This window comes from Pinus tabuliformis, chromosome 3_1 (assembly GCF_031772625.1).
Source record: "Pinus tabuliformis cultivar Carrire ecotype Pingquan chromosome 3_1, CPIR1, whole genome shotgun sequence".
NCBI classification, from domain to species: domain Eukaryota; kingdom Viridiplantae; phylum Streptophyta; class Pinopsida; order Pinales; family Pinaceae; genus Pinus; species Pinus tabuliformis.
In genome coordinates, this window is record NC_142301.1 from 659235099 (window position 1) to 659307187 (window position 72089).

The window sequence follows — 72089 nt, forward strand, 5'->3', positions numbered from 1 at the left end:
CCCATTCTTTCCCATGTTTGTTTAGGTAAAATGTTCGCGTCAGATCCTAGATCCAGAATGACCTGGTCCATCTCATAATCTCCTATCTGCGCAGTGAGCCTCATCTTGTGCCCTATTCTTGCCTTACGTTTGCCAATTTTCCTAACCACACAGTGTCCATCTAGTCCATTATCCTTGCTAGCACACTTGTTGATCAAATCCTGCAGGCCTTTCACAGCCTTGCTATTGTGCAGAAGCTTTATGTAGGTTTCCAAGAATGTGGTAAGTATAGAGGGATTAACCTCTATAGGTGAGCTAGTCTTTGATACTTTGTTCTGACTTCTTGATGTAGATGCCTCAGTGAAGCTTTTCTTGGCTTCCATAAATGTTTCCTTTGCGCACTCCAAATCAAAACCCACCTCCTTTTCTGGGGCCTTACACACCCATTTATCCTTTTCAAGCTATTTTACCTTGTCATCTCCAGTCTTTATACCACTTCTTAGCACGATATTCACATTTGGATCTTCTTCACCAGGTTAATCCCTCATCATCTATAAGTTTTGCGTAGTTGCTAAGGTTGTGCCTTCTTTTCCTACATCTTGGCTATCAACACAGGGCATTCCTCTATGGAGTGGTCAAAGTAACAGTAGTATTGGCATGATGGGTGCGTCAGATTCTGACATTCCCATGCATAGTATCTTGGCGTCCCATAGTTATAACAAATAACCTAACCGTGGCCTCTACTAGGACCTCCCCTCCTCGGCCTTGTCCTTCTCCCTGATATCCTCTGCATGCTCCCCCTGCTCCCTGGTCTTGAGGGAGAGTTTTTGTTTACATCTGGTACATAGGCGTTATCTCCATCATCAGCTCGTAGTTGCGATAGTTGTGCTCATCGTGGCCTACTGATTTGCAGAAATTGCAGAACAATTGTTTTGGTGTCTAAACGAACTTTTGTAGTAGATGACAATTATTTGTAACATGTTTTCTAGCCACCTGACAAATGGTGCACCATAGTGCCATCCCCACACTCAATCTTGCTAGAGATTCCTACCTCAGGGGAATCAATCCTTCTCCTGTGATATAACTAGCGAAGACAAAGAATTGGTCTTTATCATACCCCTAACTCTTACATTTGAGGCACCAAACTTCTTCATGCACCTCTGGTCTAGCCTTCTTCTCTTTTTTCAAACATTGCAATTCCAAGCAGGGGTTCTACAATTGTGAGTGAATTTGTTGAATTCCCAAAGTCGCATCCTGAATAGGTGTCTCATTTAATCATTGCGATTTCCATGGCTTTCGCTTGGGTTCTTATCTTTTGTTGTGACAAAGCAATCCCCAAGTGAGGCAAGAGAGAGGCTATAAACCATTCACGGTGTTGACCATCTGTGAGCTACATATTAGCTTCATGGATTACACATTTCAGCCTTTGATCTAACTCCCATGGCATCTTACGAACCCTCATTGTGATTTCCTTGAATCCAATTACTGACTTCAAGTTAGACTTAGGCTTACTGAATTCTTTGTTCAAAGTGACGTTAGTGTCTGCTAACAATGCCAAAGGGTTATCGGTGCAGTACTTAATGTACCACGTCAGCGCGTGACCCTGCATAGTGGTAACCAACTGCGCCTTCTTTATACTATCATCTTTAATGTGTTGCGTTGTCCACACAACATTTGCAACAAACCAAAATTGATCTGCATCCTCACTCCCTATTCCTTTGAAAACCGACAACTTAATTGTATTCGACATATTGAATGATGGTGGTGGTGGCAGAGATGTGGGTGAAGATGTATGCGGTAGAGGCAGAGGTGGAGGTGGAGTGGATGGCTGAGGTATCTACGGAAAACCCTGGCTTATCAGCTGGACAGTACTTCATGGTGAAGCCTGTACCACTACTTCATTGTCACTTGAAGGAGGTCCTATCAATAGGCTATATTCAGGACCTGTTTTCTCTCTATCTCTGAAGAGATCTCCACTTCGTGTAGTTCCAAACATCAAGGCAATGACATAACTCTTTTTTCACTCAAGAGCATCTTAATCCAGGTATTCATAGATCTTAGGTACTTACCTCGTGGTCCCTTGAAAAGGTGTTGCTCTGCTTTGTTGTAGCTAACTGAGGTATCAATGGCGGATTTTGTCACAAATCCTCCTATGACGTGATCAATCCAGTGACCCACAACACACACAATCTTATCTTCAGAAGCTTCCAATCTTCACACTAGCTCTAGAGTCCACACTATTGGACCATCAAGCTTCCACCTTCCTTGGCCCTCTTCCAACTTAGCTATCCACGCATAAAGCTTGATCAGGAAGGTACAGAAGAAAATTTCTTGTATTTCAGTGTACAAATATCTTTCCAACCGCAGTTCTTTATACAGACACAGATTCCTATTTTCCTTTGTCACAAATTCGTGAATCTTCCTATCCAACCACTTCTCGATTTCTTTTTAGTTGGATTCCAGTGATGTGACATCACACATTTCCTTAGGAAGATGTCAGTCCCAACAATGAAATCATTTGTTGGCTTAGGGGGTCCTGAGCCAGGTTCAACATTAATTGTGCCAAACAAAACCCTAGACTACTAGCCCTTTCAGCATCAGCCCACATAGTGCAGATTGAAGTCTCACCCGAAGCATTATGGGGGGATGATGGAACCAGGTTTCCACATCCAAATATCAGTGTGATGTCCCTTTATGCCCTAGATTTGCCTTCACCCAGATCTACAAGCCCTTAGGGCTCAGTGCTGTAAATTCCTCCACTCGGTCTCTAGACCTCTGCGTAGGTCTACGACTGGATTTTGTGGACCCTCATTAGATGAATTATCTATTTGTGCGCACCATACATTAGCCTCAAATCAGAATCCACACAAGTCTACCAAGCGCTTAATAACATTAACATAATATATTATGATCTTCACGTAAATACTTAATATGTATTACATTCATTTAATAAGGCTTATCCAATAGATTCACGCATCAATACATCATTATTTCATAAAGACATCATTTTATCACAACATATATCGCAAACATAAATAATAGAAGTAAACAGGTAAAACTCAGGGATTTCTTCAACGACCTTGTTTATTGATCTTCAATATAAGGTTACAGACTCAAAACTTCCCTACGCACTCAGCTCCAGACACTATTCTAAGTCGTTGTGCACTCAGCTGCAAAGCCTTTTCTGCCTCTAAGACTTTCTTCTCCACACTATTTCTCTAAGACTTCATCTTTTCGATTCCATAGATGTATTTCCTTAGACTTTCTAAGACACACCTATTTATACATTTTTACATACAATCCCATGCTCTGCGGACCATGGGTGGATCTCCAAATTGACTTAACTTTACATAAACAAGGGTTAAAAACCCCTTTTTGACTCTTAACCACCTACAAACTCCGCATCCACAAATCGCGAAGACTTTACATCTTTTTACAAGATTTACATCAAAACTTGGGTTTTTAACCCCAAAACTGACCCAGGGGACCCCATCCCAACAGAAGATGACAGACATAGAGAGAGAAAGTTGAAGAGACAGAGGGATTGACAAGGGAGTGATGGAAAGAGATTGAGGAGGAGAGGAGAGTAGGAGGGTGGCAGAGAAGGAGAGAGGGAGGAAGATAGTGATAAGGTTGGAGGGTGGAGAGAGAAAGTGAGAGAATGATGATGGGTGAGAGACAGAGGGAGGTGGGAAAAAAAGGGAGAGAGAGGATTTGAGAGAGAGAATGAGAGAGGGAGGGATATAGATAGAGATAGAAGGGGGAGAGAGAATGAAGAATAAATACATGCATAGAGACAAATATGGATATTATATAGTATTATATATTATTGAACTTTACTAACCATTGAGGAAGAGGAAGTAAGAATTTTATAAAAGGTAAAAGAAGTTGTATCTAGAAAGCCATGAATTTTTTGGTTACTAGAATATATGCATTGATTTTAGTGTAGTTGTTGATTCCTAATCCTATTTGATTGGTTGCACTAGATGCATTGATTTCAATATAGTTGTCGATTTCTAATCTTATTTGATGGTTAGCATTAGATGCATTGATTTCAGCGTAGATGCTTATTTTTAATCATATTTGATTGCTTGCACTAGATGCATTGATTTCATTGTACTTGTTGACTTCTAATCCTATTAGATTTCTTGCACTAAATACATTGATTTGAATGAACATGTCGATTTCCAATTTCATGCAACTAGATGTATGATGTACATTAATTTCAAAGTAATTAGATTAATAATGTGCATTGATTTCAGTGTAAGCACAAAATAATTCTTGATGACGTGCATTGATTTTTGTATTATAGTAATTCAACAATAAATAAAACCCTTAAATTTTCATCTTAAATAAAATGTTAACTTACCTGAAATATTTGCTTTTTGAAAATATAAATTATTTGTGATTGATTGCATTCTTATTATTCCCATTTTCCATCATTCAACATTGTTAATCATTTTGCATGAAAACAAGGTAATATAAAACAAATATTATTGAAAATTATTGGAGTTTAGCACTCCATAAGTCACAATGATTGACTTTGGAGAAAGCAAATATTAATATTTGAGAGCAGGATTGGAATCTCAAATTCTCTCTACCCGTCAAATGAAAATTTCATGACGTTTTTACATTTTACATGCCCTTAACTTTACGTTTTATGCTAATAAACCACCTTTCATACTAATAAACTAAACTAGTAGCATTGTATCTTCCCGCATTTAACTCTTCTATGTAATAATCAAGAAATAATTATATGTTTGTTCATAAAGATTCAAAGTAGAATCATATAGTTTTTACATAGATGCTAGTGAGTAGTGTACAACATCCACAATGTGAGCATGGTCATCCAAGCCTCCAATGTGAGTATAATACTAATCATCTTACACTGTATGATGTTGAAAATATAGTGAAATTATGGTAATTTACTAAAAGTAACAGCTACTAGCATTTATTCATGCTTAATACAACATTCTTTAAACCAAATTACCAAATTTGTGCTTATAATTGCAAACTTTTAGACTTCACATAGATATATCCATCTCTAATAAAACCAAATGGCTAAAATATCAAAAGGTGATCCCCAATCTGGAAAATCTTCAAGCGACAAAAAACTTGAAAACAAATGCGGACACTGTGGACTTTTAGTTAACCATTCAACTATAAATTTTCACCATTAAAGCAAGAGAATTGAACAATTACAAATCGTTCTCGTAAATTTATCTTTGGGTTGAAAATTGGATTATCTGGAATGATGCTAGAACATTAATTTAGGGGTTTTTTTTAGACAGATCAAGGCTAGAGTTCAATTCATAAATGGTTCAATTCATAAACTCTTCTCATGCGTGTACAAACCAGATTGAAGTGATTTTCCTCATAAACTCAGAAACAAGGAAGGGAAAATATAATCACTAACCTTTTTCATTCTTTTAAAAAGGCTCGAAAATTCTAATCATAGGCCTTTTTCATTCTTCTGAAAAGGCTCAGAAAATTCAAATCACGCACATTTTTTCATTCTTCTATAATATTTTACGTAATCATGCACATTCTTCATTCTTCTATAATATTTTATGTAGTTTTACCATTAACAACACATCTGCAACAATGTACAGAGGACAAAATGTTCAAACTTTTGTCAACCCAGAAACATTATTTTTAACATATTCTGGTCTATAAGTATATGCATTTTTCAACTCAGAAACATTATTTTTCACATATTCTAGTCTATACCTATATTATATATGAAAATTTTCAATCTCCCCTCACTAACAGACTTGAATTTAGTTTTATTACAATTTCCAGATCCAAAAAATAAGATGTCTCACTAAAAATAGAAAACAAATATTTGGTTTTCATTTTTTTAACTTAATTAAATAAAAATGGAAATACAACACAACAATTAGTTTTCAATCAATCATGCAGATTTTAGTAGAAGTCATTTATTGTTGTGCACCTCACTACCATACTCAAACAAATCTAGCATTATAGAAGTCAACAAACAAAATAAAGAAATTTAATGATACCATGAATTTGGATATATTACTAAGTCTTGGGCAGGCTCCTTAGTTATGAAGATCCTTATTTAACAAGGTTGCCAACCTTAAAATCTTCTTAAAACAATTGCGAGAACATCATGCAAAAAATTGGAGAGAAATCAAAGAAAATGTTTTTGAAATTTTGATTCATAAATAAATCTAATACCTTAAAAACCTTTTATCTATTCCAATTTTGAAAATTCAAAATCTTCAACTTCCCATTCCAGAAAACTACCAAATAACATTAAACCTCTTATGATTTATCCACTGCAATTTTGAAAACTCAAAATCCTCAACTTCCAAAAATTATCGAATAACATAAAACCATAAAACACATAATAGATTAGAATACAAAAAATAAAATACACACTTTTTTTTCTTGAATTTGAGGGTTTATCAGGCTACCAACCTGAGTTTGAGCTGCTCCCCAAGCTGGTTGGATGAAATCACACCTTAATTTACTTCAAAATTTCTTTAGGGGCTCCCTAAGCTGGTTGGAAGAAATCACACCTTAATTTACTTCAAAATTTCGTGAAGGGATGTATACCATATCAAAATTTACATATAACTTGTAAGTAATTTTCAATTTTTACAATAACTAACTACATAAGTAAATAAAGCAACCACGCCTTAATTTACTTCAAAATTTCCTCAGGGACTATATACCATATCAAATTTGACATAACTTGTAAGTATTTTTCAGGTTCTACAATAAATAGAGAGTACATACCTCATACGCTGATACCACCAATCTAGCAGTTTTGAACGAGAAAGCATGTCATATTCAGAGGCTAACAAATTCAAAAGCAACGACACCTTAATTTACTTAGGGTAAAAATGAATTCAAAAGCAACCATGCCTTAATTTACTTCAAAATTTCCTGAGGGGTTGTATACCATATTAAATTTTGCACGACTTGTAAGTATTTTTCAAGTTTTACAATAAACTAATGGCATAAGTAAATAAAGAGTACATACCTCATAGGCTGGTACCACCAGTCTAGCAGTTTTTAACGAGAAAGCATGCCATATTCAAAGGCTAACAAATTCAACACTACAGTAGGATAAAAACAAAATCAAAAGCAATCACGCCTTAATTTACTTCAAAATTTCCCCAGAGTTGTATACCATATCAAATTTTACATAACTTGTAAGTATTTTTCAGGTTTTACAATAAACTAACGACATAAGTAAATAAAGAGTACATACCTCGTACGTTGATACCACTAGGTTGAGACCACCAATCTAGCACTTTTTAAGCATGCCATATTCAGAGGCTAACAAATTCAACACTTAACACTGCAGTACGGTAAAAACAAATTCAACAGTGCAGTAGCGTAAATTAAAAGATTACAAGGATGTTATTGCTTTAACCAATTAGCAAGAAAGAGCAATCACAGAGGAAAATGTAAGACCACTAAACACATAATTCATCAAACCACATATGGTTAGATGGCAAAAGTGGTAACTGGTAAATTCTAAAGTTGTTTCGCAAGAGAGTGAAATCCAATGCTAGTAAATAGGTCATTAAATTATGTCATTAACAACCATATCTTGAAAGAATATGGCACTCTGCCTAGCTGTGCGGCCATAGCCCTGTAGTCCCCATTGACCAATGCCCATAATGTTCCATTAATTCTCAACAACCAAATCTTGAAAGAATATAGCACACTAGCCATAGCCCTATCATTGCCCTATAGTCTGGACTCCGTAGGTACAGAGAAATCCAATTGGATCACCCATGATTAGATTCATGATCAATTTTTTGTAAACTCAACCTCACTTATAATAAATAATTTTGGGGATTAGTAAATTCCGATACAATAAATTTTTACGGTTTTGATTTTTAGTTAAATGTCAGAATGATGGGACCCCAATATATTTTAGACGTCAGATTTGATGTGCAAAATTTTTCACCAACCGTAAAATACGTGCTGAAACTTAAAATACATCTTGTAGGACGTCAATTTCCAGGCCTGTTTGAGAGCAAGATAAACAAGTTATGTCATTTACTACAATAACATGAGTTAAATATTTGAATGGTCTCAAATTCAACTACCCTTTTCATATAATGAATATGAAAAGATTGTAAGACTAGTAGGTGTGACAGTAAAAATTGTGGAAGAAAATAGTTTGAGATTGATCACAACGAAGATTATTTGTAACTGACTAGATTCTTATTATTCACATTTTTTATCATTCAACATTGTTACATTATTCACATTTTTTTATCATTCAACACTATTACATTGTTACTTTACATTCATAATTTTTATTTCATCATTCAAGTTATTAATAATCTCTATCTTCTCATCAAACCCGGGTAACTAAGAAAATTTAAAATTAAAATGACCAAATTAATATTATACATATTTAGCATATTTAGAATGAATGAAATAATTAGATGTTCAACAAATTTAATGTAACTGCACAAGACTAAACATAGCCTAGATCCATCTTAACCATTGATCTATCAAGCATCAAGAGGGATCAAATCTCTCGAGGTGCAAACCTTTCCTCAAGTTTTGCACTCAAAAAAGTGGTTTGCACCTTGAGATATTTGATCGCTCTCATTTCTTGATAGATCCAGGGCTAATATGGATCTAGGCTAGTATTAATGTTGATATGACTATGGAGTTTGAAAAATTTTATCAACATTCATGGAAGGAAAATTCTCTAAATTATTAGAATAATAAAATTACATAGTATATTTTGCGTTTTTTTTTCACAAACAACATTTAACTTTGGTGTGAAATTTTAAAAATATTTAATATAATTCCTAGTTATTTAGTCATAAAGGTTAGCTCAAAATTTCATGAGCTATATGTAACATCTCTCCCATGAAATGGGAGAGATCATGGGTTCAATTGTCTTGAAGGGATCAAAATTTGTAATCAATACAAATGATTTACTTCCTCTACTTGAAGGATTTTCTATTGCTAACAATTTGGCAAGAAATTATAGGAAAATGAAATTAAATAGGAAAAATTAAATGTATCTAGAGATCACAAGGCCACTTCATTGTCAAGCCCCACTTCCGTGTCAACCCTATTTGATTCCATATTTAAGGCTTACAGTGTAGTTGCGGTGTAGAATATAAAATTATAAAATATTCTCGTAAACCAAAATTAAGTTGAGTTGTATTTATTGAATAGTGATCTATACCTCCATATATATATATATACTGTTGTTAATAAATTAGTAGATGGAAAAAATCAATGTATTACAACCATATAATGTTTTTATATATAAAATAAACATTATAATGGTTGCCATACATTGATGTTTTCCATTGCCCTTGTAATACAAAAGCTAAGTGATTAACAAGAGTGGAAAATTGTTAATAAGGTACTTATAGATGGTCGATAAGACTTTTGGAGTGGTAAATAGTAAAACAAATTAGATTTAACAAAAAATAGCATCAATACTACACCACATTAAACACAAATATGTTCTCATGATTGTTATTGTTACCTCATGCTACATAAGCATAAATGGAGGGAGAAATCGAGTTCTTAATGATATTTCTAAATATTCATTAAGCATGCAACATTATTAGGTAGTTACATACACTCTTTGTTGAACTAAGTATGCCTTATTTTTTCACTTTAATGACTATTCTCTTTCCCCACTAAAATATTTCTTGCAAAGGAGAACACCTTATTACAAAGACTTTTAGAGAACCTTCATGAAAAAATTATCATTTCTCCATTTGTAGTGGAGGTTACTAACAGAGGTAGATGATTGAAGGTTTTTGTGGAGGCTTTTCCTTCATTCCACCTCACTCGTTGTGATAACTTGGTGCACCTCAATATATAACACATTGGTATTAATATAGTAAAAACCATCGATAACCGTATTATTATATAATAATAAATATAATTTTTTATATTTAAGATAAAAAATGCATATCAACACTCTACATGAATATAAAAGCATCACCGCACATGTTAAGGACACATCAGATCAAGTTAGAAAATTGATATTCAACAAAAACATTTAATTAATGAAACTAAAACACTTTAGCAGTGCATATGAGAATACACTAAGCATCGATGCAAAAGGATGTGATTTGATGAGAAAATTTTCCATCACATGGGTGATTTACTCTTCAAATATGGTGAAATTTTGTAGCAAATTGTTAACCTCTTTTCTTAGATGTTTGAAAAATGGGTAGTGGAGAAGATTAACTAGTCAAATTTGATGGGTAGTGTGATTTAGAAATTCCTACCATGTTGGTGCATATCTATAATGCATTGCCACCCAGGTCTTATAAAATATTGTTTCGTGGTTAAAAAAGTAAACATAGAGAACCATTGTGCTCTCATGACTCAAGCACCTTAGTGTAACACCTCTTCTAATATTTACCCTCTTTTACAAGCTCTCTAGGGTAAACATGAGTTGAATGCTACTATGACATGATCCGACCTCCAATTTCTAGTTATGTAAGTGGGTCCTACTATCGAGAAACATACTACCATCCCTCGGGACCCGAGATCACCCAGGTGTCTGACAATCACCCCTGTTGATCAATCCTTGAGTTGGAACTTTCTTTTCTTAAGCATAAGATCCCAATCACACCATTGACACGATGTGCATGTGGTTGGAAGGCTCCAATCGCACCCTTGACATGTTGTCCATACAATTGTAACGCTCCAACCACACCCACAAGCCTTCATGCATGCAATTATGATCGAAATATTCCAGTTTTGTGCATGCAGTAATGATATATATGCCACTATTTTAGGGTTGGCCTACAAGGCACTTCCCATAATTTCTCAGAACTTTCCAGAATTAGGTATGAGATGATAACACGACTAAAAGATCAATAATAGAGCTAGATCCTATCCAAGACATTCCTGATACATGATAAAAATTTCTTCATATAGATAGTAAACAAATAAGCTACATGTCATGAATGCATATATGATCATAAACTTCTGAACTTCATGAGAGAATTATCAAGAAGGTTCAATTCCCTCTCAAGGTAGCTGCAACAACAATTTTTAGCCAATAAATTCATGAGCAATTCAATAACTTATCAATCATAAAAAATTTACAATAGCAAGAGCACATCATATAATCATGCATATAACCAACATATAACCAAAAGAAAATCCATGACAGACCAACCATAAGATCAACATAATAACCTATATAAGTGCTCATCAATCAAAATAATAAAATAACTTATATTAACATATCCAAAATACAACCAAGTTAGGTACTTCTTCATACCACCCGACCATAGATTGGACCGAACCAAATCTCTCTTTCAACCAATCACCCCCATGCCATATTCCAAGCATGAATGTGGGATCATATGGGTTAAACCAAAATAGAACCAACCAGGGCTCTAGAGGCCAAGCCACCTCAACCCTAAACCATAGTGATTTCACTTAAATGGTCCATAAATCACTAATACCAAACCAAATTGGTCTATTTCCAAGCTTTCCAGGCCCCAGGGATTACTATATCAACCCACAACCTCTAGGGAACCCATGTTGTTAGAGGGCTCTAGAGAAATACCATCTCAAAACACATCCTCTAGGGAGCCCAAGTTGTTCCAAGGCTCCACAGATTCCATCCCAACCAACAACCACTAAGGAACCTGAGAAGTAATAAAAAATACAGATAGATAATCCACTACATCATGGCTATCTAGGAAATGGAATGGAAAGGTTGAAACCACTGTCAAATTAGCAAAATCCCATGCCAATGAAAACAAACATAAACAAACAACCAATGCATGCACCATGCATTTGAATCCTAACGTGCTAAATCTCACATGCACATTGTTACCTGCAATCCATAGCTAACTTATGTCATTACTTTCTGTTGTCCAAACTTCCTCTTGTGCACCCTTGATTTCCTTGCCTGCTTTCTCCCTTGCTTGTCCTCTCTCCTTTGTTGAAACTAATCAAAAGTTGAGCCAAAAGCTATGAATTTATTCTCTTATTCCTTTTATCACACATGTCTCATTTTTCTTTCATTTTCCTCATTTTCTCTCTAATTTCCCTTGCATGCATATTTATGTCTCTTCACCTTCCTTTTGTCTGATTTTTCTTTATTTCTTATATTAAATTCCCATTTATTTCCTCTTTTTATTTGCAATTGCCTTTGTGAATTTCTATAGTCATTAATAAACCACAAGTGATTCCCACTATAACATTTTCCCACCATTCAACTTGGAATACATGTCCCATGACCTTGGTCTTATTTTATTTATATGGAAAATCAACCAGGGGCTATTACACTTAGTGCGTTTCTTTGTCGAGAACACCACAAATGGTAAAATAAAAATAAAATTATCAACTTGAATTTCATTATCACATTCCTTTTTGTGCTTCCAACCTCTCACACAAACATTGGTTCTATATCTCGTTGTATGATTACTTCATTTTCAATACTCGATAATGTTGCTTTATTAGTTCAATAGCTTTACCAATTGATTCAATTCATTTCAAATTTTGGAAAATAGTGCACATTTTATTTTTTATCTTTGAGGAAAACCAAACATCCTTGAGTGGGAACGGTCCATGTAAATTGTTTTTGACATCTTTATTTTTAATTTCACCATATTAAAATTTGTGATTGGCCTTAAACTTTGTCATTTTTTAATTTTTTTCTTAAATTTTACATTGTACAATTCATGGGCGTGACTCACAACAAACCCTCTCTATTGATTTGAATTAATGGGATGCATTAATAGTGGTGAATCTTGACAAACACCATGTTAACAATATGTTATAAAAAAATGCACTATAATGATGTAGAAAGAAAATATTCCACATTTAGTTTTTGTTAAATTGGTAACTAGGACCAAACTCCATGTGGGTTTGCTTATTTATGGCAGCTGATATTTTTATTGGATCCCTCTCATTGAGAGGTGTAGGATTGATCCCAATATCATCCAATTCCAATAAGTATTTATGGAGATACGAATTTATTTTGTTTATGTAATTATTATCAAGCCGACCATCTCTTATGTAGGCTCTAGAAGCCCAAACATCATGTCTATTCAAACTATACGTTTTTGGTATAAATAGATGAGGAATTGATGTCATTTGAGAACACAACTCTTGAGTGATCTCCTCCTCTCCACGTCTTGGGTTTTTGGAGAAGGAGTGAGACACCAAGAGAAACACACACTGGCGCAAAGACGATGCCCTACCAACGTATGATGATGGAGAACGCAGTCATAAATACACAGGCATATAAGGATGACCTACACTGTCCAAAAGTCTGATACGCTTGCTCTAAATCTAATCACAACTATGGAGGAGAAGCCTATACGCAACAAGAAAAGGCTCTTCATTCGGTCTACCATGGATGCAATATAAAACTCCAAACACAATCACTCAATGCTATAAAATCTCAAGCTCTATTGCATATATCAGGTTTTGCTGCTTTATACAGAAACGACGTCCACCCACAAACACATCGGGATATAGGCAAGTTTGTATTTTCCTCATGCAAACTGATACATGTCGCATTGCCATTTGAAATAGAAGCTCGACACAAGTCAAGAGCAAGATCAATGGGATCCGGTAAAGCAGGAAAGACTTTACAAAAGATACGGAGCGGATCTGTACCAACACCATCATCAATAGAATTCGATGGAGTCACCATGCCTCCTACAGATCGAATACACCCTAATACTCAATCAATGTTCTGAAACTTATCAAGACTGCACAATCTCAACACGGTTTGCACCACAGTGATTATACTCGCTACAGGTATATACTGGAAGGACTGAGGAACAGAACTTGGGAGCAGGTATATGAAGTTGCATGGATAAACCTAGCTATAGTCATATGCAGACAGTGATACACAGTGAAGAAAACCTACGTGGACAACCTGTCGATATACGGGTCATATTTATTATGGATGCAATTATATTTATAATGAATGGAATGCAGAGATACGGGTCATATTCATTATGGACGCAATTGTATTTATGATGAATGGAACACAGAGATATACGGGTCATAGTCATTATGAACGTAGTCATATTTATGATGAATGTAAACGCTGGTCATTGGGTTGTAACATAAACACTGGATGTTGGGCAGTAATATATACACTGGTCCAGAATGGATATAAATTGTCATACGCAACAAATGTATGTGGTTGAAAGAATGGATATATATACTCACAGGTGGAAACATATAAACTGTCATATGCAGCAACTCCATGACAAAGGGTCTATACGCTGTCATGGTAACAACATGATACATTGGTGCATGGAGAAACCCTATACGTTGTTATAGGAGGAGACCTGTTAACGTAAAAAGAACCGATTTAAGGAGTCTACTGAATAAGATCTATACCCTAATTGCTTTGCTAGGCTGCAAGCCATAGCAAGTAGCTAAGGCTAATATTCAGAAGGACAGTAAAGGCAGCATGATGATATGAGCATTGGACAGTAGAATGATGTAAGAGATCATGGGCTGCATAGGATAACAGCATGATGATGATGCATATTAGTATGGGCAGCATTATAAGATCATGAACATGAAGAGCAACATGATAAGATCATGGACATGGGTAGCATGATGATAATCATGATTGGTGCAACATGGTGTCATATGAAGTGGTGCAGCAAGTGGACCTAGATGCAGCACTACGATAGGTGAAGTTGTCACCTTGGAGAATTAGTTGAAGCAGAATGTCTTCAACTGATCTCATCGTTATACGAAATGATCTATGCTAGATCTAGATAAGTCAAAGTGTTGACTTCTGTTGTAAATGTACTATCTCGCTCTCTCTCTTTCTTTGCTAGACTTTGAAGAAGATAAAAGAAGAATTGATCAAGGTTTTCCCCACACATTGTGGGGTTTGTCCCTGGCTCGCGCCACATCTTGTGTCCTCTTGTCTTGGCTTGTCTTCAGTGATTTACATTTATGTTCTATCTGCAGTTCACTTTATGCTGATGTGATTGCTATTATGGAAAAGAAATTAATAAGTTTCTCTAGCATAGAACGTACAAAAAATTAACATGGTATCAGAGCTGAGGTGAAGAAAATGCCCAAGCAAGAGTGAAAGAGCAATCACTGAAGACAGTTGGAACAAGATAAAAGGATCAATGGGTTCCTCATAATTCACCTAGAGTGAAGTTGAAGCAGATAATGTTATCAGAATGACGCAACGGAAGTTTATGATGGCATACCTAAAGATCACTTCATTGGGAAGTTCAGATGTAAGGGTGGATGGAAAGGTAGATGTCTTGGTTATGAGTTTGGCCCTTATACGAAGGAGTGTCTGAATGACAAAGATGCAGGTCATCAAAGACACAACCGACTCTTCAAGGAAGCAAGGAACCCTAGGTAAGAAGAATCAAATATTGTTTCTAATAAAGAAGTGTTATCTTGTATTGGCCCTCTCCTTCAGATTCTTTGGGAATCTGGCATATTGATTGTAGTGCTTCAAGGCACTTCATCAGATAAAAGGGTGCACTCTCTAATTTGGTAGAGATGGAAACAATCATGGGATTACACTTGGAGCCAATGTCACCTATCCCGACAAAGGAATGGAAGTCAAAGGTTCTATGGTGGCATTCGTCAATGGAAAGGTATGTGTTTGAAAATAGAATTTTCTAAATATGCTTTTGAGTTCAGGGTTGTATTAAGTTACAGGAAGTCCACGAGTAGGACCATGTCCATTGACACATAGCACCAAAGGTCTATGAGTCAGATGGTGACAGGGAAGCCTGAATTCAAAAAGAGCATGAAACTACATGTTTGAGATGTACCAAAGGAAAATCTTACAAGGGGACCATTCCCCTCAAGTAGCAGGTCCACAAGTTTGAAACAACCCGTGGAGTTTTGAGATTCATGAACGGGAATCTCATGTAGATAGGTGGAAGAAAGCCCTCTATGGCTTGAAGAAAATCACCCCGGGCATAGTATGAGAGGATCAACAACTGTTTGATGAAGCTGAGATTCACTAGGAGTGAAATCGATCCAAACCATTACTCAAAGGTTATGGATGATAGACCTCTCATACCCGCACCTATGTTTGACAAGTGCAGACCCTCTCATACTAGCACCTATGTTTGACAAGTGCAGACCCTCTCATTTGTAGGATATAGAGGGACTTGGATTCCGTATGTGGAATGATAAACTACAAGCCTATGACTACCTCAAGGATATTAACTTTCAGAAGCTATATGGTAGTGATGTCGGACCAGATTTGGGAAATGCCTCTGAGTTTCATAAACTCAATCACGTTGATGTTCTTGGTGAACTTCTGTCCAGACATATGTTTTGTAGTTAGCATGGTGAGCTCATATTTGGTTGAGCCTCACTAGTTTGGTGCCAAGAATCCTCTGAGATATCTTCGGGGCACAATCTCTCATGGATTGAGATACACTACCGGAAATATGAAAACTGCATGATTATTCGAATGCTGACTGGGCAAGCATTGTGGAGAATCACGAGAGCACTTCTCAGTGCTAGCTCTCTTTGGATTCTGCTTCAATATCATGGATGAGCAAGAAGCAGAAATCAGTTTTTATAAGTACCGTCGAGACCAGATACATAACTATGAGTATGACCTCTTATGAAGTTGCCTAGCTGTGGAAACTCTTCAGTGAGTACACATGATGAAAACCATTGTGATTCTCAGTGACAACCAGAGGTGGGATTCGATTATTGAGGAATCCCGTATTCAATGATTGCTCCAGCAGATAGACGTCAAATACTGCCTTATCTGGGATATGGTAAGTCCATGAGTAAGGAGGCTCCATCGCACTAAGATGATGTACAGGTCAGAGCCCCAGGGAAAGATCAAATCTATGATTTTCCTGAATGAGTTTGAGTCATCGAGAGACCTCTGTAAAAGGGTCTTGCATGTTGCATAAATTGAGCTTTGGGAGCTCTGGGGGGCTTGCGGTTCTCACTGGAGCAACATACAACAACAAGGTGACTCACCCTCCCCTGGTGGTGTGCACTGGAACAAGATGATTCGCTCTCTTGTGGGACAATATGATTCACTCTCTTGTGGAATAGGATGATTTGCTCTCCTGTGTAGTAGGATGATTAGTTCTCCTGTGAGGCTTGGATTGATGTGTTCTCCATGGAAATTGTAGCAGGATTGATGTGTTCTCCCGTGAGGCCTGGATTCATGTGTTCTCTGTGGTGATTGTAGTAGGATTGATGTGTTCTCCTGTGAGGCCTAGATTGATGTGTTCTCCATGGTGTTTTTAGCAGGATTGGTGTGTTCTCCTGTGAGGATAGGATTGATTAGTTCTCCTGTCGAGGCATCCTACCCATGCAGTCTGGGACTCATGGGAAGTACCTCTCATCTGATCAATGAGCAGGGAAATGATGTTAGGGACCATAGTAGTACCGATGGATGCATCATTGTATCTACCATACTACCTACACTAGGATGGCCTCCATTGATCTGGGATCAATGATACTGGTCTGGGACCAGTGGTAGGAGTTGTACCATACTTTGACACTAACTTCGGGTTGTTTGAGACTGGTCTGGGACCAGTGGTACATTCTCGAAGACTGACTTCATGTCAATGTAGCACTGGTCGAGGACCAGTGAGAGTTGTACCATACTATGATGCTAACTTCAGGTTGGTTGAGACTGGTCTGGGACCAGTGGTACATACTCTGAGACTGACTTCATGTCAGTGTAGGACTAGTCTAGGACCAATGAGAGTTGTAACATACTATGACGCTGACTTCGGGTCAGTTGAGACTGGTTTGGGACCAGTGGTACATACTATGAGACTGACTTCGTGTCAGTGTAGGACTGGTCTGGGACTAGTGAGAGTGGTACACACTATGATGCTGACTTTGGGTCTATTGAGACTGGTCTGGGACTAGTGGTACACACACTAAGACTGACTTCGGGTTAGTGGAGAATGGGATGAGACATTCTCAATCAATTCTTCTTCTTCATAGTCTAGCAGAGCTGAGTAGTGTATAGTAGAGCCAGTAGAGCTGAGCAGAGTAGAGCAGAGCTAGCAGAGCAGAGCAGAGCCAACAGAGTTGAGCAGAGCAGAGCAGAGCTAACAGAGCCAGCAAAGCTGAGCAGAGTTGAGTAGAGCATAGTAGAGCCAGCAGAGCTGAGAAAAATAGAGCAGAGCCAGCAGAACAGAGGAGAGCCAGTAGAGCTGGGTAGAGTAGTGCAGGGGACTGATGGCAGAGATTGTACAATTGGACTTATGGGTCAACGGATGGAGTTCTCCCTAGTTGAGAGGGAGTGTTAAATTCGCAACTAGGGCCAAACTCAATGTGGGTCGGCTTATTTATGGTAGCTGATATTTTTATTGGATCCCTCTCATCGAGAGGTGTAGGATTGATCCAAAGATCATCCAATTCCGATAAGTATTTATGGAGATATGAATTTATTTTGTTTATGTAATTGTTATCAAGCTGACCAACTCTTATGTAGGCTCTAGAAGCCCAAAATTCATGTCTATTCCAACTATACGTTTTTGGTATAAATAGATGAGGAATTGATGTCATTTGAGAACACAATTCCTGAGTGATCTCCTCCTCTCCATGTCTTGGGTTTTTGGAGAAGGAGTGAGACACCAAGAGCAACACATGCTGGCGCAAAGAGGATGCCCTACCAATGTATGATGATGGGGAATGCAGTCATAAATACACAGGCATATAAGGATGATCTATGCTGTCCAAAAGTCTGATATGCTTGTTCTAAATCTCATCACAACTATGGAGGAGAAGCCTATACGCAGCAAGGAAAGGCTCTTCATTCGGTCTACCATGGATGTAATAGAAAACTCCAAACGCAATCACTCAGTGCTATAAAATCTCAAGCTCTATTACATATATCAGGTTTTTCTACTTTATACAGAAACAGAATCCACCCACAAACACATTGGGATACAGGAAAGTTTGTATTTTCCTCACGCAAATTGATACATGCTGCATCGCCATTTGAAATAGAAGCTCGACACAAGTCAATAGCAAGATCAATGGGATCGGATAAAGCAGTAAGACTTTACAAAAGATATGGAGCGGATCTGTACCAACACCATCATCATTAGAATTCGATGGAGTCACCATGCCTCCTATAGATCGAATACACCCTAATACTCAATCAATGTTCTGCAACTTATCAAGACTGCACAATCTCAACACAGTTTGCGCCATAGTGATTATACTCGCTACAGGTATATACTGGAAGGACTGAGGAACAAAACTTAGGAGCAGGTATATGAAGCTGCATGGATAAACCTAGCTACAGTCATATGTAGACAGTGATACGCAGCAAAGAAAACCTACGTGGATAGCCTGTCGATGTATGGGTCATATTTATTATGGATGCAATTATATTTATAATGAATGGAACGCAGAGATACGGGTCATATTCATTATGGATGAAATTATATTTATGATGAATGGAACGCAGAGATATATGGGTCATAGTCATTATGAACGTAGTCATATTTATGATGAATGTAAACACTGGTCATTGGGCTGTGACATAAATGCTAGATGCTGGGCAATAATATATACGATGGTCCAGAATGCATATAAATTGTCATACACAACAATTGTATGTGGTTGAAAGAATGGATATATATACTCACAGGTGGAAACATATAAATTTTCATATGCAACAACTCCATGACAAAGGGTCTATACGCTGTCATGGTAACAACATGATACATTGGTTCATGGGGAAACCCTATACGCTGTTATAGGAGGAGACCTGTTAACGCAAAAAGAACCAGTTTAAGAAGTCTGTCGAATAAGATCTATACCCTAGTTGCTTTGCTAGGCTGTAAGCCATAGCAAGCAGCTAAGGCTGATATTCAGAAGGATAGTAAAGGCAGCATGATGATATGAGCTTTGGACAACATAATGATGTAAGAGATCATGGGTTGCATAGGACAACAGCATGACGATGATGCATATTAGTATGGGCATCATTATAAGATCATGAACATGAAGAGCAACATGATAAGATCATGGACATGGGCAACATGATGATAATCATGATTGGTGTAGCATGGTGTCATATGCAGTGGTGCAGCAAGTGGACCTTGATGCAGCACTACAATAGGTGAAGCCATCACCTTGGAGAATCAGTTGAAGTAGAATGTCTTCAACTGATCTCATCGTTATACGAAATGATCTATGCTAGATCTAGATAAGTCAAAGTGTTGACTTCTGTTGTAAATGTACTATCTATCTCTCTCTCTTTCTCTGTTGGACTTTGAAGAACATAAAAGAAGAATTGATCAAGGGTTTCCCCACACATTGTGGGGTTTGTCCCTGGCTCGCGCCACATCTTGTGTCCTCTTGTCTTGGCTTGTCTTCTGCAATTTACATTTATGTTCTATCTGCAGCTTACTTTATGCTGATGTGATTACTAATATGGAAAAGAAATTAATAAATTTCTCTAGCATAGAACATACCAAAAATTAACAGTTTTAAAAGACAAATCGATATCGGTATGTGTTGGTGTGATCAATTATTATTTAAGTACCACTCCCTAAGGAGATACATTGTAACCAATGCACATAATTAGTATGTAAGTACTAATTCCTAAGCAGAAACCGTGAAACCAGTGCATTATAAAATGCATATGATGATTTTACATTCATAGTGTGTCTTGTTTTAAATGAGGCACCAATGTGAATATCAATGCATTTCCTGATACCCATATCACCAAGGCGATTTAAATTAAAGCATACCATATTTGTAGTGCATATATATATATATATATATATATATATATATATATATATATATATATATATATATATGATTGGACCTTATTTGTTGTCTTTGCAAATTTTTCAATATACAGATGAGTAGTTTTCCTATTAGTCGGTGAGAGTGAGATTATGAATTTTTTCACATTAATATGGATGCAAATCCTATTATGTATCATAAGATGATAAGTTTTGAGTTGCTAAAATACTTTTAGTTCCTTGCATTTCACCTAAATTAGGGATTATGAACCAAGATTGTGCGGTTGTGGAGGCCACTCGAGGACAAACGTTTCTTACAAGGGAAGTTAGTGTCCTTGAGCACTTTCATTGATATTTATTTCTTAATAGGGATCCCAATTCAAGGGGAGCCATCCTCTCAACCCTCATTTGAGATTAGAAACAAGAATATCAATAGATCAATTAGTTAGCTAGTACTATATAGGTTCAAAGGGTTGAGAGGATGGCTCTATATATGTTCCAACCATTTGCGACCTGCTAACCTAAGCAATGGATACCATCATAGCATGGATTTATGGATTAATGATAGGTCATTAGATCACAAGGGATCATATGCATATTGCTGAGTGGGTTCTTTGTGTTTGGTTATTTTCTTGGGTATCTTTGATGAGAGAGGTCACAGAATACAATTGACTCCAAGCATTGTTTGAGATGGAGAGGACTTTGCATTTGGATATTTTTAGTTTTTTATCTTTTATGAGAAAGTTTCCTCCTTACAACATTTCCTAGATGTCTATTTTTGGGGGTTGATGAGAACTGAGGATGCATAAATGGGTTGAGGTAATTGAGCTAGTTAGCATGTCTACCACTTTTATTCATGACTTATTTGGAGCACTGGAAGAGAATTATAGTAGTTATTCTCCATTTTCCATATGTCAGGATGGATTTCCATGGAGATCCTAATATGGTCCTCCCTCCTAGAAAGAAATTGAGTACACTTGGTGATTCATCTAAATTCTATTTAACTTGAGTTGAATTGTGTACTATATAATAGTGTGTGACTAAAGTGCATATTACGGTGACATGCATATATTAGGCCCACGGGTTAGGAGTTGGTTGGGAGTGTGTTTGTGATATTGTTGAGGCCTTTGATAATGTCACAATCAATGACAGCTAAGATGGATTTGTTGGAGAAGTTCACACTTTCTCATGATGGCATGAACCATGCACCTAAAAAATGATAAGAAATCAATAATTATAGTCCACTTCAAGTGGGAAACCTCCTTTTAAATAAAAAAAATGTGTAAGAAAAAATTTGATGCCCTAAATCTATATCTCCTTGGTATATATGTGTAGGAGATAAGGGTTACAATTCTAGTGAAAGGTACAATGAAAGTTTATGTATGGAATAACAATTTAATAATAAAAGCATAATAATTCAGTATATGAGACTTACTAAGGGTTTTTGGGTTAGCATGGGCCCTTGTCTAGGGGCTAACTTCCCCCTCCATTTTAAAAGTGTTGTCCTAAACACTTGACTAACAATGCGTGTTTACGCATGAATAAATTATCTTCCCATGTTTCCTCTTCCACTAATAGTTTCTTCCATTTTATGAGGTACTCAACAATTGCTTGATTTCTAAGTCGCTTAATCCTTGTTTCTAGGATTGCTTCTAGTTCTAGTTCCTTCTTCATTAATCTCTAGTAGAATAGTTTGGACAAACATATTATGACCTATAACCTTATTTAAGAAAGAAACACAGACTTATAATTGATGTACATGTGAAGATAGAGGAAAATCCAATTTATAAGCCATATTTCCTATCCCCTCCAACACCTTGCAGTGGACATAATTCCTTAGAAGTAATTTATTGTCCTTATTTTATTGTTTGAGGGGAATCTATTTGTATGGTTACAGTCTCATGAATACCCAATACTCCACTTCAAATTCCATTTCACTACTATGTTGATTTTATTTTTGTTTCATCCTATTTTGTGCATAACCAAGTTGTCCTTTAATAGTTTGAGAACCTCTTGTTGGTTCTCTATGTGATCCTCCATTTCTTGACCATTTATAGTCGTTTTCAAGGATAATGTGATATATGGAGGGTGCTATATATAAATTTCCATAACTAGGGACATTTTGATGAAGTTTGGAAGTATGTGTTGTACCACCATTTTGACAAGGGAAACCAACATGAACCATTGCGTTTGTTTATCACATGTGAAGAAACAAAAATATCCTCCTAAAAATTTATTCACAATATTAGTTTTCCCATTGGATTTAGGATGGTAAGATGAGATGTGAGCCAATAGATTACCCAAAAAAAAAAAATTCATTCCAAAAATTTCCAATAAAAATTGGATCTCTCTCACTTATAATAATATTCAAGATTCCATAGAGATTTTGGACTGACTCCATGAATTATTTTTCCTCCGTAATTGCTTCGAAAGGATGAGAAAGAGAGAAAAAATGGGCATACTTTCTTAGTTAATCTACCACTACCATAACAAATTTCGTTCCTTCTGATTTGGGTAAAATTGTAATAAAATACATTGAAACTTCTTCTTAATGTTTTCTTGGTATGGATTATGGTTGTAGAATCCTTGGAGTCCTAATTGTCTATCCCTTATTTTGTTGGCATACCATACATTCAACCATAATTTTTTTCATATATGTTTTTAAACCTTCCCCCCAAAAATATTTCTCGATCCTATGGTATGTTTTCAAGAACTTTGAATGTTCTCCTACTAGAGAAGTATGTAATTATAAAAGGAACTTTTTGTTGAGAATTTTAATATAAGTATAAGTGATTTGATACCACAACAAATAATTATTCCACATGAATTTTTCTATTGCGTTGAGGTTTTCTTGTAGATTTTGAATTATTGTGCATACCTTATCATCTTTCTTCCATTTTATCCTTGCTTATTCCACCCATTCATATTTTGGAAATAGCACATAGTAAGCCTTCCATGTCTTCCTCTTTCCTTTAGAGTGAATTTTCCACAATATTTTGTTTTCCCTTATTGTAGATAATTTCAAAGTCATAACCTGTCATCTTAGTAATCTATTTTTGTTGTTCTTATAAATATAATATTTTTTCTAAGTACTTCAAACTATCATGATCTGTTTTTACTTTGAAGTGTCTTCTTATTAGGTATGGAAACCATTTCTCAATTACATGTAGTATTGTCAATATTTATTTTTCATAGATGAGCCTTAGTAGGATATTTACATTAACTTGGCTACTTTCAAATGTAAGAGATATTCTACTTGCATCGACACTACACGAATTCCATGGCCCGAGACATCACATTCCACAATGAAGGGTTTTGTGAAGTCAATTGTGGTCGAGACAATATTTGCACAAATAATTTCTTTAAGATTCTTAAAATATATGGTTTCTTCTTTAGCCCAATAAAATTATTCCTTATTCAATAATATTATTAGAGATGTTATTTGACCATAATTCTTGAAAAGATTGTGGTAATATCCTGTCAATCCTAAAAATTCTATGACTTCCTTTACATTTTTTGGGCTTGACCATTCCATCATAGCTTTAATTTTGTTAGAGTCCATTTTTATACCCTTATGAGATACAATATGTCCCAAGTATTCCACTTCTTGAACCCAAAAGGAAAACTTGAAAAGCCTTGCATTACCAATACAAATTTTCTAATGAAGGGTTTGAAGATATAATTCACCAAGCATTGAAATGTAGAAGGTGCATTAGTGAGTCCAAATGTCATAGCCAAAAGCTCATATTGAAATTCATGTGTTCTAAAGGGTGTCTTGTGAATGTATTTTTTCCTCATTTTTATTGAATGAAATCCATAATGAAGATCCACCTTAGTAAAGCAAATTGCTCCATTAAATTTTTCTAATAATTCATTAATGGTAGGAAGAGGAAACTTAACTTTGATTGCTATTTTATTGAGTTGTAATTAATCCGGAAACATATTCCATGAACCATCCTTTCTTATAACCATCACCACTCGTGAAGAGAAGGCACTATATATAGGTTGAATAATGTCAACGTCTAACATTTCTTAAACCATACACTCAATCTACCTCGTTTGTGATTATTGATACTTATAAGGCCTATTATTAGGTGGTACACTTCTAGGTTACAAATGAATAACATGGCCATGATAGCGAGCAAGTGAATACCCCCAAGTATCTCTCTAAATACCTTGAAATAATTGTTGATAATGTTTTGGAGATCCACATGAGTAGAGGATATAGATGTTTGAACATATAATGAACATCATTGTGAAATTACACCATGGTGTCCCTTTTCTAGTAATTTTTTCATGCTATTAGATCTTATCCCTTGAGAGGGTTTCCCTTGGATACCTCTAAAATCAATTTTCTTGCATTCTAAGGAAAATTTCTTGAAATATCTTGAAAATTAAGGGTTTTTTCCCAATGATTGTAACAATTAAATCCCTAATACAATATAAACACTACTCATTTGGATTGAAATCATGGGACAATCAAATAAATACTCCCCCATATAAAGATTAATAATATGGCACTTCCCTAAACATTTTATGGTACCTGCATCTACAATCATTACTTTTTCTCTTCTTTTTTGTGGTTCAGTATACCAGAGATCAATATTAGCAACATCCATGGAAAACCCACCCATGTCTAGGTGAGTTGGTTATATTTCATGTAGAAATGGATCCCAAGGAGTGAGCATGTCAATATTGGTCAGACTGTAACCTGGGTGGGGAGGATAATAGAGACTCCTCCCTACCACTTGAGCTACACCCACTTGACATGTCTACAATCATTACTTAAGATTTTGGCGTTGGATATAGAAAGAAACTGAAATTTTTTTCCAATTTTTAATTGATAAAGGTATGAGTACTACCTAAATCAATTAACATTTAACTTTTTTTTATATATCCTTATATTCGAGGATTTTTGGAGTATTGATGTTGCCCAATGCATGACAAGGTACTGTTGGAGTAGTCTCTTCTAGCTCTAGATCATGTGACAATTCCAATTCTTGATCTCCTTCTTCTTCACATTTTGTGTCGAATAATTTGTCCTTGCCACATTTATGCCCCATACTATACTTTCTATCACAATTGAAACATATTACTTTTTCTCTTCTTTCATCCATTTGTTGATATGCCAACCTTATTGGTTTAGAAGAGAGAGCGTGGTATTCTTTGTAGCTTTAGTGACCAATTTTCTAGTAGCCATATTTTTAATTTCATCTTTCCTTACTAGACTGAAAGCATGCGCTTGGAATTTAGGTTCAAAAAGATGCACCTCATATGGGATACTTTCCTTTAAATTTTCCATAAATAGGTATAAAAAATTATCAACTTTTGGAAATTTTGAATGTTCTTTGTAATTATATTTTTTGCCAAATATTTACCATTTGACTAAAGAATGTATTTCTCTTACTATCCCCATAATGTGCTATCAATTTCACCATAAAAATATAATAAGATACAATATTATATTTTTTCTTTTCACAAATCCATTGATACCTTACAAATTGATATTGTTCTAATTATATGGATGCCATATTTACCTTTTGTAAGGTTGTCATTGTTTGGTCAATTTAATGTTCTTAAATTGCAAGGATAAATTATTGACCGGAGTTGGTAAACTTATGAAGTGCAAGTGCACTATATATGCTAGAAGCCTTTTTTCTTTAATTTGTAAGATGATGGTTATATTTGTTTTGGGGATTTTCATTGTTATCTGGGTTCCTGTTTGTAAGCATTAAATTAGAGTTAGATTTCTAAAAATTAATGAGTGGAAGTGAAGCTATTGTTAGACTAATCTACCAGGTCATATCTATATTAAGTATCATTCCTATGACTATTTTTCAGTAAATTATCTTGGAACAAAAGAGATCTATGAATTAGTCTTTTCTAAAACATCTTATGTTAACCATTCTAAAATTATGAACCTAACCTAAACACCTTGCTGCAATAAAATAGAGTATTGAGATTCAAATGATTATAAGAGCAAGAAAACAATCCATTAAAAGATGTCTGCAAAAGTATATACAAGTTCTGATTATAAAAGCCTGAAAACAACCTTTATTTAGCTGACTGTAATTAAGTGAAAAAACGTTAAAGAAACTAAACCATTAAACGACTGCAAAGAAATTCAAATGCAAACGAAATAATGAGATTTAACTGAGTTATAACAAAATGATAAAATAGTGAATTAATGTAACTGAGCTAGAACACAATGACAATGCGATAACATAAAGTGATAAAATGAAATAAAATTGACCTCGATTATCTGCAGGGGCCCTCCGCATATAGTTGGTGTAAATCACACTCAAATAAACATTGAATAACATAAATTCAACTTTAATTAAATATGAGAACAAAAGTTTTGTTTCACAGAATTTCTTAAGAGATTAACTATTACTTCCTGTCATCCTTTATAGAGGATACATATTTATATATAAAACGTGTGCTCAATAGTTTGAGACTTCTACAACTACAGGTCTTTTAATCAATCCTTATTCATTCAAAACTTTAACAGTAAAAGCGTTATCTCGACGATTTTCTATTTGGAAAGAAAATTGAAGAAATGTGATGCATTTAGACTTATGTTGATACATGTTTGACCCGTGCCTTTGACCGTGTCGCTATGTGATTCCTTCAGTGAATTGGCTTGAGAAAATAAGAGGATATCCATGAGGTGATCAATCCTTAACTGCCCATGTGCTTCCTTTATTCGTTGGAGCACCTGAACCCCACAAACCATGGATAGCTGCAGATTTTTAAAACAACTATAGAATCATATAATTATGTAGATAATGAAATCTTTAACATAATAATAAGGCACATTAACGAATATGAAAAATAAGACATATGAGAGTTTTTACGATATCAAAATCTATGGTTTTACTTCTTTTATTGATTTGATAGTGATGACGAAAAGAGGAAAATGGAGGGAAAAGGGTGTCAAAACAAAACAATTATGGAACTCTACATTCCCCCACACTAAAGATTTTGTATGTCCTCATAGAAAACACAAAATTGATATCTTTGTTTCACTACTGCATTTTCTTGGACACTTCTGCCAGTACATCTAACTTCATCCTTTTCACTTTCTTACGAGTCATTACTGTCCTTGGTTTTCTCAGGAGGAATTTAACAATGTAAACTTTGAAACGGGAACTATAAACTCAAACCGGGAACTCTTGCCAAAAAACCTCGAAAAAACATCAAAAGCAGTGCTAAAAACGAAAAGTGTTGATACTGGAATAACACCTATTTTTTTCTTGGGTAAATTTTCAACATGTTTTAAAAATGGCAGTGAAAACCAATTTTTTGCGCAAAAATTGTCTAGAAAACACCCTCAAAACGAAAAGTGTTAACGCTGGGAAAACACTTTTTTTTCAAAAGTAAAATTTCAACATTTCAAAATAATAGCATAAAATATTTTATCGTGACTCTGAAAAACATTAAAATTTAAAAAAAATAATGAAAACATAAAATAAAAAAAAATTAAAACAATTGAAAAACACAAAACAAAAAAAAGTTTAAAAAATAACAAAACATAAATTAAAATATATACTAAATCAAAACATTTAAAAAAAAACGATAAAAAAAAATCAAATAAAAAAAGAAAAAGAAAATCAATCATAAAAATGTCAAAAAAAACAAAATTAATGATAAGAATTTAAAAACTAAAAAAAAATAAACATTGTAAACAAATAAATAGTAAAAAAAAATATTTAAAGAAAAATTATCTTGTAGACCATAAAAAAAAATGGCAAAAGAAAAAAATATATATATATATATATGGAAAAGAAAAAAAAAACATTTAAAAAAAATAGAAATTAAGTAGGTAAAAATAGAAAAATTAAGAAAAATTAAAAACAAATTAGATTTAAAAAAAATAGAAAATTAACAAAAAAATTAAAAACTACTAAAATTAAGATTAAAATGTTGATTACTTAAAAATCAATTATAAAATATATATAAAAAGACAAAAAAAAAAAAAAAAAAATGTTAAAAAAAATTATCTCATAAACCATAAAAGAATTTAGAAAAAAAAAAAAAAAACAACAACAACAACAACAACAAAATTAAAAAAAAATATGTATATAAAATTAAATAAGTAAAAATAGAGAAAAAAAAAAAAAAAAAAAAACATTAGAAAAAACTAGGAGAGAAAAATAAAATTATAAACAAGCTAGTTTAAAAAAGAAAAAGAAAATTAATGAAAAAAATAATTAAAAAACTAATAAAATTAATATTAAAAAGAACAAAAATAAACTGAAATTAAAAAAAAAAAAAAGTGAAAATTATTTTTAAAAAACCAAAAAAATATTAAAATATTAAAAGAACCAAACAAATTTTAAAATTTAAATTTGTTTTTTAAACAATTTTTTTTTATTAAACAAAAATTATTATTACTATATTTTTTAAAACAATTTTTTTTATTTTTTTATTTAAAAAAACGCTCATTAAAAAAAAATATTTTTTTCAAAAAGAATTTCATATTTTAATGTGAAACTTTAAAATTTAAAAAAATCATTTAAAAAAAAATTTAAAAATGTTTTTTATTTGTAATTTAAAATTTAAAAATTTTAAAAAATTATTTTAAATTTTTTTTTTTAAATTTTAAATGTTTTTTATTGGTTTTTTTTATTAAAAAAATAAATGAATTGTTGTTTCTCCCCCGCCGCCCGTGGTTGCGCGTCCGTGGGCAGAGGGCCTGCACTTAGGCCCCTCTGCCCGCGTCAGCGCCACCATGGGCGGCTGGGGGGCGGTGGGCCGATTCTTGGAGGGCCTGCACGCAGGCCCCTCTGCCCACGGCTGCGCCACCATGGGTGGCGGGGGAGCGGTGGCTATTCAATTTTTATTTTTATTTTTTTTAATGAAAAACAACCAATAAAAAAATTTAAAATTAAAAAAATTAAATTAAAATCATTTTTAAAAATTTAATTTTTTTTTTTTTTTCTGAGTAAAGACTAATTCTATTTAAGTAAAATATAGTACAATCAAGAGATACAAGAGACCGGCAGACCGGAAATGATGAAACCATCAACCTCGGTTCCGGAGAGAAGAATCAATCTCGGAGCTACATCAAATGACTTGAGAACAATGACTAACAAACTGACTTTTACCCCTCAGGGGCAGAAACTACAACACAATGTTTTTTCCCTTTTTTTTGTTGACTTTTGTCCAGCCATCATGGGGAGTATGAGCTAAAATAACTTGAAGACTGGAATTCGCTCTCCTTTTCTGATTCAGAGGAGGATGTCTCATGGGCACGTTTCTGGGAGATCACTGTAACATGGGTATGCTCTTTAGTATCTGTGGGCTGATCCATCGGCTGAGGCGCCTGGTCCGGTTCTGAATCACTTTCCTCATCCTCCGAACCTGTTGAGCCAGAGCTCCTATCTGGCGGCGGAGGACAAGGGGTCCAACGCTTAGGTTTGGTTTTTGCGAAGTTTCCCTTTTTCGTTCTTGCGGACAGCGATGGGCATGAGTTCTGCAGGTGCCCTGTTAGGTGACAATGGCGGCATCTGAAAGCTGTGTTTTCGTAATCTAGTACCTGGGTCCAAACAGTGTCATTGATCTTGAGATTGATTTGCTCTGGCAGTCCCTTGCTTAAATCCAGCTCCACACATATTCTGGCATATGTATAGAGACATTGTTGTTCCCTCTCGTAATCTCCCATTAAAAAGCTGCCCAAGGCGTTGCCTATTTGCTTGTATACTAATGTGTGCCACAGGTGAATTGGAAGATTTGGAAGTCTGATCCAGACAGGGGCTTTAGTGAAGACTGCAGAGGCTGGGTCAAAGTCTGGGAACCATGGAGTTAAGAAGAGGCCAGCTGAACCCATGAACCAAGGGCCTTCTTCTAAAGCCGTTTCATAGTGCTCGGGATTATCGAACAACACTATAAAATATCCCTTTGCACAGAAATAAACCTTGCAACGGTGAGTCCAGTTGTGATTGATCCATTCATAAAGATCCTTTGAACGAGGCCAGAGCCCATTGAATCTGCAGATGATGGCCCTTTCAGCGAATTTTTGGGTGTCGTCTGCAAGGTTAGGGAAGGAGATCTCAACAGAGGGAACCTCCTCCAATTTGTCAACCAAAAAAGGCTTGGGTTTGGGAGGTTCAGGGGGTGAGGGAATCTCAGAGCGGACTGCAGCTTTGTAGGAGAATGGAGGAGCCAAAGATGATTGACCTGCAGCTCCACCTCTCAAGCGAAAAGAAAACACTACGGAGCTATTGTTTTTTATGTTGTAGAAAGAGAGAGGAAGAGGATCATCGAGTTGTTTACCTTGGAAAATAAGTCTCTGAAGGGCTGAGGGGATCCCAAGCCGGTTCTCCAGATTTGCTTTGAGGTTCTGCACCAGATCTGTGGGTTTTACCCAATGCAGTATGGTCTTGCCAGAGATCTGTGCTATTTGGACTTGAAAGGGGGCAGAGGAAATTGCAGAAGAATTCTGGAGCAGCACGGGGCCAGAATCTTTTGAATCGCCCATCTCATGACGCGAAGGAGGCAGCAGTGGAGAAAAACTCTTCAGCATACTGTATCGTTCGCTCCAACTCGGATTCGCTGCAAAGGGAATGGCGGCAGATCTGTGGAGAGGCCACTGTTCAGTGGCGGGGCCAGAGCTACCAATGCTGCGCGCGCTTGTGCAAAACTCATGGAGGATCGCCTCTTCCTTCGCCACCTCCGCCTGGAGCATCCTCTCTGAGACGCACCTCCGAAAAACCCTGAAACGAGTTTCCTTTTCGGCATCATGTATTCGCAGAGGCCAAGCGGCGGCCGAGGACATGGCTGCAACGGCGGCTGAAGCATCGCAGCAAGGGTTCGATACCATCTTCGGGCTCTGCTTTCGGAGGGTTAAGGTAGAAGGGTATCTTGATAAGAAAAAGAGGCATCGAAATAACCCAGGTGTATCTGCAGATCTTGGGGAACCCATTTCTTTGACCCTGCATTGTCCATTCTCTGCGCGGTCCTCCCCAAGGCGCTGCAGGTGAAAAACCCCCAAATGTGTCAAAAATCTTGCGGATCCTGCAGCCCGAGCCTGTGAAAACTCTGAGGATCCACATGAAGAGACATAGGCCTCAAAGGAGGAGGTCTCATGCGCATCGATGGGTTTAGACCTGGCAAAGACGAACAAGAAAACCCTCATTTGACTCTCCATGGCTTCGCTCGCTCCGTCGAGGATAATAGCCTAGTATCTTGATTATTTCTATGCTCATCGAAATCTTAACACATTTAAAAAAATTTTAAAATTTTAAATTACAAATAGAAAACATTTTAAAAATTTTATTTTTTTTTAAATGATTTTTTTGAATTTTTAAATTTTAAATTAAAATACGAAATTCTTCAAAAAAAAATAAATTTTTTTAATGATTTTTTTTTTAAATAAAAAAAAAATATTGTTTTAAAAAAAAATACTAATAATAATTTTTGTTTAAAAAAAATTGAAATTTTAAATTTTTTTGGTTTTTTTAATATTTTAATATTTCTTTTTTTGTTTTTTTTTTAATAATTTTCAAATTTTTTGGGTTTTTCTTTTTTGAGTTTATTTTTGTTTTTTTTTTTTAATATTAATTTTGTTAGCTTTTTAATCTTTTTTCCGCTAATATTTTTTTTTTTTTTTTAACTAGTTTGTTTTTAATTTATTTTTATTTTTTTCCTAATTTTTGCTAATGTTTTTTTTTTTTTAATTTCTCTATTTTTACTTATATATATATATATATATATATATAGTTTTTTTTTTTCCAAATTCTTTTATGGTTTATGAGATAATTTTTTTTAACATTTTTTATTTTTTATTTTTGTCTTTTTTATATATATTTTTATATATGTTTTTTAGAGACAATTATGTCATGTGGATTGAAAATTTAATTAACGGTGTATAAATATGTAGAATATCGAAAATGCAAAATATCAACTTTCTTCTTTAAATATGCAAAACAATAAAAACCTCACTACAAAAAAATAAAAATAAAAATAAAAACAAGAAAATATGAAGAAGAAGACCACTTCCAAAATTATTAAATTTACAAAATAATTATTTACATTTCATACATTATAAAATTAAAAGTAGAAAAAAAAATACTTTTAACGAAAGGGCATGGTGTAGAATTACCACTTTTTTAAATCAACATCAACATCACTACCATTCTAAAAAGAAATGTACATAAAAAAATTTATAGTGCCAAAAACTATGCTTTAAAAAAAACATGTGTGTTCTGCATCACCCCTTTTCAAAATCGGGTAACTTTTTTGCTATCTCTACAAAACGGGTAATAGTATCAGTTCCCGTTTCAAAGTTTACATTGTTATTTGTATTTCAAGTTTATAACCTGTCTCTATAAAGCATTATTTTTCTTCTTCAGTTTACTATTCTTTTTAAACCACAAACTTCAATGTAAAAGGAATTTGTCACAGTTAGATATTTGGATTTCATTTTGTGCTTTCAAGGCTTGATTTTCATTTTTAATGTACTTGTTTAATGTCTTTAGTTCGAAAATTTCCTGTTTTAATACATTGATTACTGGAGGCTTTTGTGGTTCATTAAACTGGACTTCTTCTTCCTCTCGAATTGGAATTGATGTTCTTGTTGCATCACTTTTCTCCAGGGATTTGATATAATCATAAACCTCTTGCTGCATAGGATCAATTTCTCATGTTCTTCGACCTAGACTCTGAGGAGAAGAGGTGAAATTTGGTGATGAAACTCTTGGAGATGTCCTCAGAGAAATTCCTGAATATTCTTCTACATCTGAGTTTTCTTTTGTTTCTTCATCAATATGCTCTATGATTTTTGAGGGTAATTCTTTTGCTGAGTTGGGTATGGTACTCCTTCGTATACCTGTGACAAGGATGTTTTGAGTTTTCTTCGTTTTTGTTTTAGGCTTCTCTGTTTGAGGTGAAATCTCTATCTCTTTACTAGCTTTTTGTCTTCTAACATCTCTTTTGTTTATTTTCTCTAAAATTTCTGCAAGAGGGATGTCATCCTCTAATAGTTCCTATGACTATTGTGGTTCTTGTTCCAGTGTTCTATCAATTTTTCTTTTCCTTCCTCTCTTAGTTTTGTTGCTATTTGGCTGCTCATGAGTATCCTCCTTAAAGTGATTCCTTACTAAAAAGCCTTCCCAATTATCACCTATGTTTTGGAGATGAAATTCAATAAGTATTTTGACTAGACCATGGTGATACATTGTATTATCTATGGACTAAATTATTCTTTGAACATTCCCTGACATCTTTTTTAGACTATTCAGCAATAAATATGGAAGGTTTATCTCATTTTATTCAAGAAAAATCATTAGCAGCTGAATATGATAGAAAAAATACATCCAAACCTTCCCTCATAGGTGACAAATTTTTGGATTATTAAAAGTAAATTCCTCCACTTACTTTTCAATTCCATGGTTGGGATGCACTTCTTGAAAATGGTGGTGTCCATGATTGGTTTCTTTAGGAAAACCTTCTAATTTTCTCTTTCAGTACCTCTATTTTTGAACCATTTTTCTCCAATCCGCGGTAGTCCAGTGGCTTCAGCTACAAATGACTTTGTCACTATGAATTTGATGTCTCCTATCTCTACTTCGACTCCATTAAAATCCCTCGTGAAGGAATTGGTCACTTCTTTATGGAAGCCATCAAATTTGTCTATAAATTCTAGCCACTGCGCCCTCTACAACAATTCTTTTGTCTTTGGATACCCCTCCAAAAATTTCTTCCTTGTTGGCTTTGTTCTGACTAACACTCCCATGGCTGAGAAGCTTTGTTTCAAAAACTATTTTGTTTGACAGGGTAGGATGGATTGATAGGGTTTTTAGAGTGGAAAGGCCGAGAGTGTGAGTGATGGAATAATGAGAGCATAGGTAGTGAGAGGATAAGGGAATGTGGAAAAATCTAAACGTTAAGAGAATTCATGTTTATTCTTTAAGCGATCAAATCAATGAATCGGGATGTGAGTCGGGATATGAGTTATGATGACAATGAGTGAATGGCAGATCATACTCAATTTGACATGACATTATCAAATCTTAGAAATAATGATTTTAATTTTCGGTAGTACCATGTCTATATAATTCATATATGTAATCTTTTGATCCTTATTATTAAACTCAAGAGTTTCATACCTTTGAATTGTTTGCTTGCTAACCTTTTGTTTCCCTTTTTATGTTTCCTGTAGGTAATTTGCAGTGGAGGGAGCCAATCATTCCTTCAATTGTATCATCAAAAGTTTCTTCCAAATTGGCTGCATAAATTTGTCAGAGCTGCAGAAAATCAACAATTCTGTAGCCATTTATTTTTAAAAGAAAGGGATGCAAGAAAAATCAAATTCTAGAAAATGGGATACAAAGAAAATTTAAGATGCAAGAATTCTTGGTTTTCACCTTCAGTTTTCTATATAAACATGTCAACAATTGTTGGTTTTCATGTTTATACATTTCTTTTTAGATATTTTATATGAAAAGAAAGTTTTTAAGATGGAGAAGAAGAAGAATTCTTCTTGAGAGTTGTTTTGGAAAATCTTGACAAATTCCTCCTTTCTCATTGCCTTATGATATATCCTAAGTCAATGTCCATTCACTAAGAGAGGAAAATTTTCTTCATCAATAGTCTTAATTATGACTGCTCCATTATCAAAAACTTTTTGAATCTCATAAGGCCCAAACCAGTGAATTTGTAACTTTCTTTGGAAGTTTTTGAATGTTGAATAAAAAATTAATGCCCAATCTCTTGGCTAAATTTTCTTTCTTTGATGTATTTATCATGCCATCTGGATCTTTGTTGCTGGACTAAACTAGTCTTCTAGATAACATCTTGCCTTATCTCATCAAGCTCATTGAGTTTTCCCATTCTTCACTTTTGTGCTTCTGATAAGTCAAGTCCCAACTTGACTGCTGTCTTATAGGTCTGAATCTAGAACTCAATTGGAAATAAGACTTTCTTCCAATAAACAAGTTCATAGGGAGTATGTCCTGTAGTGCTTCTTCACGTGGTATGGTAGGCCCATAAAGTTTATGGAAGCTTTTCTGCCCAATCCCTTTTGTGAAAGTGAACTGTCTTGGTGAGGATTTCTTCAATCACTTTGTTGTTAGACCCTACTTCTCCATTTTCTTGTGGATGGTATGGAGAAGATTTATGATGCTTAATTTTATATTCTTCCACCATCTTTTACACCAATTTTGATACAAATTTCTTTCCTTGATCTGTCACAATTTTTCTTGGGACACCAAAATGAATAAAAATATCCTCAAAAAGAAATGAAACTACAAAATTTTCAGTAGCAAAAGAAAGTTATTTAACTTCTACCCATTTAGTAACATAATCAGTGTATACAATTTGTTTGTTTGTTTTTTTTGAAGATGGATTAATTGGTCCAACAAAATCCAAAGCCCATTTTTCAAAAGGTTCAATGAGTACTTGAGGTTGTGGTAGCATTTCATTTCAAGGAACAATTTCCCCATTCTTTCACAGCTATAACACCTCTTAACATATTCCTTGGCATCCTTAAAAAGGAAAGGCCAATAATATACTAAGAGAAGGACTTTATAAGTAGTTATTTTGTCAGAAAAGTGACCTCCACATGGTTCATCATGGCATGCTTTAAGTATCACAGGTATTTCATCTTCTCTTACACACCTTCAGATGATGAGATCTGGTCCTGTCTTGTATAATTCTCCGTTTATCCATGAATAAGATGGTCTTGTTTGGATTATTCTTCTTTTTTATTTAGGAAACAAATAGGATGGAAACTTCCCTGTAACCAAATAATTAGCAATATTTGAAAACCAAGGTGATTTAGTAGATACTGCAAAAGGAAACTCATTAGGCCATTTATCCTCTACACGTGTATCATTCTTATCATTTTGAATTCTAGATAAAAAGTCAACAATTGTGTTTTGTTTTCTAGGTCTGTCCAGAATGGTGATATTAAATTATTGTGATAGTAATAGCCATATTGTTACTTTACCATTAGTAATTGGTTTTTTCATTAAATATCTAATGGCATAATGGTCTGTATGAATGAAAGTTTCATATCTAGTGATGTAATGTCTGAATTTATTAATGGCATGAATAACAACTAAAAACTCCTTTTCAGTTACAATATAATTTAGCTCTGCGGGAGTTAAATTTTCACTGGTATAATAAATGACATAAGGAGTGAGATCTTTTTGTCCCAACATAACTCCTAGAGCTGTGTCTGAAGCATCAATTGATATATGAAAAGGCAGTTTCCAATTAGGTCCTTTTAAGGTAGGTGCTTCAGAGATCTTCTTTTTCAAAGTTTCAAAGGCCTTTTGACAATCAGAGTTCCAACTGAATTCTTAGTCTTTGGTAAGTAATTTGAAGAGTGGAGAAGAAATCTTTGTGAAGTTTTCTATGAATCTTCTATAATATCCAGTGAAACCAAGAAAATTCTTAACATCTTGTTGACAAGTTGGAACTAATTATTTGAAAATAATTTATACCTTAGATGAGTCTACCTTATTTCCATTTCCTGAAATATGGTGACCTAAAACAATTCCCTCATTAAACATCATAAAACATTTCTCATGACTTAATTAAAGATTTACTTCTTTGCATCTTATCAGAACTTTTTCTAAATTTTCAAGTGATTCTTCAAAAGAATTTCCATAAATTGTGAAATCATCCATATACACTTCCACACAATCATGAATAAGATCAGAGAAAAATCCTAGTACTACTATTTGGAATGTTGCTTGGGCATTTCATAATTCAAAAGGAAGTACTCGATAAGCATAAATCCCCCATGGAAAGGTGAATTTGGTTTTGTCTTGATCTTCAAGTGCTACCTGAATTTGATTATACCCACTAAAACCATGCAATAATGAGAAATATTTTTTTCGCGCTAATGTATCTAAAACTTGATCTATGAAAAGAAGTGGAAAATGATATATAGTAGCTTTATTCGATTCCCTATAATTAATGCATACTCTCCATTTTCAATTTTGTTTAGGAAATATTACTAGGGGTTAAACCCATTGATGTGTGTTTTCACAATGGGGCTTCCTGGATCTAAATATTTTTGAATTTTTGTCTTTCCCATCATGCTATTTGAAATTCTCCTGACTAGTTGAACTCTTTTTATTTCTTTTCTTTTTCTTCCTGATCCTTGACTACTCAATTCCTTAATTTTTTTTGCAAAAATCGATATTTCTTTTATTGCTTTCAATAAAGGAATTTTTATACAGACATTTTTCAATTCATCTAACATATCATATACAGAAATATGATTTGTTTCTCTACTCCTTTATCGATTTTCAATCTTTAGGGAAAAGGTGGTCTTGAGACAAATACTGAAGGTTGTTCTATAATAGGAGTATTATCAGAATGTATAGGATTTCTTTTTGTTTGAATATTCTCTTTCTGAGGAAGGGAGATCTCTCCTTTAAAGTCATTATTATATTTTTGGGAATTATTTTCTGTTTCCTGAATAACAATAGATGGTTTCTTCCTATTTAATACTCTACCAGACCTTGATTGAACATTATTAAGATCTAATGGAGTTATCATATAAGTTTGAGGATTCTATCCTTCTAAGTTGTAAATAGGTTGTGAAGTTTTATTGTTTGGATTTGAGATTGGTTGAATGGGTAATTGATTTGGTCTTTTTGGAAATGGCAAAGAAAGTTGTGGATTTTCATTTTGAGCTTGAGTTTGAGGTAACTAGTTGGGTTGAGGGAAGTATTGTGGTGGAAAATTTTGGATAAGGTGGTGAATATTGTTGATATTGAGAATATGTTCCATAAGAATTTTTCCATCCTTGATTCGAAGATTTTGGTTGAGCCCAAGGTTTCCATGGCATAGGTGTATTCTAATTATTTTGTGAAGATTGTGCAAATTGTTGAGGATTAAAGCCTTGAGTTTGATTTGTTTTGGGATTTTTCCATGGTATTTTGGTAATAAAGTAAAGAGGGTCTACTTGATTTGGTATTCCTTCTTCACTGACCATGGCCTAAGACCTAGTATAGAGGGACATTCTTTTGTATCGTGATTTTCCTGCACATATAACACAGGTTTCTATGCTTTTTAAATTTAAAGGACATTCTCTCAGAGCATGTTTCTTTATACATCTAGGGAAAAATATGGATAATGCAACATTTCAGATTTTTTCTTGTTCTATATTTTAAGGGTGTAAATTTTCTCACTAAGACTACCTAAAATATTTGTCTTAAAATTATCAAGCAAACTACCTAATTCTTCCCTACTTATTGTCCCGACTGCAGATTTATTTACTCTTGATAAAGGAGCATCCCTTGGACTTTTCTTGATTCTTTATTTACCCCTTGAAATATGTACACATAGATCACAAATATATGCAAATGGTAACTTAGAAATATCACCTTTTCCCATTATATTGAGAAGATCAATCCACTCATCTTTAATGGATTTTAGTAAGAGAGATTTCAAGTTTCCTCATCCAGATTATTATTTTTTTCCCTTTTGATATTATAAACAAATCTTTCGACAGAATCTTCAAGATTTTCATCTTCTTTTTGTACAATTTTAAAGACTACATCTTTAATTCTATGATGCATAAAATAATCCTTGTATTTCTCCAAGGATGCTTCTTTCATTTGTGCCCATGTTCTTATAGAATTCGTTCCTAAACTCATAAACCATTTTACTGTTGAATTCTTTAACGTGGCATGGAAAAATTTTAGTTTTTGAGCATCATGGAGATAATCATCTTATCTACATAATACTTCAAATTCAAAGAGAAATGTCTCTGGGTCTTCACTTCTTATTCCATGAAAATTAGGGAGGATAGAGGCAATATGTTTTTCATTATTAATGTTGTATCCTCATCAAGGATAGGGAATCCAAAAGGTTCTGGATCTCCTCCTCCTCTACCTTAACCACCACCTCTTCCACCTCCCCTATTTCCTCCTCCTCCCCCTCCAATCCTATGTTGTTCACCATTGACATTGTGTACTTCTCCTTCTCCCTCTTCAGCCATGATGGATTCCTCAGAATAAATATCAATTCTACAACATGATTATCTAGCTTTTCTTTTAGTTCTTCTGGTTCCTCAATCAATGGTTTGAAGTAGGTTTCTTCTTCCTCTGCTTCAATAGGAACTTCTAACTCTTAAGCTAGATGTTGTTCTCCAGTTGAAGATAGGAAAATTATTCCTGTTGTTGGGGATATAAGATCTACTTCGATTACAACTTCTCTTGATGAAGTTGGTGAATCTTTATGTTGCACTTCAGATCTCAAGAATTCAGGAGGTCTATATTGTCCTGCTATGGATGAAATTCGTGTTTGTATGGGTTTTGTGGCACTACGTGGTTGTGGTGGAGTGAGTGATGATGTGGGGATTAGAATTCTTCCTCGACCTATAAACCTACCTCTAGAGTCTATTTCCCTATGCATATCATGTTTTTATTTGATTTTTTTTAAACTTCTATTTACACTTCCACGACAACAGAGCCAAAATTTTTGGTCAATTTAATGTTCTTAAATTGCAAGCATAAATTATCAACTAGAGTTGGTAAACTTATGAAGTGAAAGTGCACTATATATGTTAGAAGCCATTTTTTTAATTTTTAAGATGATGTTCATATTTTTAATTGGGATTTTTGTTGTTATCTAGGTTCCTATGTGTAAGCATTAGATTAGAGTTAGATTTCTACAAATTAATGAGTGGAAGTGGAGCTATTGTTAGACTAATCTACCAGGTCATATCTATATTAAGTATCATTCCTATGACTAGTTTTCAGTAAATTATGTTGGAACAAAAGAGATCTATGAATCAATCTTTTCAAAAACATCTTGTGTTAACCATTCTAAAATTATGAACCCAACCTAAACACCTTGCTGCAATAAAACAGGGTATTGAGGTTCAAATGATTCTAAGAGCGAGAAAACGATCCTTTAAAAGTTGTCTGCAAAGTATATAAAAGTTTTGATTCTAAAAGCATGAAAACAATATTTATTTAGCTGACTATAATTAAGTGAAAAAACATTAAAGAAACTAAACCATTAAACAACTAAAAAGAAATTGAAATGCAAATGAAATAATGAGATTTAACTGAGTTATAACGAAATGATAAAATAGTGAATTAAGGAAACTACGCTAGAACAAAATGAGAATGCAATAACAGAAAGAGATATAATGAAATAAAATTGACCTCGACTATCTGCAGGGGCTCTCCACATACATTAGGTGCAAATCATGCTCAAATACACATCGAATAACATAAATGTAACTTTAATTAAATATGAGAACAAAAGGTTTGTTTCACACAATTTATTTAGAGATTAACTATTACTTCCTATCATCCTTTATAGAGGATAGCTCAACAATTTGAGACTTATATGCTTATTTTAATCAATCCTTATTCAAATTCCAAACTTAAATAGTAAAAATGTTATCTAGACGATTTGCTATTTGGAATGCAAATCAGAGAAACGTGATGCATTCAAACATCGACTGCTGCGTGTTTGACCTGTGCCTTTGACCATGCCATTGTGTGATTCGTTCAATGAGTTTTCTCAAGAGAATAGAAGGAGATACACGAGGGGATCGATCCTCAACCGTCCATGTGCTTCCTTGCTTCGTTGATGCACCAGAACCCCACATACCATGGAGATAGCTACAAATTTGTAAAATAGCTATAGAATCATGTTAATTATGTAGCTAATGGAATATTTAACATAATAATAAGGCACATTAACCAATATGAAAAATAAGATATATGAGATTTTTTACCTTATCAAAATCAATGGTTTTACTGCTTTTATTGAGTTGATAGTGATGATGAAAAGAGGAAAATGGAGGAGAAAGGGTGTCAAAACAAAATAGTTATGGAACTCTACAGTCATTTGGTGTATTCAAAATATTTCTCAATCTAGAATATCCATGTTATAGGATCTTTACCATCAAAATTCCACATATCGATCTATATAATAAGCTAGTTCCTTGGTGCTCTTTTGAAACCCTAACTTAGGTGGATATTGATTTAAAAGTCACGATTATAGTTATGTGATCAATAATTATGATCTCCAATTATGATAAAATACTCTTCATATTTGATAAAATACTCCAATTGTTGTTTCTAACTTTTTAATTTCCTCCTTTTTTTAATCATGGATTTTTGTATTGTTTTTTCCATATTTTCATTCATTAATTTTTGTATATCTTCCTTAACATTTTTCATTTCTTCCTTGTTTCCTTCATCTTTTGTTCCATCTATGATAATTGTCTTTTCAAATTGGATATATATTATATTTCTTCATGAGTCATGGATGAAATTTCTGGGGATTGAAGTGGTGAAGTAACTTTTGAGTAACCGTTTGGATCCACATGAGTAAATACTTATGATCATATTTTTTTCTCTTTATCACAAAATTGGAATCAATAAAAAATGATCTTCTAATTAAAAGTTATGTTAGTTATAAGTTATGTACCTTTCAGAACGTTAATTTGTAGACTATTTGGATGGACAACCTTTGTGTTTATATATATATATATATATATATATATATATATATATATATATATATATATATATATATATATATATATATATATATATATATATATATATATATATATATATATATATATATATATATATATATCAAATTTAGGCACTTTCTAATCTTAAATTTAATCCCTTGTATGACTTTGACATCTCTTCTTTACAATTCCATAGGTTTGACCAAAATTTGTTGTGTGAAGTGAAAATTATAGTAAATTTCCGAAGGCTTACTAAGTTTTACCTCTTGCCAACAACAAACTTGTATAGAGGTCCATGTGTCCATTTTTCAAATATGATTATAAAATTTTTACCTGAAGTACCTTGGTATATCTCCTCAAATCCATTAAAGTTCATAGTCTGAAACTTCTATAAGACAAAGTTACAACAAAAATCCCAAGATCACTTTGAAACTTATTTCAATACTATTCACAAATCCTAACTTTCCATAGGGAATATCTCCAAGACTATAGTCAAATAGAGTCTAAAACTTTTATTTGATATAAATGGATATCTCTCATTAGTTTGTTACAAATTTTATAGTCAGAAATTTCCTAGAAAAATAATTCTAGTAAATTTCAAAATGTCTCACCTGAAATTGATTTCAGGATTATTCACAAACCCTAACTTCCATAGGGTGTATTTCCAATATTAGAATGAACTAAAGTCTAGAATTTAAATTATATAGATATATATATATATATATATATATATATATATATATATATATATATATATATATATATATATATATCACTAATCAATTAGTACAAAATTTCACATCCTGAATCTTCCTAGAAAATATATTATAGCCAAAATTCCAAGCTCACTCATTTGAGACTGATTTTAAGATGATTCAAAAACCTTAAATTCCATAGTGTGTGTCTCATAAATTTTAGTCTAAAAAATCTCAAACTTTGGTTTGATGTACTTATATATATCTCCTAAATAAATACAAAATTTCATGATCTAAAGATTCCTAGAAAAAAAATATAGTGAAAATTCCATGATAACTCATTTGAAACAACAAAACACTAGGATCATAGCTTTAATACCAATTGTTATGAACTATGAACCTTAGCAATGATAAAAATCAATAATAATATAACAATTCAGGGGAATCCTCCTTTTACAATGAATACAATGTATAAGACTAGATTAAATGCCCTAGAACTAGATCTCCTTGGTGTGCGTGTGAGAGAGAGAAAGAGGGAGACAATGTTTACAATTATAATGAAAGGGTATAATGAAATATTCCATTCAACATAAAAATATAACAATATAAATGTAATAACTCAATATCTAGGGCTTAATGAGGAATTTTTAGGTTAACATAAGGTTTGTGTAGAGCTTATTGGGTGACCGAGTGGTGGGGTCTTTTGTGGTGAGATTTATAGAAGAAGTCTTGGAAAAGGTGAGACAAGATATTATAGAACTTCAAATTCAGATGAGGGCTTTGTGTTAGTGGTTTGATGAAAAATTGGTGGGAGTGCCTGAATTGGGGGTGACAAGCACTTTATAAGATGAGATGTGGAGGATTGCAATAGTGTTGGCTTTCAAATGGTGGCCACTTTTGTAGTTTGTAGTATCAAAAAGGGTGGTGATGAGAGGTTAGTGAGCACCACTAATAGAGGATAGAGCTAGACCCATTTTCCTAAAGGGGATCTCAAGTTTCCACCACTCTATATGTGGATACATTATATATGGGATATGCCTACATTACTTTATATAGGTTGCAACCAAATTTTGTATATTATTCATTAATTTTTTTGCGTGGTCGTAGTGAGGGCTAATCGAATGTAGCATTAATTTTGATTAGATGTATATTTCACATGTGCAATGTTAATTAAGGTAGTGGTGAGAGGTCATCGGACCTCATCAATAGAGGAGGGAGCTGGACTCAGTTTCCTATATGGGCATCTTAAGATTCCACCACCCTAGATGTGGATATATATTTATATGGAATAAATAAAAAAAATTGTATAAGGGTTGAGCCCAAATTTTACGCATGATTCATTGATTGATTACAACAATTGCAGTGACGGCTAATCAGATACACCATTGATTTTAATGAGATGTTTTTTTCACATATATATTAATATCTATACCACTCATGTATATTACATATTTTCATATATTGTTGATGTTGTTATGCTAGATTTACATAATGTGTTATGAGTACACTAAGATTATAAAACTATGATTTTTTAATAATAAACTTGACATGTATCAGTCACTTAAATTTAGAGTTTTCATATAATGTTTAACTTTAGTTTTATGAAATCATTTGATTTGGATTTTTATTGAAAAAAGTTATAACCATTGATGCTATATACTTTTTAACTTTTCTTTAAGGTGGATTATTTGTTTCGCAACAGGATACCATATGTTAATTAAACATGTTTACAAATTTGATTAAATTATCCAATCAATTATTGCATTATTTTATTATTTTTTAAAATAATTTGTTTCTATTAAATGATATTTCATAATTTTAATTTGAATATTTTTACTGAACTTTTATTAATATTTATAAAATTAAATTGTATAATAGTTAAATATAAGAAAAAATTTATCCTCCAATTTTATATAATGATAACATTTTACATATTAAATCATGAAAACAATCCTAAAACATTATGAATATATAAAAGGAAGTAACATATCATAGAGAATAATTGACACAATTGGTATAAGTAGAAGAACCAATAAAGGATAAATTATCCTAGTAGTGGCACTAAAACATGGACAAAATATGAAGTTGAGGGATCACACAATAAACTTAACCATAATAACACTCCTCTATGGAGAAGAAGTGGCTCACTAAAACTATGTTTTAAAGTACATGTAAATCCAAAGGTAGATAATAATTTTTTTCATAGTCTTAGTAGCATAGAAAACATGGTAGTTTTAAAAATTATGGAGAAAGAAGAGTTGATATGATAAATAATTGTTATTTTTTATGGATATGGTAGCATCAAAAAAGTGTTCTAGTATCTAACGTGTCATAGAGGCCAAGGAATATGGGATCTCCAAAACCCAGAAAAGGTTTCGAGAGAAAACACTTAGAAACCCCTGAATAAAATTAACTAATCAATAATTAAAAATTTCCTACGTCTAACTTAGGAAAATTGATTAATTAATCAATATTAATTGAGGAAAACAATTTTTTTCTAGAGACTTCTGGAACAGTAACTTGATGGAGTCTAAGATGATTTGAGCCATTGACCATGATTATATCTTTGTCATTGATGCTCTCGTGAGAGATTATAAGAGGAAATTGAAGGGGCTTGGAGAAGATACAGTTTACATTTTATGAGCAAGGAAGATCAAATTCCCTAGTTCGCAGTATTCAGTGAGGGAGTACTTTGAGCCAAGGAAGATAGAGTAGTAGGGGTTTGCAACAATGAGAATTTCTAGAGAGATTCTCAAGAAGTTTTCCATTTTTTTGGAGAAGGAAATGGAGGAAAAATTATCCGGCATAGAGGCTACATTCTGCAGCGTGAGTTTCCCAGTTTGCTAGTGTGATTTTTCAGAAGGAGGTTTGATTCAGTTGATGGAGCCCAAATCTAGTCCTGGGAGGTAGATAAAATTCTTTCCAGAGGTAGAGAGAGGCAAGAAGATGTTGAAATTGTAGTGAGGAATGGTTTCTTTGACTTGTGCCTTAGTCAAAGACTCTAATTCAAATTTAGTCTCAGATATTTGAGTTCACTATAAATTAACACGTGTGATATATACTATCACTATATTGTTGTTAGTTAATTCGAGTTAGATGGCTTTCAGTAAGTTGTGTAGAGTTGACAACTAAAATTTAGTTGTCTAGTGTATTTAAACTCTAGTTTCTATTAGTTAACTAATCTATAGTTCTAGAATAGAGATATATTTGATTTCTTGAGTTTAGTTGAGTTGTTTGACTTTTCTTTTAACTCAATTGACTCTTAGTTAACTAGTTGCAACTACTAAATTTAGCCTTAGTAGGTCATGCAATTGGAATTTCCTATTGAGATTGAATGAAGGAACATATCTATTTAGTCATTGTACACAGATTTTTGTGTAGAGGCTTGAGGATAAAGTAGAGAAATTTCTCTTGGGAATTACACAAACAAATAGGAGAAATTCCTAAATTTTAGGGACAAAATTGTGATAGGAAATATGAGTTCCTAGTAGGCGCTATTTGCCTAAGTGTTGGGAAAGTATTGTAGAGAGTTGATTAGTATTGCATGGAGCTTAAGGCTCGAAGAAGATTCTATGTAATAGATTAGACTACTCAACTAATTTAATACAAACAAGAGGGGTTTTTCCCAGATGGGCTCCCGAGATAAATTATTGTGTTCTATGTGTGATTGTGTTTCTATTTGTTGTTTTCTTTACACAAAATTTTGGTAGAGAGATATTGTGTCTTTTTCTTATCAGTTTTCTCTTATTAACAGTTGCAATATTTCAAGGATTTTCTACATGATATTGGAGTAGAAAACAGGATAGATACCAAGTTCCTTGATCAAATTTAATGCGCATTGGAGAGAAGATCAGTTGGTGTGGGAATTATATAAGTGCAAGAATCATATCAATCTATGGTTTGAGGACAAAGCTTACCCTGGAAGGGAGTTCAAATTTTTGTGCATGGAAGGACAAAATGGAGGTTGTGTTATATGATAATAGTGTTTTAGAACACATTAAGACTGATATTCCTAAACCTGTTGCTTCAAATGCACAACCATTGGCTCAATGGAAAAAGGACACTAGAAAAACTAGGAGGATGATCCTAGAAGGAGTCAGAGACCATATTGTTAAAAATTTTCATCAAAAGGAAACTCCATTCCAGATGTGGAAGGTCCTTATTAATCTCTTTAAAATAAGTAGTGATGCAAGAAAAATTGTTTTGAAGAAAAAATTGAGGAACACTTGAATGGGAAAGGATGAGCCCATTTTTACATATATATCAAGGTTAGCTCAAGTGAGGGATGAACTTGGAGGTGTTGGAGATATATTTCCACTAGCAGAGCTTGTGCGGCTTGCTCTTCTTGGGCTAAATAAATCTTGGCATAGTTTCTAGGATGCAGTCAATGATAGAGATAATCTCTTTGATTGGGAGGGACTGTGGTCAGATATTGTGTAGGAAGATATAAGGGGGAATACAAGAGATGGAGTCTCATCTAGGACTTAACATGAGGATAAATTTTCTTTAGCCAACAAATTGAAGAAATCCAAGGGTGAGAAGGCCCAAGGAAAAACTATGTCTAGTCAGAATGAAGCAAGGAAAAGAAGGATCTTAACAAGATCAAGTGCTTTCATTGTCATGAGTTTGGACATTGTGCTACAAAATATCAAAACAAGAAATCCAAAAGCATGTTGTAGTAGCAATAGTAGGAGAAACACTATATTCTCAATTCGAATTGGAATTCTCCCTGGTAGCTTGCATGAAAAGCTCAGTACGAGGTAATGTGTGGTACATTGATTTAGGGGATTCATTCCACATGACAGGGAACGAGGAGGAGAAATATATGAAATTCCATATCGAGTTTGGAGATGATAGCAAATACATGACCAAATGAGTTGGTACAATGACATTTAAGAGGGAGTCTGATTCCTTTCTCCACCTCAATAATGTGATGTATGTCCCATGATTGAAGAAAAACCTTGTATCAGTCATTTTCCTTGAAGAGAAATGGTATGATGTAGTATTCAACAAAGGGAAGGCTTACCATAATTATTTTGCTTATGGGAAAGTCAAGCAAATTGGTTTCAAGATCAAGAACCTCTACAAATTTGAGGTTGATGCATGTGTATCCTTTAGAATAAAGTTAGAGAGTTCTCAGAGTAGAGATGTGGTTGTTGAGAGAGAGTAGGATAGAGCTCTCAAGATGGAGCCTCATCCAGTATCTTAGTTTGATTCTAAGCTAGTAGGAAGTTGGGCTAAGCATCATGATGATGATAAGGAGCATAACCTAGAGTGAGTGGAGGAAAACACTCAATTAAAGACTTATAGTATAGGGGGAGCTCAAGCTAAGTGGGTAAAGGATTTGGTTAAGGGATCTCAAAATAGATTTGAGTCCCCTATCTCCAATAATCAGACATCAAGATACACAGGGTACACGACTCATTCTAGTTCAAAGGGAACAACTGCAACGATAGAGAACTTGGTAGAGCTAAAGACAGATCTAGGTTAATGAGGTTCTTCCAGGAAGCCCTTCCATGCTAAGAGGGAGTGCTGAAATGGTAGCAAGGAATGGATTATTTGAATTGTGCCCTAGTCAAAGATTATAATTCGAATTTAGTCTCATATATATTTGAGTTAGATTTGAGTGAACATGTGTGATGTGGCCTGTTACTATTTTATTGTTAGTTAATTCGAGTTAGATGGATTTCAATATTGTGTACTAATTGATAGCTAAAATTTAGATATTTAGTGGAGTTAAACTCTAGTGTTTTTTAGTTAACTGATATCTAGTTCTAGAATAGAGAGAAACTTGAGTTCATGAGTTTAGTTGAGTAGTTTGAATTTTGTTAACTTAATTGTCTCTCTGTTAATTAGTTCAACTACTAAATTTAGCCCTAGTAGGTCATGCAATTGGAATTTCCTATTGAGATTGAAGGAAGGCACAAATATATTTATTCATTGTACACATGTTTTCTTGTAGAGGATTGGGATCGAGAAGAGAAATTTATCTTTGGAATTACATAAGGAAATAGGAGAAATTCCTAGTTTTTAGGGGCAAAATTGCACTAGGAAATACAAGCTACTAGCAGGCTTTAGTTTCCTAAGTGTTGGGAAAGTATTGTAGAGAGTTGCTTAGTATTACTGGGATATTCAAGCTTGAATCAAATTCTATGTAATAGATCAGACTTCTTAGTTGATTTAATATAAGCAAGAGAGGTTTTTCCCAGTTCAGTTCCCAAGATAAATTATTGGGTTCTACTTGTGATTGTGTTTTCAATCATTGTTTTCTTTGCACATAATTATGGTACAGAAATATTGTGTCTTTTACATATCAGTGTTGGATTAAGGGGCTTGGACCCAGGTTCAAAGTGTATTGCACACCAAAAAAAGCCTCAACTAGTGGCCCTTTCGGCAATGACCTGCAAGTATATCGCAATCTCACCCAAAGCTGTTATGGGAGGTTGCAGAAACAGGTTTCTACAGCCAGAGGAATATTTCGCTATGGCACTCATATTTTTTCTTATATTTTATACCAATCTACAACTTCGTATACATAAAATACTTCGTGCAGATGCTTTACTTCATAGATTTTCACTTACTACATAAATATATCAGAGAACAAGATAACATATATTCCTTCACAAAAATAAGTAAGAATCGCGTGTATTAGTACATAGGAACACAGATTAGGAATAGAGACACATATGACTTCACCAAAAATTCTTATTTTTATTAAGATGAATCTTTCAGTACATAAAAATTCTTCGACCTGCACACCCAGCTATAGGTGGTCTGCCCACTCAGTTGTAGAATCTTTCAAGGCCTCCACACACAACTGTTGAGCGTTCCCTTCAAGGCCCAAAATATAGACTACAGATAGAAAGTACGATCAATTCATCTAAGACTCTCTCTTTTGACATAGAATTACATCTCCTTATATATATTTCGTTGCTACAAAACCATGGTCCACATACTATGGGTTCGATAAAAACAATGAGATAAAACCCCGATACCCATTACAAAATGAGGGGCTTTGACCCACCCCAAATCCCCTAGACATTGTGCGATGAATAGAACTTTGTGAACTCTACACGCTCTGCTCCTTCACATGTGGAGTCTTTGACCAAAACTGGACCAAGTTGGGTTGCACCCAACAGGCCCCCAACACTCACATGTGAGTCATCTTGAGTCACTCAGCTGTGGTGCCCTTGATCTTTGCTGCGATGCCATTGTAGATGACATTATATTGTTGGACTATTTATTCTACCTTCTTTTCCTCTCAGCTAACTTCTTCAAGTAATGCCTTTGTGGTTGGTTCAAAAATATTCTACAATACTTCTTTCTCCCTATGTCGTAGCTCCTTGAGCTTTTCATCTACTGCTTGCAAAATCTAGAAGGCCTTATCCTGCCACGACTGAGTCCTCTATTTCAAAATCTGCACTTTCCTCCAAAGATCTTCAATCTATTTATGGAGATTCTTCCCTTCAGTGATGTTGGCAATCCTCTACGAGATTAGCAGGGTCTTCACAGTTGCAAGGATCGCTTCCCACTACTTTTGCTTTGCCTGTAGCTCCTCTTCAATTCTCTGAATATTTGGATCCTCCTACAGTGAGGTTCAAATTTGTATGGTTTCATCTAGTAGTTTGGTATAGTCTGCCACTATGTCAGTGATGCCTTTTAGTGCATATTTTAAATCCTTTTTCCTTTAATCACGTACTTCCAATTGTGTTACTAGCTGCAACCTCATTTGTAGCTCAATAATATTGACTTCATACTCAAACTTCATCTCTGTGAGCTTATTCTTTGAGTCTCTTATTGCGAGGGAAATATTCACGACCTTCTCTATTGGTGACTCCCCTTCGCAGACCTTCATGTCTAGAACTGTGCTACAAGTATCTCCAATGACTTGTCCAACTGTTGTTGTTGTTGTCTCTTCCTTGGGAAAGTTCTGAGCTCTACTCCTTCAGTTAGCCTCTTTTCAGGTCTTTTCTACGGTTATTCTCCTGTAACTACTTGTTTTTGTGGAGACCTCACTAGCCTTGGGGACATGGGTACATTCGCCACTCTGGTTTGACCAGCCTGGGCTTCCATGACTCCTTCTCACCCTTTCTTTGCAAATTATCTAGCAATTTCCTCAAAGCTTCTCTCAGACATACATAAGCTCACTTCTCTTACACCTAGTTGTAGATTCTGAATTCTCCAAACAACGAAGTGTAAAGTGTGGCACGGGACATGCCCTTTATAACAAATTTGAATTTTGAACTTCATGATATGCTTAGATTTTACTCATTTAATGGAGGTATGGTGCTAGATTCGGTCAATTGTGCTTCATAAATGTGTTTCTCCCGTGCCTTTTAACAAAAAAATCTTTTAACGGTATCTTTTTCATTCCAACGATCATATTTTTCCAATTATATTTGAAAATAACACAATAATTTACCCTCCGTGGTAGTTCTTTCGAACTTTGACATACTTCTGAATATCACGAAGTAATCCTTCTTTAGCACAGTTCTTTTGGAATTCAAGATACCTTTGAATGTTTTGCATTAATCTTGTTTTAGCAAACTCCCCTTATGTAGAGTAGTTTATAGTCCACTAAACACTTTCAATTGTAGGTGGCACTAAGAATCTTCTCCTTTCATCTTCCAGTGCAAAGCTCCAGGGAGAGAGTCATCCCTATATACCTTCAATCTCCTACCATTCACTTGGCCTGGAATGAACTAAAATTTTAACTTCATGAGCTGAACTGTACCGCCATCATAGACATGTTTGATGATATATGGTCCTAGCCAATGTGTTGTAATTTTTTTGGGAACTTCATGATTTTCTATGATATAAAAGTACAAGATCTCCTTCCCAGAATAATTTTTTGCTTGACGTGCCTATCATGTCATGATTTCTCCCTTTCTTTTTGGATTTGTTGATGAAGAACTGCTATAAACCTATCCTCTTCCAAAGCAAGTGATTGCACCATCCTCTCCCCCATTATATTGAAATATTCTATGTATGTGAAGGCTGCAATTCTTAAACTGGGCATAATGTATTCAATAGGCATGTTTGCTTCTTGTCCATATACCAACCTAAAAGGTGTCTTTCTTGTCAATTTCTTACATTTTGTCCTATATGCTCACAACACCAATAGAATTATTAGATCCTATTCATTCCTATTCACATTGCACACCTTTATGAGTGCATTCTCCAAAATTTTGTTGAAAGCTTCGACTGTGCCATTCTCTTAAGGGTGATATGGGGTACTTTTCTGATGGTGTACTTGAAATTCCTTAGTTAATGCTTTAATGGTCTTATTCAAGAATTATGACCCTTGGTCACTCATCAATATCCTTGGACACCCAAATATGGAAGGAATGCATTAAAAAATGAACTTCACAATGGTATATGTGCTATAATCCTTCACTAGTTGTGCTTCGACCCATCTCATCAAATAATGAATTGTAGTGATTATGTATCTTTCACTGGTCTTCTTTCCTAGTGGGTTAATAGGTCCAACAAAGTCAATAACACGGTTGTCAAATGCTTGCAATGTAACTTGTGGATTTAATGGAATTTCGTCTCTTCTAGATGGCCTTCCTGTTCCTTGACATATATCACACGCTCAAAAAAATGGCCTTTCCTACATAATGTCCACCTACGACTCCTCCAAAGGCTTCTACTAGAATAATTTGTCTTTCATGTTCAGGGATGTATCTTCGTAGTATTTTGTCCAGTCGCATTTTGTATAAGTTCCCTACAATCAACATGAAATCAACTGCTTTTATCACCAAATCCTTCTTCTGTTGTATAGTGTACTTCACGGGAACCATTCTTGTGGCTAAAAACTAAATAATATCCGTGAAGTGATCATCCACGACCCTGATTGCGAACAACTATGTGTCAGGCAGGTTGTCCTTGATACTGGTCGGTTCTTCTCCTGTCTCCAATTTTGACAGATGATCAGGCCCAACATTCAATCTTCCTAGCTTGACTATAACTTCAAAGTCATACTCCTAGAACAAAAAAAAACCATTGACATATTTTTCCTCCTAAAATAGGCTTATTCACCAAATATTTCAGCACGGAGTGAACAACGAACATCTTAAAATGTGGTCCCAACAAGTAGTGCCTGAACATCTGTAATGCATAAACCATAACGAACCCTTATCATTCTATTGTGGTATAGTTCATTTCTACCTTGGACAATTTTTTGCTTGCAAAAGCTATCGGGTGATCAACTTCGCCTTCCCTTGGTTGTGCTAGCACTATACCCAGCGCTATGCAAGATGCATCAACATGTACATGAAATTCCTTATCCCAGTCCGGGGAAACTAATATTGGCACAATTACCATCTTCTCCTTCAATATATCTAGCCTCTTCTGACATTCGTCGTTCCATTTAAAAGTGACATCTTTTTTCAATAACTTCTCCATTGCCGCAGCTATCTGCACATACCCTTTTATAAAAATTTTGTAATAGCTAGTGTGTCCAAGTGCTGTGTGCAATTGGCTCACTATTTTCGGTGCTGGAAAGTTCACAATGATGGATATCTTTGCAGGATCCATGAGAAACCCTTGTTTGTACACAATATGACCCAAGAGTATGCCACAAGGCACACAAAATATACACTTATTCAAGTTAAGTGAAATATGTTGTTGCCTACATGTATCCATCATAAGCCTTAAGCTTACAATATGCTTCTTTAATAGCCCAAAGATTTTCCAATCATCAAAGAAAACTTCCAGGAATTTGTGTATGTACTCCTTAAATGATGTGACTACAACTATAGAAAATATGACAGGTACATTCTTCAAGCCAAAAGTACTCAAATGAGCCCCACTCTGTTACAAAAGTTTTCTTATGTCTATCTTCTAGCACGATCATGATCTGATGGTAACTCAAAAATCCATCTGTGAAATAATAGGCCTAGTGACCTCCTACATTGTCCAATACTTCGTCTATAAATGGTGTAGGTAAAGGGTCATGCACACATGCATCATTTAGTTTCCTCAATTCAAAAAAAAATATGATCTCTCCTTTAGTCTTCTTTTCCTGAATTGTCATAGGACTTACCCATTCAGACTCTTCGACAGGTTCAATTATCCCTGCTGCTAGAATTTTGTCTAGTTATTCCTTCACTTTTTCCTTGTATTTTAGGTTCAACCTATAGGGTTTTTGCTTCATCGGCTTCGCATTAGGTTTCAGAGGGATAGTCATAAATCCTAGGTCCCCTAATATGCCCTTCATTTATGAAAGTGTTGTGCTCTACAACAACCCCCCATTTCATATCATTTTTATTCACAAAACTATCATATGAAATGGGTCCCTTTTAGTTTTGATTGGTATCAACTTTGTATTATTCGAAAAGATTCGAAAACAAAATGAAAACATTACCAAAAACCTTTTTGAAAAACCAATTTTGGTCTTATAATATAAATAATCAATCTTTTATCATTGCGATAAAGCGATTGCATATCGCAATGACAAAGGAGTCATAACTTAAAAACCCATTGGTTTGCTCCGACGCGATAACATGCAATAGTTTATCGGACATCGACAATCATAAGTTCCCATAATTAAAGTGCCTTTCGATCCGATGCGATGCAATAAACTCCCATTCGCCCCGATGCGATGCGATATCGCTATCGGCAATCAGCGATATACCATGCATTCTTTTTAAAGTGCCCATACTCCCAATGCGATGCGATATCGCTATCGGCAAACGGCGATATTGATCCGGATTTAGACAGTAACGCAATAGATTACAGAGATAACCATAAACACAGAGATGCGATAACCATAAATACAAAGATGCAGCAGATATAATACTTCATTTCATTAATGGAAAATACTGAAATATGCTTACAAACAGAAATGGAAAAAAACCAGCTAGGGCGATGGTAGCTTATCTTTGAGAAGAGATGTGATGGCTACATGCCTCTGAACTGTCTTACAATGAGGCTCGAAGGCCTATTTATTGTTGAGAAAGAGTGGAAAAACCCTTAACATTCCAAAACCTAACCCTAGAAGATGAAACGCCAAAACTATGGGCCCCGTTTGGGGTAAGTTGGTACATCAACTTCCCAGGGTCGTAACTTTGGCATACGATCTCCGTTTGACGCATACAATAGCTCGTTAGAAAGATCTATCCGAGCACTATCATTGTTGGAATAGGCAACATGGGTCCATTCCATGGACCCATGTTGCCTCCGGATTCCCCAAAAAACATCGTTTAGGGCCTCAAAACGGCTCCGGAAGTTCAGGACCCGAAAAACTGCTAAAAATAGTAAGTTGTGCTACAATTAAGGAAACTAAAAATGCTGAGAAGAACAATGGTGGGGGTCCAAGTGGACTTGGCAGGTGGCCACCAATATCCACCTGGATCATTCCTCCCCCCTTAGGAAGCAATGGTCCCCATTGCGTTGAGCTCCTCCATGAGATGAGGAAACTTTTGCTGAACTTGTTCCCTGGTGAGCCACTTGCCCTGCTGAAGGAGTTGTCCTGCTTTGACAACTCGATACAGTTGGATATTCTGTTGGCGAGTGTTCTTGATCTGTGTGTCCATGATCCGATCAGTTGCAACTTGTTCCATGCAATCTGGATTTAATTCTGTGGGTTTGAGCTGTTCTGCAATGTCGGATGTGTCTAGCAATGGTGGAAAGTATGGCCGAAGGCGGTCCACATTGAACACTGGGTGCAGGCCAAGGAATGGGGGAATGCTGAGCTCAAATGCATTGTCTCCCATAGCCTTAGTAATGGTGTAAGGACCATATCGGAGTGGTCTCAATTTCCGATAGGCTCCAGTAAGGCATTCCTTTTGCAAATGCAACCAGACTTTGTCGCCCACCTGAAACTTGTGTGGCACCCGATGTTGATCATGTCGCTGCTTGTACTTGGCATTTGATTTCTCAAGAATGTCATGGACCTGCTGGCGAATGTGTTGGATGCGCTCGATGAAGCTGGTGGCCTTATCTGTTTCGGACTGGACATGAGCTGAATTTATGTGAGTAGCTGCAAGTGGCATGGCCACATCAATGGGGCATAGTGGCTGGAATCCAAAACCCACCTGAAAAGGGCTATGGCCAGTGGAGCTGTGAAGAGCTCGGTTGTAGCTGTGCTGAACATAGGGGAGGCTCTCGTCCCATGTGCGTGGATGCTTTGAGTTATACATGCGCAGAATGTGCACAATCATCCTATTGACAACCTCTGTCTGGCCATCAGTTTGAGGATGGAAGGCTGTGGACTTCGTGAGTTTGGTGTCCAGCATTGACCAGAGACTGGACCAAAATGTGCTGAGAAACCGACTGTCTCGATCTGAGATGATAGACTGTGGGATTCCAAAGTACACCCACACTCATTCAAAGATGAGTTTAGCAGTGGCTTCTGCTGTGATATTCTTCTTGCAGGCCACCATAATGGACATCTTCGAGAACCTGTCGACGACCACAAAAACACAGTCATTTCCATGCTTCGTGGAAGGAAGGCCTGACATGTAATCCATGGAGATGGATTCCCAAGGTCGACTTGGGGTAGGCAACGGGGTATAGAGGCTGTGCTTCTTAATGGTCGGTTTGGCAATGGCACATGCAGTACATGATCTAATGTACTTTCCAACATCCTGTCGAAGATTCGGCCAATAGAAATAATTTTGCAGAACTGCCACTGTTTTCTCGACCCCGAAATGCCTAGCAGCCCGACTGTAGTGGGCTTCCCAAATCATCTTGGCACGCTCGCTTGAAGGAACACAAAGGTGACCGAGGTGGCATAATAAGGCATCCTGAAGGTGAAAATCTGGAACATGTCGACCCTCCAAGAGTGTCTGGTATGTGTGGCCGAATTCTGGGTCGCTTTTGTAGAGAAGTGGCCAATCAGAAGTGCACAGGAAAAAAGTCTCAGGCATCCATAAGTAAGGCCAACGAAAAAGAAGAAATTGATCTTGAGAGATTGACCCACACTATCAAGTCTTTGTCTAATGAGTTGGTAGAATTGAAACAAAGATGAAGCGATACCATTGTGGATAATAGGCCTCCCAAGTTCAACTTTCTGAGAAGGAATTCAAACTACATAAACAACAACAACCAACCGGCCAAGTTTGCGCAAAGATTGAACATTGTGTTGAATATTGAGAGTATTGGCATGGATCAGTACTATTCATTTCATCCTAAATTCCATTAAAGAAAACGTTCCCACAATGGAACCACAACATGAATGCTCTGGCTGTGCATTTTATTGACACGGTGCTTACCAACAAGAAAAATTAACATGTGGAAGAAAAGCAAGAAATTGTTGCAGCCTAAGAGACTCCAAGCACGGGGCATGCAGTGAACACATTCAATTGTGTACTCACATTTGGAAAGAAAAATGCCAAAAAGAAACCATTGATTAATGACCCGACCCAGAAGTAGACCACTCTATATAACTTAAGAAGCCAGGGGTTGGCTCCCACACAAGAGTTGATGAAGCAGGAATTGAAGGAACATTTGTTGAGGAAGCTCATTCTTCCCTTCAACTCAACGCAAAACACTCAGAACAAGTTTGGGAATGAAGTTACAGCGAAAAGTACTTCCGCAAGCATCAAAAGTAAGCCCATCACTCTGGAAGTAGTGGACAAACCAACTCCCCCATACATTTCGGCAATATCTCCCTCACTAGATTACAACATAGTTGATGAAATGAATAAGGCTTGTGTGAATATGTCACTATTTGAATTAACAAAGATCACGAGCCAGCGGGACATGCTCCTACGAGAAATCATACAATCTATCTCAGGTAATGATGCTTCTTAACAAAAGGGAATCGAATATGGTAACTCATCTAGTTCCCTCGAGTCTGTACTTAATGCTTTAACATTCGATGTAAACACACTTTGCCCTCTGTTTCTATTGACATTTGAAATTTTCAATTATAATGTTCACAATTGCTTAGTTGATTCTGGTGCATCGATAAACATAATTCCACTAACTGTCACAAATAAAATCAACACAAAATGGGATAAAATGGATGCAAAAATCATTCAATTGGACATGACCCTTGTCCATGCAATTGGTTAAGTAAAAAATGTGCTTATTCATTTATCATCTGATTACTGAGTTCACCAATGTATACACATAGTAATTGTGGACATTCTAGAAGCATATGGTGTATTATTGAGCAGAGATTGGTCCAACAAGTTACAGGGGTACTTTGCAATAGACTGGTCACATTTGTGGCTTTCATATAAGGGCAGAAATATTCAGACCTGAATGAACTCAGAACGGTACATTAAACACACGAAAACTCCCTTACAAGGCAAGAATGAGCCAATGGCTTTCATAGATATTATCTTTGGCAACTGTTTTTTGGAAACTGAACTGGGGTGTTATCTTGCTCAACCATCCCCAATCCCACCAGAAACACAATTGGAGCTCCTTCCTAGTCCAACTAGTGAAAATGATATTTATACAGTGAGTATTAATAATAATAATAATAGTACTAGTGTAGTATGTAGCCCTTGTACATATGATATGTGGACTTTGTATTTTGATGGTTCCAAAATGTAGTAGGGCTCTAGAGTTGGTTGTGTTTTAATACACCTATGGTAGAGAAAACATCTGATCTCTAGTCGCATGGAATTCGAGTGCATGAACAACACTACAGAATACAAAGCACTCATATTGGGTTTGTAAAGAGTCATCGACCTCAATGTTGCAGTTCTCAAAGATATAGGTGACTTAGAAATTATTGTACGAAAGATGCATAACACCATACATTTTCTGTCACCTCATCTCAAAAGTTACCAACAAGAAGCATGCTATTTGATTTCACATTTCCAAGCTTTTAATATTATCTTTTTTCTTAGAATGTGCAACGCAGCTACGAATGAATTAGCAATGTTGCTGCTAGGTTATCACCGCTTAGGGACAATTTTTATGTAGAAATGCTTTATAAGCCATCCATACTTGATAATATTACTAATTTACGTGTTTTCAAAGATGACTAAAAAGATACTACACTTTATGGTGAACACTGATGTATTCAAAGATGCAGCGATTGACGAAGACGAGCACGAGAAGGCATTGCAGAATGCAGCTAACACAAGAAAATAAAACCTCATGCCGAAAGGCATGGTATCATTAGAAAATTTGTATGACTTGCATAATCACTTCTGAGGGCCAGTCAATGCAAAGACCCATAGCTCAATGTTTTCGCACGAGCAGATAAATTTGGGAACAAAAAAAGATCTGAAATTCGTTAATCTTGGTACTTTTTGTACACCACAAGAGAGACAAGATTTTATCCGCTTATTCAAGTAGTATCGAGATGTATTCGTGTGGACGTATGACAAGCTCAAAACTTATGAAATGCAAATTATCTAGCATGTAATCCCAATCAAAGAGGGAGCCAAGCTATTCCAACAAAAGTTGTGAAAGGTACATTTGAAGCTTGAGCCTCTCATTCAAAAGGAGTTAAGGAAGTTTTTGGATGCTCCGGATCATATATAAAGTATGACATTCTACCTGGGTATCAAACTTGGTCCCAGTAAGGAAGAAGTCTGGGGAAATATTCTTGTGTGTTGATTTTCGCAACGTGAGCCATGCCATGGACAAAGACAACTACTGTAGAAATTCCCACCTGTAGATCACCTGATAATGCAATATACTAAAGCACAATACAAGATCTATTTCTACAACCAATTTAGCAGAAGCTTAATCGAACATGAGCAACATCAATAAGAACACATATAACTAATAAGAAGGAATCAATCACACATAACACAGAAGAAATATCCAGGGGAAAGCACCAGCCTAAAACCCCATCTATGTATTATCATACAAGTAGAAATATGACCAGTATTACAAAAAGAATCAACTCAAAAGCTATCATGTTCTCTCTGTAATACCTCTGCTGCTCATAGACAGTCAAAGGCCTCTCTCAAACCTTCTCCTCTGCCCTCCAAGCCTCCTATTTCTTTACGCAATTCTGATTGGGGTCCATTGCAGCCACTTGTGTGAATTGGCCTCTTCACACACTCACTAACCTCTGATCCAACTACGCAATCCTGAAGGAGATAAATCCTCATCATGGATGAGCTTCCTTTATAGGAAAAATATTCATCCAACTGATAGTACATTGTCCCTTCTCTGATCTCAACTGGGTCTCTGTCTGAACTGACATGCATGAGTTATTCATGAGAGAATCTTTAGTTATCTGAAGTGCAGCAGTTATATGCAAGCATGCATTAACTAACTGAACTTACTTACTTTAAACAAACTGTTTAAACCAATTATAACTGGACTTGACTCAGTTAACTGAGCCAACTAATTACCACTCAAATCAGAACTCATCCTTATCTCTTTAACTGATGGATAAATTCCTCAATTAATAGATAAATTGTTGCATGTCCTCACATAGACTTCATGTTTGATTTTTCACAACTAATTAACTCATGGAGAATCAATTTATTATTTATTTTCAAATAGTTGTTAAGTTCAAATTCGAATTTTACTTCCTATATTTTTAGTCCAGGGACTGACTAAAATAGGAATCCATCTTGAAATGCTAAAAATAGAATGCTATTTTTAGCACTTCCACTTTTCATTCCCTGTTGCTCAATCCAGCACTGGTACCCCAACTGCTCTTTATAGCAGTGTTATTTTTAGCACTTCTATTTTTAGCATTTCTTGTTGCCATTTTCAACACTCCCTCTCAACAAGAAGGGCATTCAACCTGAACCCGATCATGTACCTCTAGAATGTTCTACATGCAACACTTCTACCAAGTGTGGTTGCTCCAGCAACTCTCGGAACAAAAAAAACTCCCAACTAACCTCTCTGTTGGGCTAGAAACATACTCTGATGTTGAAGCTCTACCTGCTACTGAAAAGTGCTCCCTCTCTGACCTCTGAGCTGTTGCAACACTCCATGCATCTCGTACCATTGCACACCTCTCTGTGCCATCCTACACTAGTGCAACACTCCTGTGCCTCTCGCATCGTTGTAGCCTACTAGCTCTACACAGTCCTGGGACTCCTGCATTGTAGCTCTCTATGCCACTCCATCTGCATCTATCTCTACCCAATTAGTCAGTCCTACTACTCCTCATTGGGGCTCCTGTAGCAAAGTTGAATCAAAGAGGTTGGGTACCTCAAGGATCCTGCCCCTCCTCCTTGGGACGATCACTCCACATCGCCCCACCTCCTACCTAGAGGTATGGCTGCATGTGATCCCTCTACCCACCTAGCTCGAAGTTTCCCCCTACTAGAGGTCTCTGCATGAGTAGATGTCTCTACTCGATCTCCTCTCAGCTTCTCTAGTTGTGGCTGCTCCACAACCTCCTGAAGCTGCTTCACCAATTGTGGCTCCTCCACAATTGTCTGAGACTTCTTCTGTGCCTGCATGTTGAGAGGTAATTTACTCTCCCTCTCAACCACCAAGTATCTAACCTTTGCCTTGTTCCTCAAGGCTTTGCATGCATCTTGTACCTCAAGTGCATACAGGTTCTTGGCTAGCACACCAATATGTTTCATATTTCCCGTCGACACGAAATTTTCTAGAAAAAGAGCTGATTTTAAATCAGCGATATCTCCCTCATCCGAACTCCAATTCAGCCGATTTTTTTTGTAATTTGGGTCTTTTTCCGCAAGGAATCCAAATCTCCTATTTGTTTCTGAAAATTTTGTACAAAAATTTTCAAATCTGCTCGGCAAACTCTCAGCCAAAATCTCAAAACTTTGAAATCTCCTCTCAGTATATTGTTCTTCCTTGATCACCTACCCTCTGATACCATGTAGAACTTTTCTACAAAACCTCGCTCTGATACCATGTAGAAATTCCCACTTGTAGATCACCTAATAATGCAATATACTAAAGCACAATACAAGATCTACTTCTACAACCAATTTAGCGGAAGCTTAATCGAACATGAGCAACATCAATAAGAACACATATAACTGATAAGAAGGAATCAATCACACATAACACAGAAAAAATATCCAGGGGAAAGCACCAGCCTAAAACCCCATCTCTGTATTATCATACAAGTGGAAATATGACCAGTATTACAAAAAGAATCAGCTCAAAAGCTATCCTGCTCTCTCTGTAATACCTCTGCTACTTATAGACAGTCAAAAGCCTCTCTCAAACCTTCTCCTCTGCCCTCCAAGCCTCCTATTTCTTTGCGCAATTCTGATTGGGGTCCAGTGCAACCACTTGAGTGAATTGGCCTCTTCACACACTCACTAACCTCTGATCCAACTACACAGTCCTGAAGGAGATAAATACTCATAATGGATGAGCTTCCTTTAAAGGAAAAATATTCATCCAACTAATAGTACATTGTCCCTTCTCTGATCTCAACTAGGTCTCTGTCTGAACTGACATGCATGAGTTATTCATGAGAGAATCTTCAGTTATCTGAAGTGTAGCAGTTATATGCAAGCATGCATTAACTAACTGAACTTACTTAATTTAAACAAACTGTTTAAATCAATTATAACTAGACTTGACTCAGTTAACTGAGCCAACTAATTACTACTCAAATTAGAACTCATCCTTATCTCTTTAACTGATGGATAAATCCCTCAATTAATAGATAAACTGTTGCATGTCCTCACATAGACTTCATGTTTGATTTTTCACAACTAATTAACTCATGGAGAATTAATTAATTAATTTATTTTCAAACAACTGTTAAGTTGAAATTCGAATTTTACTTCCTATATTTTTAGTCCAGGGACTGACTAAAATAGGAATCCATCCTGAACTGCTAAAAATAAAATTCTACTTTTAGCACTTCCATTTTTCATTCCATGTTGCCCAATCCAGCACTGGTACCCAAACTGCTATTTATAGCAGTGCTATTTTTAGCACTTCTATTTTTAGCATTTCTTGTTGCCATTTTCAACAACTACCCCATGTCATCTACGGAAAAAATACTACACATAGTATCGAGATCAAATATGTTTTCTTTATTGGATGGGTATTCAAGATACAATCAGGTTCTAGTCTCAGAGCCTGACATACTCAAAACAACATTCTGCACTAAGTGGGGTACGTTCACATTCAAGATAATTCCATTTGGGTTGATTGGTTCTGGTGCAAAATTTCAACGTGCCATGGACATCGCATTTCATGGATTGATTGGACAAAGCATGGTGCTCTACCTCAATGGTGTCACAATTTTTTCTAAGAAGAGATCCAACAACATATTCCATTTGTGGAAAAATTTCGAGCGATGTTGTAAGTATACGATATCCCTTAATCCCAAAAAGAGTATTTTCACAGTGTGTTAAAATTGGCAACCAGGGAAAAACTTCATGTGGGTCATCTTATTCATGGCTGATAATATTTTTACTAGATTCCTCTTGTCAAGAGGTGTAGGATTGATATAAGGATCATCCGATTCCGATAAGTATTCATGGAGATATGAATTTATTTTGATTATGGAATTATTATCAAGCCGACCTACAACTCATGTAGGCTCAAAAGCCCAACAGTCACATATATTCAAACACCAACGTTGTGTATAAATACAGGAGGACTTTTCCTCATTTAGACTCACTCATCTCATCACATCTCTCTCTACTGCGCAAAGAAAAGAGTCTCTTCTCTACTGCATAGAAAAGGGTCTCTCTCTCACACATGTGAAGCCGGAAGCTGCCGAAACTGACGCTGCAACTGCAGAAGTAAAGATTGATTTGTGTGGACTAGAATATCTCCTCATCTAAACTACAATGTAGGTTCATCTAAACCTCCTCTGGAAGCCACAACTTTTGGTGGTGGAATCATGCCGATCTGATGGTCAGTTTGTGATATATCTTCTGCCCTAGTTTGATGATGAAGCCGCTAATGTTGATGTTGCTAATCTAGGGTTTGCTACTGTTGATATAAATCAGATTTATTGTACTATTTCTCTCTACTGAATTATTGAAGATAAAAGAAGATTTGATCAAAGGGTTTCCCCACACATTGTGGGGTTTGTCCCTGGCTAGCCGCCACATCTTGTGTCATTTGTCTTGGATTGTTTTCTGTCAATCGTTTAATGTTCTATCTGCACTTTACTTTATGTACATGTGATTGCTAATCTGTGAAATATAATAAGAAAAAGAAGTAAACTGTTATAAGCATAGAACATACCATAAATTAACATGGTATCGGAGATGAGGTGAAGACAAAGCCCGAGCAAGAGCAAGAGCAATCACTGAAGAGAAGATTGGCGAGGCTATCCTAAAAGAACTATGGGGTCCTCAACACTCTGCCGAAGGCAAGCTTCATTAGAAAGATGACTATCACGGATGGAAGATGTCTATCGATCTAACCCTAGAAGATCCAGGAGTGCTGGACCATGTAAGAGGCAATATTGTTGAGCCTCCATCAAATGCATTCGCTACTACATGGAACAAATGGAAAACCAAAGAAGTCAAAATAGAAGATCATATGGGACTCTATCGACAAGCACTTGGTGGCCTACATCTCTGAACTAGACACCTCCAAGGAAATCTACGATAGACTGGTGAGTTTATTTAAAGTTAATGATGCAAATCAAGTTTTGTTTCTTAGAAATAAACTAAGGGAAATCAAGAAGGGTAAAGATGAGAGTATAAAAGCATACTTCTTAAGAATAACTGAGATCAAGAACGATCTCCTATCTATTGGGGAGGCTATTACTGATACGGAAATGGCACTCACGACTCTTGGAGGATTACCATATGAATCGTACGTGTTCAAGACTACTCTTCTGAACTATAATGTAATTCCTAGTTTCGAGGAATTAATGGCTAGATGCGTTCAAGAAGAAACTAGGGAAGAAGAGCAAGAAATGCCCATGCCTAAAGGTCCTCCTGCTGCCTTTTCTTCTCATGCTAAGAAAATAAATAATTCCGGGACTAAATCAAAAGGAAAGGCTGGACCTAAGTCTGGAAGAAAATGACGATGTTACATCTGTGATAAAGCAGGTCACTATGCAAGGGAGTGCCCTGATAGAAAGGACTCACACCGGGACGATGATCAAAATCCCTCTGATGGAAATCAAAGGAATGACAAATTCAATAGCAAAGGTAAGAGGAGAGTTGGGAATCGAGGAAGAGGACAACCATTCAAGAAGGCTAGAAATTCTAGGATGTATTAAATGCACCTGACCTCAAAAAGAACCTAGTGTCCATCTCGGAAATGGAAGACAAAGGCTACAAGGTAACCTTCAGCAATGGCAAGGTACGTATATGGAAAAATAATGTTAAAGATGCCTTTACTCTTGGGTTTAGTGCTGATTCATTATATCAGGTCGATGGAAGTCTGCTAGGTGTCATGTCTTATGACACATCTCTTCAGTCCGAACTTTGGCATCGGAGGTTTGCCCCCCTTCATTATAAAGTTATACTTGGTGTAAGACAAATGGTGACAGGGATGCCTGAATTCCAAGTAGAGAAAGAAGGTGTATGTCCAAGATGTGCCGAGGGAAAGCTCAAAAGGGGACCATTCCCCTCAAGCCAAAGAAAGACCTTCGATATATTGCAGTTGGTTCACTTAGGCATACCTGAGGTTGGCATTAAGAGGGAGACTACTACACCACATACTCCTGAGCATAATGGTGTGGCGGGAAGGAAGAACCGCATGATTGTGGAAGTTTTCCGGGCCATGCTACATGATCAAAGACTTCCGAAGTTTCTATGGGCTGAAACTACAAACACCACCGTATATGTACAAAATCAATGCCCTCATCAAGCATTGGGTTCCAAGACTCCTGAAGAAATGTTCACCGCCAGTCAAAGGGAAGTCGTGATTAGTCATGATGTCACCTTTGACGAAGATATGGCTCTCAGCAAGGTGGACAATCTTCTGACTTTGAGGAGCTCTCAAGAAGCTGACACCAGGGAACCGAAAGAAAAGGATGATGAATCAATGCCTGATGTAGAAGAACACATGGATCCGATTGATCCTCATCCACATGAGCCTTCCTCTTCTAGGAAGAGGCCTTCATGGCTTAGGGGGATACTTGATGATGCTAAAGGACATGCTGCACCCTGAGGAACCTTCCGTCAAAGTAAGAAACCTAACAGGTATCAAGGATACTTGACCATCATGAGCACGATCATACAAAATGAGCCTTCATCATTCTTAGATGTCGTCAAGCATTAAGTATGGAAGGATGATATGACCATAGAATATGAGTCTATTATGGAGAATGATGTTTGGGAAGTAGTTCCCAGACCTCGAACAAGACAATTGTTACTTCAAAATGGCTTTACAAGATAAAGCATGCAGCAGATGAAATTACGAAAAAGTATAAGGATCGTTTTGTTGCTTGTGGTTTATCCCAGAGGGAAGGTATAAACTATGATATTTACACCTATTGCCAGATATACGACCATCTGCTTGATCGTAGCCCTTGTGGCTTCACAAGGATGGAACCTACATCAGATGGATGTCAAGACCACGTTCTTGCACGGTTTGATCAAAGAAGAGGTCTATGTGGAGCAACCCGAAGGATTTGAGATTTATGATCAAAAATCTCATGTATGCAGGTTGAAGAAGGCTCCCTATGGGCTGAAGCAAGCACCCCGAGCATTGTATGAGAGGATCGATAGCTACTTGATGAAGCTGGGATTCACTAGGAGTGAAGCCGATCCTAACCTTTACTTTAAGGTTGAAGATGACAAGCCTCTCATACTGGTGTTGTATGTGGATGACCTCTTTCTAACAAGTGCAGACCCTCTCATTCACAAATGTAAGATGGAGTTGGCTTCTGAATTTGAAATGAAGGACCAAGGACTTGAAGTATGGCAGAAGCCAAGGGAAATTTTCCTATCTCAAGGAAAATATGTGGTAAAGGTATTGAAAATATTCGGTATGATGGACTGCAAGCCTGTGACTGCCTCGAGGATCTTAAATTTTATAAGTTATATGGTAGTGATGTCGGACCAAATTTTGGAAATGCCTTTGAGTTTCATAACTCATTCACATTTATGTTCTTTGCCTTTGAGTTTCATAAACTCATCCGCATTGATGTTCTTAGTGAACCTTCGTCCAAACATATGTTTTGTAGTTAGCATTGTGAGCTCATATTTGGTTGAGCCTCACTGGATTGATGCCAAGAATATTCTAAGATATCTTCATTGCACAATTACTAATGAATTGAGATACACTACCGGAAATATGAAACTGCATGATTATTCGAATGCTGATTAGGCAGGTAGTGTGGAGGATCACTGGAGCACTTTTTAGTGTTGTTTCTCTTTGGATTCTGCTTCAATATAATGGATGAGTAGGAAACAGAAGTCGGTTTCCATAAGCACCACCAAGACTGGATACATATCTACGAGTATGATCTTGTATGAAGCTTCCTGGTTGGGGAAGCTCTTCAGCGAGCTGTTTGAACACATACCACTATGATTCTTTGTAACAACCAGAGGTGGGATTCGATTATTGAGGAATCCCGTATTCGTCGATTGCTCCAGCAGATAAACATCATCTGGGATATGGTAAGTCGATGAGCAAGGAGGCTCCATCGCATTAAGATGATGTATAGGTCGATACACCTTGTCAAAGCCTCGACGAAAGATCTAATTTGTGATTTTCCCAAACGACTTGGAGTCGTCAAGAAACCCTTGTACAAGGGTCCTGCATGTTACATACATTGAGCTTTGGGAGCTCTGAGGGCTTGTGGTTCTTACTAGAGCAACGTACGACCACACGGTGACTCACCCTCCCGTGGTGGTGCGCACTGGAACAAGAAGATTCACTCTCTTGTGGGACAAGATGATTCGCTCTCTTGTGGAATAGGATGATTCGCTCTCCTATGTAGCAGGATGATTAGTTCTCCTGTGAGGCCTGGATTGATGTGTTCTCCATGGCAGCCTGGATTGATGTGTTCTCCATGGCAATTGTAGCAAGATTGGTGTGTTCTCCTGTGAGGACAGGATTGATTAGTTCTCTTGTCGAGGCATCCTACCCATGCAGTCTGGGACTCATGGGAAGTACCTCTCATCTGATAAATGAGAAGGGAAATGAAGTTAGGGACCATAGTAGTATCGATGGACGCATCGTTGTATCTACTGTAATCCCTATGCTAGGATGACCTCCATTGATCTGGGATCAATAATACTGGTCTAGGACCAGTGGTAGGAGTTGTACCATACTATGATGCTGACTTCAGGTCGGTTGAGACTGGTCTGGGACCAGTGGTACATACTTTGAGATTGACTTCGTGTCAGTGTAGTACTGGTCTGGGACTAGTGAGAGTGATACATACTATGACGCTGACTTTAGGTCGGTTGATACTGGTCTGGGACTAGTGGTACACTCTCTGAGACTGTGATACTGGTCTGGGACCAGTGGTAGGAGTGGTACCTACTATGAAGCTGACTTCGGGTCGGTTGAGACTGGTCTGGGACCAGTGGTACGCACTCCGAGACTGACCTTGAGTCAGTGGAGGATGATACTGGTCTGAGACCAGTGGAGTTGTACTCACTATGATGCTGACTTCGGGTTGGTTGAGACTGGTCTGGGACTAGTGGTACATACTCTGAGATTGACTTTGAGTCAGTATGATACATCCTTGATCATTTTTCTTCTTCATAATTTGGACAAAATCAGAGTAGAATAGAACAATGCAAGAGCAGAGCGGAACAGAGAAAAACAGTACAGATCAGTACAGGGCAGAACAAGACAAAGTAGAATAGGAAGAATAGAGCAGAGCAGGGCAAGGGTCGGGCTATACAGGGCAGTGCATTTGATGGATGAATAGTAACGACCAATAGACAGATTGCAGATGAAGTTCTCCCTAGTTGAGAGGGAGTGTTAAAATTGTCAACCAGGGAAAAACTTCATGTGGGTCATCTTATTCATGGCTGATAATATTTTTATTAGATTCCTCTCATCGAGAGGTGTAGGATTGATATAAAGATCATCCGATTCTGATAAGTATTCATGGAGATATGAATTTATTATGATTATGGAATTATTATCAAGCCGACCTACAACTCATGTAGGCTTAGAAGCCCAACAGTTGCATCTATTCAAACACCAACGTTGTGTATAAATACAGGAGGACTTTTCCTCATTTCAACTCACTCATCTCATCACATCTCTCTCTCTACTGTGCAAAAAAAAGAGTCTCTTCTCTACTGTGCAGAAAAGGGTCTCTCTCTCACACATGTGAAGCCGGAAGCAGCCGAAACTGAAGCTGCAACTGCAGAATTAAAGATTGACTTGCGTGGACTAGAAGATCTCCTCATCTGAACCTCCTCTGGAAGCCGCAACTTTTGGTGGTGGAATCATGCCGATCCGACAGTTAGTTTGTGAGATATCTTCTACCCTAGTTTGATGATGAAGCCACTAATGTTGATGCTACTGATCTAGGGTTTGCTACTGTTGATATAAATCAGATTTATTGTACTATTTCTCTCTGCTGAATTATTGAAGATAAAAGAAGATTTGATCAAAGGGTTTCCCCACACATTGTGGGGTTTGTCCCTAGCTAGCCACCACATCTTGTGTCTCTTGTCTTGGCTTGTTTTCTATCGATCGTTTAATGTTCTATCTGCACTTTACTTTATGTACATGTGATTGCTAATCTGTGAAATATAATAAGAAAAAGAAGTAAATTGTTATAAGCATAGAACATACCATAACTTAACATAGTGTCCGAGGGTAATCTCTTGGACCATATCATTGCCAAAAGTGGAATTAAAGTAGACCTGGAGAGGGTCAAAGCAATTACATAGATTCCCTTCCCGCATGAACAAGAAAGCTATGCAGACCTTCCTGGGGAAAATCAATTTCCTCCGTAAGTTCATCTCCGATTACACTCAGATTTTCAAGCCAATATAGAGGATGGTAACGAAGGATGCAATCTATAGATGGGATGAAAGGGAAAAGGACATGTTTTCCCATATCAAGCAAGCTATCGCAAAAGCACCTGCTCTATACAACCCAAATTTCAGCAAAGATTTTATGCTCTACTCCTTTGCTTATGACACCTCTCTCATGTTGTGCTTATGCAAAAGGATGATTAGAACAGCGAGCGGCCAATATATTTCATGAGCGATAGTCTTCAGGGACTTGAAATCAACTATCCCGCCATTGATAAACAAGCTTACACCATATACAAGGTGGTGAAGCACTTCCGACCCTATCTTTTGAAAAAACATTATATCATCTTTGTTCTGCACCCAGTGGTCAGATCATTGTTTCTTCAACAAGAGCTGGGTGAAAGAAGAGAAAAATGGATGATTGGCTTACAGGAGTATAATTTAGAGTTCAAACCAATTCACACGATCAAGGACCATGGTCTATGTCAACTAGCAGAAGAAGCATTAGATGCAAAAGAAGAAGCAGATCCCTCTGGATGGGAACAAGAAATCGAAATATACAATGTAGAGCAAACTTCTCCCACTATGATCACATACTCTTGGTACATAGATGTGCGCCAATACCTTGAGCATGCCATTGTGCCCTTCCATTTATCTGTATGACAGAAGATGGCACTTAGACTCAAAGCATTATCTTATCAATTAGTGCATGGGGTTCTTTTTAGAAAGCATCATAATAGAGTATTTCTCACGTGTTTGGAAGCGCACGATTCAAAGAAAGTATTGTGTGACCTCCATGATGGACCAACTCAGGGAAATTTTATGGACGACACAACTGCGCATAAAATAATGTGGGTCGGTTTCTATTAGCCCACATTGTTCAAAGATGCTCACGCTTACACCCCCAAGTGTTTGGTCTGTCAAAGGTGTGCTGACCGAAATGAGAATTCATCCACCCCATTACATCCTATCACAGTGGAAGAACCCTTTCAACAGTGGGGCTTGGATGTCATTGGAGAAATATTTCCACATTCGTCAAATAAACACCATTATATTCTCACTACCACATACTACTTTACGCAGCTAGCAGAAGAAATTCTACTTAAACAAGTGAATGATCAGGAAGTCATCAATTTCCTTCAGCATAATATCATTTCCAGGTTTGGCATTCCTACTTCACTTGTTTTCTATAATGAAAAATATTTCTCATTGCTAAAACTCTATGATTTTGCATTAGAAAATGGAATTGTATTGAAGCATTCAACTAATTATTATCCGCAGGGGAATGGTATTGCTGAGTCCACAAATAAGAACCTCATTTGTATCATCAAAAAGACCATATTCTCTGAACAGAGGAACTGACACTCCAATTTGGTAAATGCTTTATGGGCTGACCGAGTCATGCATGTTAGTTTCCTATGTTATAGTAGTCAAAGCCAAACTTAGTCTTTTTTATTATTTTAGTAAATTTTTAAAGTGCTTCTATGATCTCATTGAGATCAAGTCTTAGTGTCAATAGGATATACTAAAGTTTGATTGGTAAATAAAAATCAAGTTGTTGAAGTATTCAAAGGTCTATTTTTAATAACTCTAGGGTAATTTGTTATCCAAACCATGACTGAAGATAGTAGTGGGTCTTTGTTTTCTCATCATTGGGACAAGTTAGTGGTTTCTTTTCAAGTCAGTTGCAAAGTCGCATCAAATACTTCATCATATCATTATCACCACAAGTTGTTGTTGCGCTTCTCCTTTGTGTTGCGCTTTCACTGTTGTTATTGTTTCTTGCACCTTGACGACCTCCAGGTTCTAGAAGTTTGTTTTTATTGTTCATTTTGTGTTTAATACCTCAAAATTAATCTCAAAATGTTCAAGGGGGCACTCAGCTAGTCAGTTTCACATCGATTCCTTCACCCCTGCGCTTTTATGCCGCGCTATTGTCAAAGAATATAAGATATGAATAAAATCAATGATTTTGCACTTATTTTCATAAGTTGAGTTTAAAATAGGGTTCATGAGGTTGTAAAAATCATCTAAAAACTATTTTTTCTCGGTCAGAGATTTCAACGCTTGGTCAAACCCATGCAAATGAAATTTTTTGCGTTTCTATGTTGCGTTTCTGCTGGACTAGGAGGTAGTGCAGCGCCAGTGTTGTGCTTTCACACAATCAACTCTTTGACCATGGAATTCATGTATAAACTTTATCTAATTAATTTTTTATGGTCATGGTTAATGTTTTGAGATGTCTATATAATTTGACACTCGATTTAGGCTTGGTATTTAATGTAAATTTATTTGAAAAAGCCTTAGTTAAAGTAGTTCCTAGTTTTTAGAAAAGCAGTTCTATATTCGCTGCAGTAGGAAGAAACAAAAACTCTTCAAGGGAATTCGGTTCCTAGAGGTGGGAACTGATTGTTTTGATCTATTTATAATGTAATTTTGATGAAGAAATGGCCGGTCAAGGTTA